Here is a 59,311-nt window from a genome sequence, read left to right on the forward strand (position 1 = left end):
ATGTGAAGCATGTAAAAGAAACAAATAAGAACTTGGCCTCATTGGGCACAGTGTGTTTGCCCTAGCTGGAATGGACAGCTGTCACTCCCGTGCCCCCACCCTCTCTCAGGAGTGGCCCTGAGGACAAAGACGAAGGCCAATCCTCCCGAGTGGACACAGCTGACACTGCACACTTGGTCACCCACGCATAAAGAGGGATGAACGGCCTGAGGGACAGATACACGCAAAGCCCTGGGTGGTGGCAGGTGATTTGGCTGGTGGCCAGGAGCTTAGGGGGGAAAGTTCGGAAGATGGGGGACCCGGAGAACTGGGGAGAGGTTAAGAAGGTGAGCCAGTGAGCACCAGGAGGGGCACAACAGATGAAAAATGTGTCTCAATCCACCCATCGGAGAATGTCCAGGGCAGGGGAGACGGTCAACAAACATCTGGAATGGGTGACATGCTGGTAGACGTCAGCCAGCCTCCCTCTGCAGCCACCCTAGTGTGGGTACACAGGGCCCAAGGACAGACAGAGCAGTCATGACGACAGGGGTGAAGTGGCCCGGGCTCCTCTCCCGAAGGCTCGGGGAGGTCCTGAACGCCTGGTCTGCCGAAGCAGGACCAAAGCTGAGCCCTCCATATGCTATCTCCAAGGGACCAGCCAGCCACCGGTAGCAGGTGGATTGCATCTGTCCTCCGTCCACCCTGGAGGGGGGCCATTTGTATTTATTGAGATTAATGTTAATCCACATACGGTTCCCCCTGACCACCCTGGGGGGGCAGGGGCTCACCCCCACCACCATCTGAGGGCTTTAGATTCCCTGATGTAGTGACATGGTATACACATATCGCCTCACACCAAGTGACCTGTTTTTTGGCAAAATGTGGAACAATGGGCATCTGACCAAAGGATCCAGTGATCTTTCCAGGAACCCCAACACCCGAGTGGCATAGCTTGGAAGGACCAAGCTCAGGGACCATACTTCACAGTTCTGCTCTCCAAGCAGCTGAGAAAGGCCACCGTGTACCCTGTGGCTAGAATACTCGGGGACAGGAAGCAGAGGGTGTAAGTAGAGGCCCCTCCCTCCATCACTCCAGTGACCCACTTCTGGAGTTCATGTTTCCTGTGCCCGGGGGCAGGAAGCTTCTGCTGAGGGACACGATAGGGTCCCATCGAACTTGAAGATGTGGCCATCCCCCGGTGGCTGGGCCCGTCATGCTGGCGGACCAGCGGGCAGAGTCGCTGTGCTGCTGGGGATCAAGACTCTGGTCCCCGTGAGCAGCCAGGGCTGCGGCTACTCGGTGGGACAGGGGAGTGTCGGGAACCCCCTCAGTGTCTGTCTCTTGGTGTCTCCACACCCACTGGTAGCAGCAAGTGGCAGTCGTGGCAATCATGGCCCAAGCAGGACCAGACAGCCGAGGGCTCCGGTCCCCTGGGAGGAAGTCTGCATCACCCCACCAGGAACCAGAGCAGTTGCAGCATAGACGAGGACAAGGGCAATCTAGAATGGGGCTGGACGAGGGACCAGCTGTACCAGCAGCTAGTCCCCCGAGGCAGAGACTGTGCGGGCTACCGCCTCGTAGGGCTCTGTTGGGTCAGACTTAGACCTCCCCTCCCGGGCAAGACGGGAGGGAAGGCAAGTGTAGCTCTGAGTGATTTGAGGGGTAGACTTTTCTACATAAACCCTCTGCGCCCCTTCAGACCCTCCTGGCCTCCCTTGCCTGTTGCTTCAGCCCCACCTGGGCTGGGTGACTTGTGGCGACCACAACCAACCCACACCACAGCCCCAGCCCACGCCTGTGCCCCTCACCTCCATCACCCACCATGGACCCCAGTTAGGTGCCCCAGCATTCATACATACAACCCAGAAATACAGAGTCAGTGCCCCAAGGGGCAAATCTTCAACCAGTGGGAAGAAAGAAATAGTGGGTAAATTCTTCCCCCCTCTGTCCCCACCAAGATACGAGATTTGCCCGCATGGCTTCTCAAGGTCACCGCCTGTTACTCTGCAGGCACATCTAACGGCAGCCAGCTCTATAATGCATCCTTCTGCTAGCTGTCTTTCCTTCCCACTTCTCTCTTCCTCCCTCCCTCCCTGCCTCTCTCTGGGGTTGTTCTGCAGAAATAAGTGAGGGTGCATGAGCCCTCTGCTTGAGGCTCTGCTTTCTGGGGAACCCTGGCCAAGGCACCATCCATGTGCCGACTCCCAAATGTGTACCTCCAGGCCAGACTCCACGGAGCTCCAAGTTCTTGTATCCAACTACAGAAGAGGGGCCTTACATTTAACATGTCCAAAAGGGACTCCTGATTTCCCCCAAACCTGCTCCACTGAAGCTCTCCCCCTCCCACCATGTGCCCAGGACCCTGAGTCATCCATGACTCATCCAATCTGTCAGCACAGCATAGCACATCATTTCTTTTTTTTTTTTTTTTTAAGATTTATCTATTTATGAGAGAGAGAGAAACCCAAGCAGACTCCACCCAACGTGGGGCTTGATCCCACAACCCTGAGACCCATGACCTGAGCCGAAACCAAGAATCAGATATTCAACTGAGTCACCCAGGCACCCCCCATTTGGATCTTTTTTTTTTTTTTAAGATTTTATTTATTTATTTGACAGAGACACAGTGAGAGAGGGAACACAAGCAGGGGGAGTGGGAGAGGGAGAAGCAGGCCTCCCGCTGAGCAGGGAGCCCGATGCGGGGCTCGATCCCAGGACCCTGGGATCGTGACCTGAGCCGAAGGCAGATGCTTAACAACTGAGCCACCCAGGCGCCCCCCCATTTGGATCTTTAAAAGGGACTTCAGAACCTGAGCGCTTTCCACCACCTCCATCACAGTCGCCCGGCCCCAGGCACCATCCTCTCCTCCTTGGAACACTGGTCATCTTCTGCCAGGTCCCCCTGCTTCCATCCTTACTCTGTTGTCTACACAACAGCCTGAGACCCCGTTAAGATGGAAGTCAGCTTATGGGACTCCTCTGGTCAAAGCTCTCCAATTGCATCTGCCTCACTCAGAGTAAAGCCAAAGTCCTTACCTGTGAGATCCCAATCTGCCTCCAGTTCCTTTTCATACCTTATCTCCTACTCCTCTCCCCCTCCCTCACTCCAGTCACACTAGTCTTCTTTGGTTCCTTGAAGATATTGGGCATGCTCCTACCTCAGGGTCTTTGCACCTGCTGGTCCCTCCATCTAGAACGCACTGCCCCAGATATCCCCAGGGTTTCATTCCCATTTGTCTTCCTTCAAATGTTGTCTTTTCAGAAGGCCTACCCCAACCACACTGTTGTTACACCCTCCCCAAACTTTCCCTGCCTCATTTTCCCCCATAGTCCTTATCAGCTGATATGTCTTTTACTCAACTGGTTTTGCCTGTAGTCTGCCTCCCTCCACTAGCATACCAGCTCTAAAAGGACAGAGACTTTTATCCACCTTACTCACTGCTGTATCTCTAATGCTTAGCACCATGCTCATTAGCACATAGTAGGCACTCAAATACTTCAATGAATTCATGAACTCCCTCATTTGCACAGAGGCAAATAGATCACCGAATTTCTGAGAAGATTTGGGTTCATACATATCAATGTCTGACACGTGCTAAGCGCTCATTAAAAATTGGTTGTTCTAATCTCAAGCCTGAGAGTCTGGCTCAGAGCCAGAAATCCCTGTCCTGGAGGACAAGAGTGAATTTAGCCGACGTCTGTGAAGAGAGCCCAGCCTTGGAAGAGGGGTACATTCTGGCCACATACTTTGTGATTAAATAGGGACACTGTTACTGGAAAACCAAAAATCCCACCTCTTGGATTCCCCAGAACTCTCAGTGGGTGGATGAGGTAGGCTGAGCAACCACCGGCATCTGGTCTTGACTGAGGATGAGAACTAGGTGGTGTTGAGTATGGAACAGGGTGTAGAACATCTTTTTCCAAATACGGGTCATCATCTAGTAGCTGGTGAACGACTTAGTGGGTTGCAAATAGCAGCGGAAGAGAGAATACCTGTGTTATCACAGGAAAAGGGCACTGACCAACTTTAAATTTTTGGTTGCACCTACACATGTACACATGTATGCTGGTTCATTATGTTATTTCTAATTGTGGGTAAAAAAGAGGGAGGGAGGGAGGGAGGAAGGAAGGAAGAAAGGAAGGAAGGAAGGAAAGAAGGAAGGGAGGGAGGAAGAAAAGTAAGTTTGAAGGCCACTGGGCTTTGGGAAATTAAGACAGGCTCCAATCCAGGACCCATCAGCCCTACAGTGCTGAGATTGGAACATCTGAAAGCCCCTAGTCCCATGACTACTCTTAGGAAGTTTCCAGTAGCAATTGTGTTCTGGCCCCCAACCCTGGAGGGCTGATAAGATGTGGACTGTGTTATCAGGACAGGATTCATTAATTCAGCAAGTATCAATACTGAGTTCTGATTCTGTGCCAGGCACCGGACTAGATGTTTGGCACGTTATCAATAAACAAAACAAACAAAAATCTCAGGCCTTACAGAGCTAGTATTCTAGCACGTGGACACACCAAACCGTATTACGTGCTAGAGGACGGTTACTCGGAAAACATGGCTATTCCACAGGCTGCAGGGTAACGGTCCTCGGAAGTACCAGGAACAGGGAAGGAAAGAGGGATTTTAAATAGGGTAGTCTGGGAAGATCCAGACGAGGTAACATCTCAGCAGGCTTGGAGGTAAAAGAATTAGCTGTGACGTCTGGGGGAACAGGCAGAGGGTCAGCCAGGGCCAAGACTTAAGGAGGTTATGTACTTAGCAGTTTCAAACAGCAAGGAACCAGTGTGGCCCAAGCGGAGGGCACCAGGGAGTGAGGGGTGGTCGGAGGAAGTTCAGACCCGCAAAGTGCCACTGGAGTCCAGGATGACACCCCAAGTTTGTGGCCTGGGCATCGGGAAGGATGAGGCTGCCACCGAGCGCGGTGCTGAGAGTGGGGGCACCAGAGCCTGGGGCACACGTGTGGGGGGCCAGGGAGGCGGACAAGTCACTGCCGAGGGCCCTTCAAAAAACAGAAAGCTCACAGCCAAGTTCTCAGAAGGCAAACTAGGGTGGGTCAGTCTGAGTCATTACTTTTTAAGTGAAAAATGAATGGCTTGGAGTTACAGCGAAATCTGTAAAGACATCACTCTAGATTTTCTGGTTCTTGAAGATCAGTTACGCCTTTTGTTCTCAGAGTATCAGAGTCCTTCCAAGAGCAAGAGGAACCCATAGGCAGATTACAGTTGGAACTTCCCCTCAACAAAGTTAAGGTCATTTCAAAATACAACCTGCAGACGTGGTTTGCATCAGAACAGTAAACTGAGGTCCCACAAAGTGTTTCCAACTAGGTTTTATTTTAGTGCCAATATTATCAGCAATGATACAGGAGTAATTCAGGCAACTAGATCACCTTAAGTACATCAGAGAAAAAACTCACTGTGTCAAGCACGTCTCACACTCCAGCAAACGAACGTAAAACCAGAGAACAAAGTTAGCAGCATTAAATTAAAGTGCCTTTTGCCACACTTCTGTCAAGAGTCTTTCCCTCACTGGGAAAAATTTAATTTTACTTACTATTTAAGAAACTCAAAATTCCATTCATTGCCCAGGGGCTACATTCAAAAACATTCATGTTTAGTTATTAAATAATTTCTTTTTCCCCAAAAAGTACAAAATTCACTGGAATCATGTGACAATGATTTCTCCCGACACGCTGGAAGTGACCACCATCTAGGCCTGGCAAAAAGCTCAGAACATCCCCCTGCCGTGGGGCGATGTGGGCGAGGTCCACCACTTGGTTCCACACGGCAGGTGCACTAAGGGTCTGAAAGATAAGTGGGCACCTGGAGAAGGTGCCACCTGCGTGGCCAACTACCGGTGAGCAGAGGCCACCAACTCATTTCCTGGAAGCCAGAGGGCGGGGGGGATTCAAGAGGACAAGCCCCACCTCTCTGCCTGAGCCCCACCTCTTTCTGGGAGACAGGACCTGCTGGTTTCTAGGAAGGTTTCAGACCTGAACTGTGAAGGCTGCTTGCCCCAGTTAACACCTTGGGAGACAGGAACCTGCCCCCACTTCAACCAGTAACAATCCCAAACTCAACAGGAAACATTTCTCAAAGTCAACACGAGGCCAGGTGAGGGTCAGTAAGAGGCTCTGGGGATCAGGGAGGATGGGAGGACCGGAGGATGGCTGCTGGGTCTCCCACACCGTCTCTCAGCCAGCTGCAGCCTCCCTGGCACAGGAGACTTAGTCCAGAGGACCGGTGGCCAAGGGTAGCCTGGGCCAAGGCAGGGGCGGGAGCATTTCTTAAAGAACCTAATAGGGACGCAATCAAGCCTTGAGGAACCTAACAGGGATGCAATCAAGCTAAGAGCGTGGGCTCTCAGACCCTGTGAGCCCCTCACAGAGCAAGGTCAAACAGAAGGCCCTGTTCTCCGTGGACTCCACATTCTCCAGCCATCCTGGATGGGCTCCACCCCTCTTCCTCCACCATCTTTCCTTCGGCTACATCCTTGAACGCTCTGGACCAAACCATCTCTGACCAACAATAAGATCAGACAACATGGGCTAAGGACTGAAACCAGAACGAGGGACCCAAAGAAGAGGAGGGAGGTCAAGGCCCTCCCTCATCGTGGAACCAGCTACCTGCTCTCTCCACACGGCCCCTCCCACAGCCACTCTGACTCCAGCCACTTCTGCAACATCTTTCCCAACCCCAGGGCAACGAGGCCTGCCTCAGCCTACAACCCACGGCAAGCCCCACCCCTCCAAGACGTGTCTGAAATGCTCTGCCGAAGGAGCGAAGCACAAACGCTGAAGGGCCAAACCGACACACACACAGGCAACAGCCCTTCTGGGACGGACTTGGCCTTTCTGGAACTTGTTCTAATGCAACCTGGGAAGAAAACTCAACCCTCCCTAAGGCGGCCTTTCTCTGCAGGGGTGCTGGAGTGCGCGGCAGGCGGGTGTGCTCGGGTCAGTGTTAGTGTTGGCCGGAGAAGGGGGTCTGCCTGATACCCTTAAAGGCTCCAACCAGGCATTTGGCGGTGCGGGCAAATCCCAAGACTTTGTCAAGCACTCAAATGAGTCTCAATCAAGTGCACCCGACAAAGCAAAGACTCGACTCCTCGGTACCATGCCGTCCACAGTCATCATTTAAAAAGTCTCCTTTAGGGGTACGAACCAGATCTTCCTGCAACAGCAGGCAAAGGGGGGAAAAAAAAAAACTAGCGATTAGGGGCTCAAAATGGTATGAGACGGGGGTGCTTTCGCTCTCACGGTGGCGGCCACGGGCAGGAGCTGTGCGTGGCCCTGGTGGGAGGCCCACACGGCTGGCGGCGCCGCCCTTCCCCACGCGGGCTCCGGCTCACGGCGGCCCACTATCTGCTGGGCTGCAGGTACTGGTGAGTGAACATGTTGAGCTCGCTGTCCAACCAACCGGCTTTATTCCTGCAGAGAAATGGTTCTTCTGTAGCACTCAGAGCTGATCACGGGCAATAGCGTGACAGGCCAAGCGCTGTTCTAAGGACGCTTAACATGTAGCTTCGTTTATTCCTCTGATCACCCCCACTCCACAGATAAGGAAAAGAGGCCCAGAGAGGTCACGTAACTTCCTACAGTCACACTGTCATGGTGGAGCCAAAAGTCGGGCTTTTCTGACCCTCAAGCCCTATGCTGGCTTTCCCTGACCACAGGCAAGTCCCCAAACTGTCCGGAACTCGGTTTTCCTGTCGGTGAGGGGTTGGGTTGCCGGATGCACAGCCCTTACGGGTTCCCCCCGTCCCCATTGGTGACGAGCAGCAGACACACACTCCACCACACACGCCCCGCATGAGATGTCCCATGAGGCCTGAGCCAGGCTGGTGGGTGGGGAGGGCGCATCTGCACTGTCAGGGAGGGAAAGTCCACTTGTCACCAAGGGGGCTGGCAATGATGTCAGCGGCGGGGGCAGGAAGCACAGGGTCCCCGTGTGCAGATGTTATCTCAGGCTGAGCGGGCCAGGGACCTTTGCACAGCGCTTTTAGGTTCAGCTCTGTGGCTCTGTCATGAAATCCTGCTCTGTCTTACAGATGAAAACGAGACCTAAGAAAGCTCCATGACCTGTCCAAACATGAGTGCCTGGGCCAGAACCCAGGTCTCCGGCTCCTTAGAATCATCCTCTCCAGCGAAGCACGGACGGAAGCTCTGACTTTCAACAGGGACCGCACATGGATCTGGGTGCCAATGCGGGCCCTGCCAGCCACCTGGTGCCTACCCCGCTCTCCTTCGGGTAAAAATGCTGACCTGCCCCCTTCCCTGGGCTCAGAGAGAAATGGAATAAAGCGTGTGGCAGGTCTAGCCCAGAGTCCCCAGCACACAGTAGACAATGAAAGATAATCAGTGTGCAGAGTATCACAGACTGCTAGGACTATGCACACCTGGATTCTTCTACTCCTGGCCTGACCATCTCCTATGGGACCCCAGACAAGTTACTTAACTTCCTTTTACAAAAAGGAAATGGGTCACACGAGCCTGGAGGGATGCCGAGGGCTCAAGCGCCAGCCACGGGCCGCTAAGGAGAAGCAAACGCCTTGGTTCCTCCACCACCAGCACGGCCCCAACTGCAAGTGTCTGGATGCCGGGGACCTACGTCTCGAACCTCCAGCAGCAAGCCATCTAACCTCTCACACACAAGGGAGGTTCGTGTCCACGCCCAAGACACAGACGCGCCCGCGCCACACACCAGAGCCCACCACCACTGAGCACCCAGGCCGACCTCACCTGAGCAGCTTTGCTTTGCTCTGAAGTGAATCGAGAACTTCAATTTTCTTGTTCATGGTGGCAATTTCCTGCTCCAGGTTCTCCCGGGTGACATCGACTTGCTGGCACAGATGAGCAAAGGTCCCAGACAGCTCCCTGGGGGAGAGAGAGGCAGGGTGGACCGGACCACACAGCTGCTCTGCAGAACACCGTCGCTGGCTGAATCCTACCGAGCGCAGCGCAGCCCATGTGTCAGCCGCTGGTGGCTCCAGCCAGCGCGCCAGCCCAGCGTGGCACAATCCTGCCCGCCCCCCGCCGAGGCCGTGGACGTCACAGCCACCACCCACGCAGCATCACCACAGGAGACAGCTGGGAGCACCCTGGCTTGGGCACAACGGGCCAGGATTCAGATCCCGGCCCTGCCGCTAATCACCCAGTGGCAGGGGAAAAGGGACGACTCCTCCAGTCTGTTTACCCGTTTGAATAAAGGAGAGGCCAATACAAACAACGTCTACTTCAAAGGGGTCACAGAGAAAATGAAAAATGAGGTGCGAAGTGCCTAGCAAGGGGCCCGCCACGCAGCAACGTAAGGCAGGCAGGCCAGTACTCCCGTCCACCAGCCAGGCCAAGCAATCCAGCCCCAGCTGCCCAAAGCTATGCCAGAGGACAGGCTTGTGGCTTAGCATCTCAAAGCTCTGCCTATAAACCAAGCCAAGGCAACCTTTAATAAATGCTGCAAGTAATGTCCCTCATCTTCGTCTTCTCATATCCACCCTCCTTAGGGGAACAGAGACCTACGTGGTCCCAGCCCAGGACCTAAGGTGTCCCTGGAAAGACCCCTCTCCCCATCCCTGGTTTCAAAGCCGGCACAGCACAGCTGAAGGCCAGTGGCAGATGATGCTCGGGACCCAGCGGTTTCCAGGCCAGGTCCAAAAGGGAAGCTAGAGGGAAGTCCTAAGCCACAGGGGCTGGCCCCTCGGCATGGACGAGGACACTCACTGCTGCACTTGGTGGCTGCAGTTGGAGCCCGTGTAGCTGATGACGAGCTGTAGCTTCTCGCTGGCATACTCTACAAACTGGCGCTTGAAGGCCCTCTCCTTGGCCTTGGTGGTCCATGTCAGACGCTCGTAGACATACAGGAGGCCATAGAGCCCAAAGGAGAGGGCGATGAGCCGCCAGCCCACCGCCTTCCACACCTGCAGAGACACAGTGATGAGCCGACGCAGACTCTCTGCCATCCCACTGCCCATCCTCTCGGCTGTCACTGCCAGACTTGCCCCAGGGCCCCAGTTCAGAAACAAGGGTAACTGAGTGTTGGCCACATGACATAACTCATGCAAAGGAGGTGAGGAGAAAGGGAAGGTGGTGTTAAGATGAGAAGCATAGACCCAGACACTCAGAATTCCTAAAACTGAACGTGGGCATGCTCTACGGTGACATTCCATTCCAATGGCCCTGACAAGTACAATTCTGCATTTCGTTCCTTGGTCGGTGGCTCCTGTTCGTCTGGTCTGTAATACTTTGGTTCAAGGCAGTGTGGTTATGGTCAAAGAGCACTGGACATGGAGCTAGAAATCAAGGCTTCAGTGCTGCCTGCCTGCCTGAAACGTGGGCAAGTTTCTTTACACCCATTCTTCCCAAAAGAGGCATAATGGCCTCCACCCAACTCACAGGGTTGTTTGGGTAAAATGGGGTATTTAAGAGGGTCTCATGACCATCAAGTATCAGCATCTGAGCTAATGACGCTCTGTCAGGTCACTGTCTATGAATAAAGCAGCACAGCACGCACCACCGACAGAGAGGGAAGGCAAGGGGGCCTCAGATTTGTTCCCTCCGCAGCCCTCCAAGCCAAGTACAACTCCTGGCAGTTTTGTTACCTTCACATTTGCAACCCCGTATAGCTCAAAAGACCGTGACCGAGAAAGTGAGGCTGCATTGTCAGGAAAACTCAACGTGTTACCTATTCTGGCTGCATCGTATCTTGGGTCAGGACGTGGGGGGCACCCCAGTTATCAAGAAGGCAGCCTGTGATCTCAGGCCCTGGGGTGGAAAGGGGAAGGGCAAGAAAACCAGGAGATAGACAGACAAGGGTTCAAGGCCCAGTCTGGGCTCTTTGTCTTAAACCCCTGCAGGTTTTGCTCTCAGCTTCCTCACCTACAAAGGAGAAGCACGTGGCCACACCCACCTATCTAGAACCCAGCTTTGTCCATTTCTTAGGCCTCTTCTCTGCCCACCATGTAGTATGGGCCCCACTGGGGCCAAACATGGCCGTGAGATCAGAGTTCCAATCCTAACTCTATGTCTTTGGCAAGCCAACAAGACGTTCCTCCTCTGTAAGACAGGACTGGTGCTGTCTAAACCTCACGTTAGTGGAGCGAGACTTAAAGAAGTCAACGAATACACGATGAAGCTTAGGCTCAGGCTGTGCACAGCTCCCCATGCAACCACAGTGAACAGTCACTGGTGGCCGTGAAACCACCGGCGCGCCCACCATGACACACTACTGGACCAATGCAGGGACCCCCGCCAGGACTGTGCCCCTTGGCCCCCACCCACCCGCCCACCTGCCCCCAGCCTTCCCGGGCAGGGCTTGTCACTGACCACGCCTCCAACAACGAGAATGCCCATGGAGGTCCTGGACGTCAGGGAGGCCAGGCCGGTGACCATGGAAACCATGAGCTCTTCCTGGGTGAGGGAGCCCTGCGGCAGCGGGGGCATGCTGGGGTTGGCTGGCGTCAGAGGGATGGGGCGCTGCACCTGAAGAGAGACAACGAGAGGGCTAAGAAGAGTGTGGCAAGTCTCTCATTCAACAGAACTCTCAGTGAGCCTCCGGACCCGGAGGCTGGGAACAGGATCACAGCGTGGCTCTGCAATTTCCAAAAGACAAAAAAAAACAAACAAACAACAAATGAGCTTTGCATGCAGCCAGGAAGAATTTAGGCTTCGTAACAAATCTGCCAGCCCCAAGGGGAGCACTAGAGGACCCCACAAAATGTGAGCACTGGCCGTCCCACCAAGTGTGGGATGTGCACCAGGAACAATACACACAGTAATTCAAGTGGAAGAAAGGACGGGAGTGGTTTGAAATCGGAACTGTGAAATGGTGCCATATGGGCACACTTAAATCTTCTGTATTTAATAGACACTTATTTTAATGTAAGGAAAAAAACTCAGCTCACGTTTTAAATTTGACAATTATCAGTGCGTAGGGTAACATTCGACTGAATTGTGGCAAAAACCTGGAACCGTGACGTGCCGTCTGGCTGGCAGCAGACGTGCCACGGCAGTTACCGCAGGAAAGCCCCGTCAGCCCGGCCCGGGTGTCTGCAGGCAGGGTGCAGAAGAGCCTCCGGAGAGGCCCGAGGGTCAGGGATGCTGCTTGCCTGGTCATTGTAGCCCATCAAGGCCCGGCGGCTATTCTTGGGGCCCAGGAACCTATTCACCAGCATGGTCCAGCCGAGGGAAAAATGGAACTCGATGTCCTCCTGAAAGTCAGCACACAGCTTGTCACAGTTCAGGTCATAGCTGAGGGAGAAGCACTGCCGAGGGACCAGCATGTCTATCTGACTCCGCATAGATGCAGGAAGGAGGGGTTTCAAACCATCTGTCAGGAGCAGAAATGAGAAGGCCCATCAGCTCGGCCCTGTGCTGCACATGGAGGCCGTGCCGGCCACCGCCGAGGCTCATGCTGACGGTTCGGCAGGAGTGGGCCCGTGGGGCCTGTGGGGCTGCACGTCCCTCTCCCAGAGAGGCAGGCCAGCACTCCCCACGGGTCTGTGGACCGAGGCGCCACACCTGCTGATGTTTATGCCAAGTGTGAATCTCAGGACAGACCAAACCCCAGCCTAGGACAGTCCCGTGGGGTCACCCAGGACGGCTTCCGGAGTCTGTGTGCGGAGTGAACGCACAGCACACCCCAAGAACCTGAGGGTCTTGAGCTAACTCATCATCAAAGGTGACAGACAAGGAAAGGCCGTTGTTTCTGTGGACGGGCCTCCAAAACGGACCTCTGGCAGCGCAAAGACCCCCGCAGCACTGACCTATCATGTCCTGCTGCATGGTCTGCAGGGAGTCGGTGATGGCCGTGGAACAGCGGTCGGACATATTCCGGCCCAGTCCTTCCTCTATATGGCGGTGCAGTTCCTGCAAGCGGAAGGGAGAGCTTAAGAGAAGCAGCACCATGGTCGGGAGCTCCTTCTGGGGACCAACCTGAGGCCGGTCAGCCCGCACCCACAGGTGACCGCGGAGCACTGAGTGAAGTCTGGGTCCTGCCCCCCTGGCTGAGGGGCCTAGACACAGACCAGCAGGGGCTGAACCACTGTCCCGCATGGGCCATTCCACCCTGTAGCCAAAAAGGATGGGGGTGAGCGCAGAACACCTGCCACTGACAACTCACGTTCTTGTAGACCTTGAGGACCACTGGGGAAGGGTGGAAATCCATCTGGTAGTCGTCCACCAGCACCGAGAGGCGTCTAATCTCTTCCGCCATCGCGGTGGACACCTGTGGGACGGGGCGCACCGTCAGGTACGGAGGGCGAGCCTGCTTCCATCCTGTAGCATCAGGAGAGGCTAAGCAACTCTCACAGATTGCACCAGCTCCCCCATGAGCCGGTAGTCTCCTCAGCTCACTTCCAGCGGGAAAGCTTGAGGGAGAAGGGATGTGACAGATGGGCGGGCAAATGCTCACCCGAAATGTGGAGGGGAGGCCCGGAGGATGGGGACTGGCCCAGGGAGCCCCAGGTGGTGGGGGAGGGGCGTACTGTGGGCTCGAGTCAGGGCCACATCTCCCTCCGGGAGGCTGAGAAACCGCCAGGATAAGGACGTGTGCTCTTTCACCTTCCCGGCACCCCAGATGTGACTTGGAGTCCCGATCTCCCCGGGGTGCTTCCTCCCCACTCCTTACCTGCCTCTCCACCTCCTCTGTGATCTGCTTAATCCGCAGCTTGTAGTCCTGCGCCAGGAGCTCCAGCTGCTTGTCAATAAACCTCAGCCGCTCTTGCCGCTCTTCCCGCATTTCCAGGCAGTAAACCCTGAGAGAGCGCGCACTGGTTTCAAGAGCGGGTCCCCGCCCAACCCAGCAGAGGAGTGAGGGGACACCGGAAAGCCTGCGTGTGCCCCGGTGGTGGCCCCAGAGGTATCACGCACATGCCGAGACGCGCTCTCCCCCCTCCCAGCTGCCAGCCACGTACTCTTGGGACTTCCACCTCAGAAGGGGTGGTGGCAGGGCAGGGAGGGTGCTTTCAGGGGGCTTAGAAAAAGTTCTGCCCATTCACAGAGGAAAATAAAAAACTCAGTCTCACTAGTCATCGGGGCAATGAAATTAAAAAGAGGTTCTACTCTATGCAGGCAGAAGCCTGACAGAAATCAGCAAGTCTGAAGTGTTGGCAAAGCTCGGCGAGCGCCGAGTCCCAGCAACGCACTGCTGGTGGGACTGGGAGCACATTCAGCCGTTTGCGAGAGCAACAAAGAAAAACAGGGTAAAACTGAAAATGCACGCACCCCAAGATGGAACAGTTGTACCTCCAGGAGTTAATCCCAGACGGACTCTTACAAATGTACACAAGGGGACCGTAAACTGATGTCCACTGCAACAGGGTTTGCAATAGGAAAATAATGCAATCTAAAGGTCAACCCCCAGGAGGGGTGCCTGGCTGACTCAGTCAGTGGAGCATCCAACGCTTGAGCTAGGGGTTGTGCGTTCGAGCCCCATGCTGGGTACAGAGATCACTTAAATAAACAAAAACTTAAAAAAATCCATGGGAAAATGCTGTATATTCCCAAGGGAATACCCAATGGCAGTTCATAGTCCCAAACTCCAACTCTATGTTATCCACAGGGTAGGGGGTAACACCCGTGCTGAGCAGAAACAAACACGAGGTGCGCTGACATGGACAGTCCCGATATGACGTCCCCGTATCTAAAGCAACATTACATATTCTTCAGGATCCATGTGAAAGTACTTTTTAAAGGATGACAGCTACACACCAAATTCATGGTTGTGGTTGCCTCTGGGGAATGGGCAGGATGACAGCGGGGCAGGGGCTGAAGAATCAAAGAGCACGTAATGGTTTTTTTATTTCAACTTTTAAGATAACGTAAAGCAAATGCTGAAGGAATCAAGATGTTTTTATATTATTCTCTATATTTTCCTTATAAATGTCTACAAAAAAAGGTTATTTTTAAAAAATATGGGACACCTGGGTGGCTCAGTTGTTAAGCATCTGCCTTTGGCTCAGGTCACGATCCCAGGATCCTGGGATCAAGCCCCATTCGGGCTCCCTGCTCAGCGGGAAGCCTGCTTCTCCCTCTCCCCCTCCCCCTGCTTGTGTTCCTGCTCTCGCTTGCTGTCAAATAAATAAATAAATAAATAAAATATTTTTTAAAAATGAAAATGAAAATTAAAAAATAAAATAAATTAAAAAATGTGTCCTGGGGTGCCCGGGTGGCTCAGTCGATTGAGCATCTGACTCCAGATTTCAGTTCAGGTGATGGTCTCCGGGTCCTGAGACTGAGCCCTGAGTCGGGCCCAGCACTCAGCCAGAAGTCTGCTTGAGGTTCTTTCTTTCTCTCCCTCTGCTCCCCCCCCCCACCTAAAATAAATAAATCTAAAACAAAAAAAGAAGAAAAAGAAGAAGAAGAAAAGTATCCTGGGGGCGCCTGGCTGGCTCAGTCGGTGGAGCATGCCACTCCTATTCTCGGGGCTACGAGTTCAAGTCCCACGTTGGGTGTAGAGCTTACTTAAAACAAAATCTTTAAAAACAAAACAACGCGTCCTGCTTCAAGCTCTGAGAAATGCTGCAGCGCTCGGTGTGCTGCTAGGCCCAGGCCTCCAACACGGGCTTGTGGGAGACCACCGTACAGACCACAGAGGACAACCAGACCCCCGACGGCCGTCCCCCCCAGGCTACTCCACGTGGACCCAGCTGGGCCTGGGGCAGCCCCGACACTCGGCTCTGCCAGACAGCTGCAGGCTCTCACCGCTGCTCCTGTGCCGCAATGTGCAGGGAGTCCATGATGAAACGAACCGCCTCGGCAATCTGCTTGGCCCGGACCGTGTGCTGCTCAAATTTGGTCTTCACTGCAGACTGGGAGATGCACTCCTGGAACCGTAAGAGGTGCTGAGGGGGCAGGGGCCACCAGGGCCCACGAGCCACGGGCCAGGCTCCGGCATCCACTGCCAGGGACATGGCTGGTGGGTGCTGGGGAGCCACAAAATAACCAGATACCGGAATCAAAGGGCTCACCTCAAATCGCCTCTCAAAATTCTGAAACTCAAACATCCGCACTTGAAAGCCTTCTGCAAGAGCGCCCCCTAGGAGAATTGCACCATGTGAGTTGGGAAACAAGTGCACAGCAGAGGAAAACGGTGAAATCCCCCGAAGCCAATCCCACCGGGCACCGGGCTTAACACTCTCACCCATGGCTCTTCTTACCACCTCATTCTCAGAACGATCTTCTACCGGCTGACTTAGCACAAACCAACCGTCTCACACATGAGGGAAAAGGAAGAAGGAAGTTTGCTCCAAGTCACCTCCTTCAGGCATGCCCTGGGCCTTCTGGATCCTGGCGTTGAGCACCTCCTTGGCAGACACAAAGAAGATGCGGTCTCCAGCCTGGCCTCGATCCACCACGCCCAGCTCATCCACCAGGAAGCTGGTACAACGTTCCATGTGCTGCCGCCGCACCTGAAGCCCAAGCATATGGGTGTGACCAGGTGGGGGGCCGGTGGGCCCCTCCTGATGGAGCCCACAGCCCCCAACTGCCTCTCTAAAGAACAGGTAATATAATATGGTCACATGGTTCAGTATCCCAAAGGTGCACACACACACACACACACAGAACTCATCTCCCACCATCACTGTTCTCTAGCCACCAAGCTCCCCAAAACCAACAAGATGGGGGTTTCTTGAGGTATAGGCTGCCACAGCTCTTTTATGCACATACAAGCAGAAATGCTTAAAGATGTAGGATGCCTGGGTGGCTCAGCTGGCTAAGCATCCAACTCTGGATTTCGGCTCAGGTCATGATCTCAGGGTCCTGGGATCAAGCCCCATGTCGGGCTCTGCATTCAGCATGGAGTCTGCTTGGGATTCTCCCTCTCCCTCTGCCCCTCCCCCCACCCGTGCTCTAAAATAAAATAAATTTTTTTACTTAAAATTAAAAAAAATAAATGCTTAAACATGCCCCAAACTGCCTCTTATTAGAACCAGCACAGTGTCTCACTTTGGTGCCCCAGAAGGAAAGGAAGGCAGGAGCCAAGAAATAAATCTAAACCTGGTCTCTATCCTGCCAAGCCGAGTCCTCCCAGGGCCTTGTTTATAAAATGAGAGACCCAGGGGTGCCCGGGTGGCTCAGTCGGTTAGGCGTCCGCCTTGGGCTCAGGTCATGATCCCAGGGTCCTGGGACTGAGCCCCGCGTCGGGCTCCCTGCTCAGCGGGGAGTCTGCTCCTCCCTCTCCCCTGCAACTCCCTCTGTTGCTCCCCCTGCTTGTGCTGTCAAATAAATAAAATCTTTAAAAATAAATAAATACATAAATATAATAAAATGAGTGACCGGAAAATCCCTTCTAGCTCTGAAATTCTAGGAATCCTAGGGTTCTACTGCCAGGTGCTTTCCTCAATGTTAGCAGATTTCTTCCTTTCAACAACTCTGTTACATCCACGTCACAGGCGAGGAGCTTCCCAGTCACACTGCCCAGCGTCAGCCTGCCCGCTGCGCGCTTCGCCATCCCATGTTACCCATCTACTACTCCTTTCTCTTTCCTTTCCTTTCATGCAGAACAAGCAAAGAATTATGAATTGTCAGTGAGGATCAATTCTTCTCCGATCCTCCTTTAAGCTTCTTTCCTGGATGGCTTCCAAAAGCTGAACCTGTTCTAGAATGATTAATTCTTTATGAACTGAAGCGAGCACTAGCCTCAAACAAGGATGCGGCTGATGCGGTGGGGATGCTGTTCCGACCTGGACAGCAGCCTTCTGAAGAGTAGAGGGAGCGGGGCGGGGGCGTGGCGGACGGGGGAAGTGAAGAGAGTGCTCTCAGAGCCCTCGGAGGAACACTAGGGAAACCTCCAGTGATGAATTCTGTCACAGGCCTGATGTGGCCTGGGCGCCCACGAAGAGCCCCTGGGTAGACACACAGGGTGGCACTCCCCAAACTGATGAATAAAGAGCCACCAACCTCTTCCATGTACTCAGGCTCCGAAGCAGACGCGTCCCAGCGGTTGTTCAGGATGAAGATGTTCGGGCGGGACAGGCGCTCACTGACCTTGTGGAAGAACTGCTTCTCCTGATGGGGCAAAGACCTCAGTATAGGAGGGGCGGTGTCGGCCAAGCCCCCCTTCCCACCCAGCTGGGTTCTAGGGGTACAGGAAGAGGTGGAAGAGGGGCTACCGTCTGCATCAGCGTAGACTCCGAGTTGGCCACCAGCACAAACACATCGGCGTCCAGGCAGAACTTGTCGATCCAGCTGTCCAGCTCCGTGGTGACATCGATGCCAGGGCTAGAGGTGACATAGGCAAACTATCATCAGGCACCCAGATTGGGGGCTCTGTTCTTCCTGCTTTACACAGACCCGAGGCAGCCAGGCAAGGGAGGAAGAAGTTACAGATCTGAGAGAAAGTGGGCCTGGCCTTTATCAGAGGGATGTTTACTTTTCACTTCATACGCTTCTTAATTGTCTGAAAATGTGTGTCTGTTCCATCCCTGTGTCACTTTCATAAAAACGACGATTTGTAATTTCACTTTGGGGATAACGATTAAGGTAAAATTTTACGTGCATGTGAGTCCCATAAGCACCAAAGTACCGTACATACTTCCCAAGATAGTTATAACCTGTCCCCAAAGTGTTCCTTCAAGAACATTAAATACCACACAGACCCCACCACTGCCAGCCTCCACCCCTAACACATGCACCAACATTGGGTCGAGGCTGAGACCCTCCTTCACTTTTGGGCGTCCCCCCCATCCCTCTTTACAGACCATCACTGGGACCTCTCCAGGGCACTGACGCCAACGGATACAGTAACCAGCCCCTGGGAAATCCAGGAGACAGGAGGATTTGGCTGAACCAGTTTGAAAGGCGGTCTACTTAAGGAGAGCAACGACAGGCCCCGGGGGAAACTGGCCTGGATGACGCCAAACCAGAAACCTGGAGACTGCCCAGTTTGGACCTCCGAAGGAGGCCCTTTCCTCTCACCTGTCCATCAGCACGAGGTCATCCTTCAGAAGCGGACACTTAGAGTTGGGCCACATCACACTCACCAGGCTGCCAGCATGCAGCTGCTCGTCCTGGTGAAGGGCATGGGCCAGCTGGTTCACAGTCTGACAGGGGAGGAGGGAAAGAAAGAGAGGTCAGGGCTGAGGAAGAGTCACCCGGCAGGAGGCTGCGGCGGCCCAACGCTGCAGTCTGCCCTGCGACCCCGTCTTCTTTCTTTTCACACGAAAAGCCAAGAGCACGGAGTTGCAGTAAGAAACCACTGTTCTTCACTCCCCTTTTAAGCTTCTTTCTGGGAGGTTGTCCTAAAGCTGCGGTTATTCTGCACCGATGAGTTCTTTATGACCCAAAGCAGCATCTAGCCCCAAAGAGGACGCAAACGGTTCTCAGAAAAATAAACATGGACTAGCCGCTAGCTGTTGATTCAGAATCCCGGAGCCAGTGCGGGAATCGCTCTCAAGCAGCCCTCAGGAAATGAGGCACAGGCTTGCTTCATGGCAGAGAGAGGCCGGCTGGCCCGCCTGGCATTCCACAAGGACCTGGAGCCTCCGGACTCTCGACCCTCCCCGAAGATCTGGCATCTCCTTGATGGCTCAGCTCCAACAGGGCTTCCCATCCACCCGCGCGGGGGCACTGCCCTCTCCCTTAAGGTGCTGTCAGTCTGCTCGCAAGGGACGTCCCGGTTGGTCTAAGCTCTAAGGCCGCCAGCACGCCCAGGGCCGAAAGCCGAGCCCGCAGGCTCCAGCTGGAGTGGTCCCTGCCACAGCCCCCTCACCTTGACGCTGCGCTTCTCCTCCGAGCCCTCTGTCAGGAGGAAGGCCTCGTGACCGTCTGTGCCCTCGACCCGCAGGAAGCAGTTGGTGGTGTGGCCGATCCCGGAGGGCAGAACCTTGTCCCAGAGCATGGCATTGATCACGGTGCTCTTGCCGTTGCTCGTCCTGTGAGGGGATACCGGCCATCAGGGAAGCTCCCCATACCTGCATTTCAGGCTCCCACTGTGAGGCTGCCGGCCCGGAAGCCCCAAGTCTCCTTCTCTGTGGGGGCGCAGGTACCCAGACAGGCAGAGCAGGCGCTCGGTGTTTATGAGAACAGATGGACAAATGCCTCTGGCCTGTGCCCGTGATGTGCTCCCAGCTCATCACAGCAAGCCTACCCACGAGCAGACACTTAACCGGCCCTTGAGTACGCCCACCGCTGACCAGCATAGCATCACCACGGAGACCACCTGTCTACCTCCGAGGGATAACGCCCTCTGCTTCTAGTGGAAACCAGGGGCTCCCCACCAGGGCGGTCTTCCTTAGTCTAAGTGACCTCAGCTGAATGACACCCATGTCCCTGGCTTTCCACAAAAAGGCCCATTTGCAGCTCTTCTCCCATCGTGCTCCTCCTCACACGCGAAGCCCCACCCTTCAGTCTCCCTGAGAACTGTCACCACCGGGGAGATGACTAGAGTGTTCTTGCCCAGCACACCCCTTTCCTACATTCCGGTAAGGTGAGGGTCACATCTCTGAGATGAGGATGAAGAAATGCCAGCCCCTAGGAGTGGAGGGTCACACCTGAGGTTGGGGCCACCTTATCTTCTTAACTAGCATGGTGACCTGTAATAAGTGCATGTGACTGATTTACTAACCCTCCCTGTGTATCTATAAACCTTACATTCCTTTCTAGAAAGAGAATAAAAGCCCTGACACGTCACAGAACAGGAATTCGACCTCTGGCCAACGCTTGAACACTGAAAGCTATAAACAGGCACAACCATATCTACTCAGAATCAGGAAATGTTAGAGGCCCCTACACCTTCTCACTGATGAACGACCCTCAGCCCTTCAAAATCCTCTTGGCTAGGGGCACCTGGGTGGCTCAGTTAGGCGAGGACTCTAGGTTTCGGCTCAGGACATGAGATCAAGCCCCGGGTCAGGCTCTGCACTGGACGTGGAGCCTGCTTAAGATATTCTCTCTCTCTGCCCCTCCCCCTGCCCTCTCTCCCGCACGGGTCATTAGGGGCAGGACTCGAGGCAGAGCACCTAATCCTCAGATGACCGCTGGGTGTATAGCCCCCAACCTGTCCAGGTGCCTTTTCCCTATATCAGATTTTAACCTTTTTAAAGGTACTGTGATAAAATAAGAAATGTATTTGACTTGTTTTTTTATCTCCAGTTCCTAGAACTGAGCTCCTAAAATCCTTGGAATTTCCTAAGTGATGGGAGTGTCTTTTGTCATTCACAGGAGCCCCTTTTGAGCACGTCTGTCTATGCTGATGAGGGGATCCAGGGTGGGGTCCCTAGACAGTCTCAAAATGGGCTGGTCACCAGAAAGACCAAATGATGAGAGGACTGGAACTTTCAGCCCCACCCACCTACTTCAGGGAAAAGAGGCTGTGGATTCAACTCCATAAAAAATCTTGAACAAGGAGGTTTGATGAGCGTCAGGGTTGATGAAGGCATCCACACACCTGGAGGGTGGTACTTCTGGACCTCACCCTGTGTACCTCTTCATCGGGTGGTTCTTCTGTATCTTTTATACCAAACCAGTAAACGTTAAGTCAATGTGTCCCCCACTTTGTGAGCCGCTCTAGCAAATTAATCAAACTTGAGGCGGAGTCATGGGAAAGTCCGTTCTACCGCCAGTGGGGCAGAAACCCAGGTTTCCCAACATCATCTGAAATGAGGCCAGTCTTGTGGGACCGGGCCCTTAACCTACAGGATGTGATGCTCCCTCCAGGCAGACAGTGTCAGAGCTCGGTTCTACCTAAAGGATACCCAGGGTCTGCTGAGAACTGCAGAACTGCTCCAGAGTGCGGGGAAACACTCCAGACCTCTAGTATGTACTAGACCTCCAAGTGTAACAAGGAGATCTGATGGCTAAAACCATAGGACTCTTGGAAGAAAACAGAGGAAAAGCCTCAGGACATTGGATTTGGCAAATTCTTGGACGTGACCCCAAAAGTACAGGCACAGAAGTATAAATAAATGGGACTACATCAAAATGAAACACTCCTATCAAAGGACACAGTCAACAGAGTAAAAAGGCAACCCATGGAATGGGAGGAAATATTTACAAATGACACACCTGGTAAGAGGTTAATATCTGGAATATATACAGAACTCCTACAACTCAACAAAAAAACCCACAAACAACCCAATCTAAAATGGGCAAAGGACTTGAACAGACATTTCTCCAAAGAAGATATACAAATGGCCAATAAGCACAAGAAAAGATGCTCAGCATCACTTAATTAGAGGGAAATGCAAACCAAGCCCCAACGAGATCCCACCTTACACCCATCAGGACGCCTATTATCAAAGAAAGAGAAAACAAGTGTTAAGAGGATATGGAGAGGGCGCCCGGGTGGCTCAGATGGTTAAGCGTCTGCCTTCGGCTCAGGTCATGATCTCAGGGTCCTGGGACTGAGCCCGGCATCGGGTTCCCTGCTCAGTGCAGAGCCTGCTTCTCCCTCTCCCTCTGCCACTCCCTCTGCTTGTGCTCTTCTATCTCTCTGTCAAATAAATAAATAAAATCTTTAAAAAAAAAGAGGATATGGAGAAGGAGCGCCTGGGTGGCTCAGTCGTTAAGCGTCTGCCTTCGTCTCAGGTCATGATCCCAGGGTCCTGGGATCGAGCCCCGCATCGGGCTCCCTGCTCGGCCGGGAGCCTGCTTCTCCCTCTCCCACTCTCCCACTCTCCCTGCTTGTGTTCCCTCTCTCGCTGTGTCTCTCTCTGTCAAAAAATAAATAAAAGCTTTAAAAAAAAAAAGAGGATATGGAGAAACTACAACCGTTGTGCACTCCTGGGAGGGATGTAAAATGGTTCAGTCGCTAGAGACAACATGGTGGCTCCTCAAAAAGTTACAAATAGGGGTGCCTGGGTGGCTCAGTCATTAAGCGTCTGCCTTCGGCTCAGGTCATGATCTCAGGATCCTGGGATCGAGCCCTACATCGGGCTCCCTGCTCGGCGGGAAGCCTGCTTCTCCCTCTCCCCCTCCCCCTGCTTGTGTTCCCTCTCTCACTGTGTCTCTCTCTGTCAAATAAATAAATAAAATCTTTAAAAAAAAAAAAAGTTACAAATAGAATTACCATATGATCTAGGAAATCTACTGTGCATATACCTAGAGGAACCGGAAGTAAGGTCTCAAACAGATATTTGTACACCCATGTTCATGTAGCATGATTCGCAACAGCCAAAAAGTAAAAGCAACCCAAGTGTTCATTACGGATGAATGGATAACCAAGACACAGTCTATATGCACAATGGAGTATCATTCAGCCTTAAAAAGGAAGGACATCCTGGGCGCCTGGGTGGCTCAGTTGGTTAAGCGACTGCCTTCGGCTCAGGTCATGATCCCGGAGTCCCTGGATCGAGTCCCGCATCGGGCTCCCTGCTCGGCAGGGAGTCTGCTTCTCCCTCTGACCCTCCCCCCTCTCATGTGCTCTCTCTCATTCTCTCTCTCACAAATAAATAAATAAAATCTTAAAAAAAAAAAAAAGGAAGGACATCCTGAGGCATGCCCCAACAGAGATGAACCCTGAAGACATGATGCTAAGCGGAAGAAGTCAGTCATAAAAGGACAAATACCGTATGACTCCACTTACTTGAGGTCCCTAGAAGAGTCAAACTCACAGAGACAGAAAGCAGAATGGTGACTGCCAGAGGCCAAGAAGGAGTTGGGGGATTGGGGAAAACAGGGAGTTAGTGTTTATGGGGACAGAGTTCAGTTTTGCAAAACAAAGAAGTTCTAGAGATGGATGCTGGCGATGGTCACACAACAATGTGAACGTACTAAACGCTACAGGACTGTACACTTAACAGTGATTATGACCATGAACTTTCCCCTGTTATGTGTATTTTACCACAGTTAAGAACTGAAAAAGGAGGAGAGCCATGCGCTCTGAAGCATGCCGGCTGCTTCCCACCTAGGGTGCTCAGATGGGAAGACCACATGAGTGCCCCCCTCCCTCCTGGCCAGAAAGAAGGTGTGAGGGCTTCACAGACTCACCGGCCAAAGAAAGCCACTTTCATGTGCCGCCGGGCCAGCACCTCGCTGATGCCCCTCACTTTGGACAGGTAGCCTTTGACGTCCAGAACCTGTTCTTCTGTTGTAACCGGGTCCAGTTCTGCGTTCCTGTGAGTGTCTGGAGGTGGAGATTGAAAGCAAGTCACCGCATGGTCAAGGCAGGTCCACAGTCACAAGTCTGTGGGGGACAGAGTCCACCGCCGTGGTTTTGTGTCATCGCCTGCCAGAGGCTGGATCCCACTGTGGCCCTGCAGCCTAGCAGTTCAGAACAAGGCTTGGAAGCAAGGCTGCCTGGGTTCCAGTGCAAGGGAAGTGCTGCTTCTCCCTTCTTCCCAGCTTTGTGACCTCAGGCAAATGAACCTTCCAGAGTGTCAGTCCCCTGACTCTTAAAACAAAGAGAACAGCAGTGCCTACCTCCTACGACTGTTGCAAGGATTAAATGAACAAAATACAGGGGCGCCTGGGTGGCTCCATCAGTTAAGCGTCTGCCTTCGGCTTGGGTCGTGATCCCACGGTCCTGGGATTGAGCCCAGCATCGGGCTCCTTGCTCAGCAGGGAGCTTGCTCAGGCCTCTCTCCCTCTGCCACTTCCCTGCTCATTCTTGCACTCTCTTTCTAATAAAAAAGAACAAACTACAGAAACCAAACACTCGAATGTCACTGCCATCACCTCTATGTGTTTCACTTAACAAACACAGTTTTCACTACCTACCAGGCACTGTTCTGATCGCCTTCCATACACGGTCTCGCTCAGTCCTTGTCATTTCCCTGCCACACACTTAGTAAATGGCAGAACCAGGACTGGGACCCCACGGACCTTCACAAGGCCCTTCCTGATCCGCCCCGCTACTGCTCCGGCCGAGCCTCTTGCCAGCCCCACCTCACAAGGCACCTCACCACGTCCCCACCCTTGCCTCGCTGCCTCCTCATTTCTCTGGGCTTTGCTCTGTGCACCCCAGCCCCTCCGTGCACGGATACACTGCCTTGGGGGACTCTGGCTCCCTCCCACTTAGCCTTGAGCCTAGCATGGACTGCACAGCCCCCAGAAGCCTTCCCCGACTCCCCCCCAACTGGAGTTGGGTCACTTGTTTGTGCTCACAAAGCACCCTTACTTCTCCAACCTTAGCACTCACCTCACCATGGTGTAACTGTCTAGCTCACCCGCATCATCTCCCATGTGAGAGCCAAACTGTCTGGTCCCAGCACTCGGCAGGCGCACAGTGTTTGCTAAGCCAGCAGGTACTGGGATCACCTCACTGCTTTTTTCCCAGTGGCCTTGACAGGCAGACAGACAACAAATGATGGGAGCAACGGAGCAACATCCTGCCCCATCCCATCTAGTACTTGCGCCAGGAAGGCCAGCCCGAGTACACGGGTGACTGGCCCCTCGACACAGGCTGGCTACAACGGACTGAATGTTTATGCCCTCGCCGTGTGACGGTCATGACTCATTTGCAGCCCTCATGACTGGGCTAAGCGTCGATATCAGAGACCCAGCCAGCTAGCTAACTCCTTCTGCCATGCGGCTACCAGGGATGTTCCAGAGAAAAGACAGTAGTCCAGGAAGCTCGCCCTCGCTGGACACTGAATCCACTGGTGCCCTGATTTTGGACTTTCCAGCCTCCAGAACTGCGACAAATCAGTTTCTGTTGTTTATAAGCTACCTAGTGTGTGATATTTGTCATGGCAGCCCAGGCAGACTGGGATACTTGTGAACCACTGGGCTGACAACATGATGCCATGAAGGGAAGTGACCAAACCAACACGGCCTCCCAGGTCCACTGGTCACCCCAGCCTCAGACCCATCATCATTCCTCCCTCATAAGGGCACATGGGTGTTGCCTCTGGAACGTACCTGGAAGCTGGGCTCTCAGGCGTGTGGCCACATTTAAGAGAAAACAGCCAGGGACGCCTGGGTGGCTCAGTCGGTTAAGCGTCTGCCTTCGGCTCAGGTCATGATCCCGGGGTCCTGGGATCGAGCCCCGCATCGGGCTCCCTGCTGAGCAGGGAGCCTGCTTCTCCCTCTCCCTCTGCCCCTTCCCCCGTCTTATGTTCTATCTCAAATAGATCAATAAAATATTTTATAGAAGTAAATAAGTAAATAAAAGATAAAAGAAACAGCCAGTGGACTGACGAGTCTTTAGAGTCCAGTCCCAAGGCGGTCAGCACACCCTCCCCTATGGCCAGGGCGGCCCCAAACACGTCTCAGGAGCACTCCAGCTCTTTCCCCTCCAGCCCACCAACAGGAGAGGCCTCAAAACACCCATTCCTAATGCCAGCACATAAACACCGTCACTAAGCACGTGTCCATCCACAGCACCACCACGGTTAGCCTGGGCTCTGGGAGGAGTGGCCGGTCAGTGCCAGGCACACCTGAGCTACTGCCAAATAAATGGGTAATGAACTGGACTAATTTCAACTGCCAAGCTTGTAACTTTAGAATTCAGATTTTTAAATGAACAAATACGCAGGGAATGCCTTCTGCATCAAGCACCGTGCTAGGGGTAGGCATAGTGAGTCCGTTCTCAGCCTCTGTTTGCTCAGCCTGCCCTGATGAAACACCACACACTGGGCAGCTCACACAAACAGAAATGTACTGCTCCCAGTTCTGCAGCTGCAAGTCTCAGACCAGGGTGCCAGCCTAGTGGGGTGGCGCTCGGCTCCCAGGTCACAGACTTTTCACTGTATCCTCATGTGGCAAAAGGGGGCTAGGGCGTTCTGTGGGGTCTCTTTTATAAGGGCACCAATCTCATTCATGAGCGCTCCCCCCTCACGACCTAATCACCTCCCGAAGGCCCCACCTCCCAACCCCATCACACTGAGTCTTAGGATTCCAACATGTGATTTTTGGGGGGACACACACACATTCAGACCGCAGTACTGGAAACAGTCCCTTTTTATAAAGGGAGCCTTAAGAAGCAGCCTGTCAGTAAACCAACCAACCAGAAGCCAAGCCTCTCTAGTGGAAAGCAGAAGGTGAAGTATGTCCCTGGGGCATTTCCACTGAACATTGAAGAGTTTTGCAGACCAGAATTTAAAAAGCCCTGGTCTCGCTTGAGCACCTCTTTCACAAACAAGGAAACCAAGGGCAGGGAAGACTCAGCTCCTTGGTGTTTGCTGACAATCCCAGACACAGGAGCCAATGTGTGCCTTCTAGAGGGGGAGTCTGAGAAAGCCAGAGGCTGGGGTTGGCCATTGACTGAGTGGGGCCCTGGGAACCCTTCCACCTCTGCTGATCGAGCAGGGACGAGAGGCTGGGCTCAAATTAGTCACTAGTGAAAAGGTGCCAGTGACGCAAGTTTCCTATCCATAACCCACTGACTATAAATATCAGAGAAAGAACACCCTGGTCAGGGACAACCAAAACCCACACAGGGCCTGGTATAAATGGCAACCAGAACCAGGCCAAAGAAAGCACCTGGGCTCAGGAGTCAAAGACACCTAGTAAAGCCCTGCTGTTGTCACTGAAAGGTATTGAGCAATTCGCAAAACCTCAATCTGCTTGTCTTCTACACACGGGTAGGATTCACTGACCCCTCATGATTCAACGACACAGAATACACAGAATTCCTAAATGATAGGTCCCTTGTTTTCCTGGCCCCATCTCCCTGGAGCCCAATTCCACATGATTCCAAGCGCAGAACACTGCTGAAGGTGACAATCTCTCTGGGCATGAGCTCCCCAAAAGCCAGGCTTTACGTTCCCACCCTCAAATCCTCCCACCTAAATGTGGAAGCTGATAGAGGAGTAGGCCCAGCTGAGCAGGCTGCCCGTCTTACCTTCAAGGAAGGTAGCACTCTCCTGGATGTAGGCCCCCAGTTGCTCAAAAATGCCATTGATCTTCTTCTTGGCAGTGACAAAGTGCTTGAGCGGGGAAGCATTCACCTCAGCCATGTGTCTCTTGTCCTTCTTGACTGTGATGATGGAGTTGCACCGAGAGAAAAGCAGGGACATCGCGCTGCAAGAGAAGACAAGGTGAGTAACCTAGGAACGCCCAGCTCAGACATTCTGCTAAGGCCATGGCAGGGCACACTGGGTGGTCTGGGGCTAGCTCTGGGGGCCATCAAGAACACAGGCCCTCCAGGACTAGATCAGGGATGGCAACATAAGAGCCAGTGTCCTCAAGAGGATGAAGGGACCGCTGAGGACATGTGAGCAGTTTCCCTGTGACATGGTGTGGGCACTCAGCTGGAGCCAGGATCCTGAGCTGAAGCCTTGGGCTGGCTGATCCTCACCTACTGACCAGTGGCAGGCTCTGCCCGCCCCACCTCAGACAGTCAGGCAGGAATCATGAAGGGACACACGAGAAGCCATCCTCTCAGCCTTAGGCAGAAAAGTGTGACAGAAATCTCACTTCTTTCCTACACATCACCCACCTGAGAAAAAGCACTGAATTCAAAGCAGTGAAAGCAAAGTGATGCTCAAGGTCCATGACCCCTACCAGGCCTCCCTGGCCACCCTGCTGTCCAGGTCACAATGCCCTAACTCTTAACAGATTTTTTTTGTTTTTATTTTTGGTGGTGGTCGGGAGTGGAAAGGGATGATGTTCAAATGACAGGTTTACTTCTGTTTACTTAGAAACATTTAATGATCTCTTTCATCATAAATGTGTGCACTATAGAAAGTGCGGAAACCGGGGGCGCCTGGGTGGCTCAGATGGTTAACCATCTGCCTTCGGCTCAGGTCATGATCCCAGGGTCCTGGGATCGAGCCCCACGTCGGGCTCCTGGCTCAGCGAGGAGCCTGCTTCTCCCTCTCCCTCTGCCTCTCTCCCTGCTCATGCTTTCTCTCTCTCTCTCTCTCTCTGTATCTCTGTGTCTCAAATGAATAAAATCTTAAAAAAAAAAAAAAAATGCAGAAACCGAAGGAAAAATCCATAACCCCACCATTCTGTGATAAGCACTATGAACACCTGTTTCGCAGCAGTCTATTTTTGGGTAGGTAGCTCTCTCGCTCTCGATCATACACACATTTTTATAGCCTATATTTGTTCAAGTAGCAATAATATGTTAGGGGCTGTGAAGCTTAACTCCAAAGTCCTCGAGATCGTTGGTCAAAGCCCAAAGAGGCAGACAGACTAGAGAAGGTGGATGTGGCTGGGAATCTCTGGTCACACTGCTCCTGAGTTCCCACCATGAACGGAGCTACATACCCAGCAGAGCCCTCGGAGCCTCGATGTCAAAGGACAAAGGCCCCTCCAAGGATAAGGAAGAGTGTGCACGGCTGAGTGTGCCTGGTTCTACGGCTCCAACACCCAGCAAATTCTTGTGGGCCACCCCCTCCCCCATCGCAGCACCATCAGCTCTCTGCCCGAGATGGCACCCAGCACTCACTGCCTCTAGGAAATGAGGAGGCTCATGGTTGAACACACATGAGAAACTTCCCAAGGGTGCCAAAAGGGTACTGAACAAGTCCCTGAGAAGCAGAAAGACCATCTAGAGAACGTGCACAACAACTGAAAACTGGCCCTTAAGATCTAATCATCCCAAAGAGTGGTCAGACAGACAAACACACAGGGAAGTATCGAACCACACGTTTCACCTAAACCTACAAATTACTCTGTTACCTATTTCTAGGGAGACAGGAGAGACAAGTAACTGTATGTCCATTTCTACCTCCCTCCTCAGTAAACCGCCACAACTGTGAGATTTTCTTAGCGCAGAGGTTGAGCGTCAGGACCTTCTGAGGCAAAAGAACTCTGAGAAGGCAAACTGGGAAGGAAACACCACTGGCTCCTCCAGAGCATTAGAGTGCGCCGAAATCAGGCTTGGCATGGCCCAGCAGGTAAGACTCTCAGAGAAACGCGATGAGTGCAAAAAGAGGAAAGCATCGAAAGGAGAAGAGAAGGGGTCCAGGATGGGGCATGATACAGCCGTAGATGAGATTCTGGAATCAGGCAGAGCTGGGTTCAAATCGTACCCTTTCTGGGCCACATAAACTTGGGCAGGTTACTTTACCCCACAGCTTTGAATTCTTCATGTGTATGACAAGTGTGATGCCACACAGACTGAGAAGACCCAAGAGGACACGGTACAAACTTAAAAGGTAGCTTCATGTGTTATACAGCAATGACAAAATAAACTCCACCAACAAGATTGCACGCAAAGCCCCACCCTTCAGTCCCCCTGATAACTGTCACCACCGGGGAGATGACTAGAGCGTTCTTGCCCAGCACACCCCTTTCCTACATTCCGGTGAGGTGAACACCCAGCCTTCGGGGAAGGGCGGAGACAACTCCACCAACACACCCAGGGCTCTCCCACCACTGCCATGTGGAATCCAGTGAACAGGTCTATTCGGGGCTGAGGATCAGCGGTGCCCAGCCCCAGAAGTGACTTGCTTGCAGGAGAAAGTTCCCTGAGATCAGGGGGCGTCTAGAAGCATGTGCTTTTGAGTTCTGGTTCATTGTATGCAAGCCCAAAGGATATGAAACCAAAAGTGTTAGTGTTCAGTAAGTGTAAGATTCAAAGGCAGGCTTGTTACTCAAAGCTTAGTGGTTCAAGGTTGTAAGATCTGCTCAGAGTTGAGCCAGTCCAGGAGCTGACCTGCTCTTACCGGGATTCCCCGGCCTGCAGCAGCATGCCCCAACCCTTTCTCAGGGATCCTACCTCCAACCCATCCAAACCGTCTGATTTCTCTGGCTCGGTGAACTACCAAGCTGAGGTTCTGTGTTTGTGTTGCGGCTTCACCCATTTGGCACATTCCTATTGTCCTTCTAGACCCAACTCTAGTGTCACCCCTCCCCCCGTGAAGCCTTCCTTGGCATCTCCAAGGAGGACATGCAACCTTACCAGACTTTTGGTTTTTTAATCACACTGTCTCTTCATCTAGTCAATGAGCTTGCAGAAAGACAGTCTGGTAAGAGTCGTGACCTATTTCCATTTTCTACTTTTCTCCTCCATGACTTAAGAAACATGGATGAGTTAGTGAAGGCCCCTTAATGGGAGTGTCTTCTTACCCTTCCATCCCTGGAATACCCAAATCTATTTTTTTCTTAAAAAGCAGCTTCTGGCAAATCATCTGTTTCTTAGTGTTTGGAGCTCAGGGAACCAGGACAGTTGAACAAACCTTTCATATTGCAGGATTTGATCCTTCAAAGAGCAAGCTGGACATACATATGTGCACCAATGGACCAAAGTTGCAGAATACACACACACAAGCCAAGACAGGGCCCCCCACTATCTTGGGGCTTTGCCTACTGGCTTCCTACCCTCACCGGGTGGTAGGAATCAGCTGGGTTCCTGTGCCTCCTCTGGGAAACCCTGATAATCCCTACTTCACTGCAGGGCTCCCCACAAGCATGTGGGGCCAGTCCCCCCAGGCACAGCTGGGTTACAGTAGTTCTAATCTCAGCTGGACATTATGTGGCATGCTTCAAGCTGTTGTGACAGCCACAAAGTGCTCTTCAAGTCAGGCTTTCAGATAGTTTATGGAAGCGTTTCCCAAAGTGCGGTCCACAAAAATGTAGTACACCCAATGCTCCAGGTAAAAAGGGTTCCAGAGTAGAAAAAATTTATAAAACACTATATACCATGCTCTGCCTCCATCAGAGCACATAACCAAAGCAAAGACTTTGGAAAGTTACTAGCTTAACTGTATTTAATGCAGCATTTCACAAATGTATCTAAAGAAACTCTTCTTCCATGTAACAGTTTTTAAAATCCTGAGGAACATACTTTGGGGAAAGCCTCATTCATCCTGGTACTCTCCCTCTCTCCCACCCCAAGAAAGTACTAGGGGCACAGTATTAACAGGTATTAACCTAAGACCAGAACCAAACCCAATTCTAAACTGAAAAAAAAAAGCTTGGCCTCAACCTAGGCTATTTGTTGAGGAGTATGAGGCGTCTTCCATGTGGGAACAGCAGTAGCAAAATTCACTGCATGGTGTGTTTGGATCCCAAGCACAGTCCCTGAATCCACACCACCTCCTTACCCAGTTTTATGCACAGCAACTCCTAGCAGGGAAAATAAAATAGGTCCACGGATCGTCTGCTGGCACAACTGGAACAGAGGAGAAGCTGAGAAATTGAAACAAAAGAGTATACAGGATAAAGGGAGCAGAGGAGACTCTCAGAAGAGCTGTGATAAGGAGCCAGTCTCTGCTGAGCAGAGAGGGGTAGGGAGGAGCCAGCATAGCAAAGAACAAGGGAGACAGAGACTAATTCTTCAGGGAGCCCAAAGATTCCAGCCACTTTCTGAACGGTCAACCTTTAAACAGGCTCTCTCCACCACCAGTGAAATCCTCCATGGAAGTAGAAAGGACATACAGGTTTTTTTTCAACACAGATTGGAAAACTCCAGCTCTGTGCAATGACGACCCCATCCAAGACATGTGCCACTGGATGGCCAGCAGAGTACACCCCTTTTCATTCAACCCAGATCCAGGGTGCCAGCTGTCACAGCCACCACTTACTTTTTGGATGGTGAGAGACCTTCACAGGTTGGGCATCATGGGCATGGCTGGAGTCAAAAAGACGAAAAGAATCTGAGTTCTCCTCTGTCCTGTTCCTCAGATTGAGGTTGGCTACTGACTGTGTTGACGCCACCAATTCCAACTTTTTGGAAAGGAAAAGGAACATGTCAACAAGCAGCAAATTAAAAAAAAAAAAGGGTGCACAAAACACGTTTAATGGGTTTAAAGCCAAACAAACTCATCCCTGAGGGAAGCTTAGTCATTGCCCGCACTAGGCGATGGTATATGAGGGAAGTGCCCTGGAGAAAAACACCGGTGGGGACAATCCTGGGTATGCACAAACATGTGGTCAGCCACGTGCTGGTGAGGCGCAGGAGCTTGCTAAAGGCACGTCCAGAGAGGTGAGAGGAGAGGAGGTAACAGAACAGGACAAAGACTGGGCTTGAGGACTGTGGAACTCAGGACTAGAGATGAGAGGGTAGGCGTGAGGAAGAGAAGTAGAACTTACTGAAAGGCTATGTGTGCTAGATGCTGCAAAATATCTCACTTAATTTTCAGTTCTATGGAGCAAACAGAAGCTTGGAACACTTAAAAGATTTACGGACTGCTAGTTAAGTGGCCAAGCTAGAAACTGAGATACCACCTCCCTTTGACTCCAAAGCCCACTTGTTTTTAACTTCGCGGAGCTGCCTTACTCCACCCTTGCCGGTGGAAAGAGTGATAATCAGAGGCCTTTCTGGGAGGAGAAAAGAAAAAGAAATGAACAGGGCAATGAAGGATCACAAACAGAGGATGGGCAGTTTTGGCTTCATGTATCCAAACAGCTAATTATCCGGCACCTTCTGTGTGCCTCCTGCGTGTTGCTAGGCGCTGAAGTTAGGGATCGGTAAAACAGTACCTGCCCTCAAGGGGCTCACCTTCAGGTGAGAAGTCAAACAAGAAACAGGTGACACGGGAGTGCAGTTAAGTGCCCAAAGTGGGAGAAGGCTGGGGGCTATAGTGGTGAACTTGGGCACTTACATGCTGAGTAAATGCTGGCATATACAGAAGACTGGATACGAAATAGAGAAAGGCCTGGGGCGGAAAGTGGCAGCGAAGGATGGGAAGGCGGGGGAGACGAGAAACCTCAGGGAACCCCACCCCCAGTCCCGACACCCGCGTCCCGCCCCCTGCTCGCAGGGCCGCGGAGGGCCCCGCAGCGAGGCCGGGGCGTGGGACCCCCGCCTGCCCGGATCCAGAGCCCCCGGGGTTCCAGCGTCCCACCGGTCCCCGCCGGGCTACTCAGGATTCGCAGGGCTGGGCCGGGCCGGTCCCCACCCCTCTGGCGCACTCGCCCTCTCACCTTCACCTTCCCGGCCTCGCGGCGGCCATCATACCGCCAACGTCACCAGACGGCGCCACCCCGCGAGGGGCGGGAGGAGGAGGGAGGACGCTCACGTCACCAGCCGCCGCACGTTCACCGCCCTGGCCCTGGTCAGTCGCTGGACTCCGAGCTCAGGCGGTTAGACCTATCACTCCTTACGGGCGTGGGTCTGCCGGCTCAGCGCCCGGAGAGGCGTCTCAAGCGGGCTCGTTCACCGCCTGGGCGTCCCAAGCCCGTGACTCAAGCCTCGGGCCTCCCGCTGCATCATGGGGGCTGTAGTTCCGCCGGGCGCCCGTCAGGGCGGGGTGGGCGGGGCCTCGGGCTGTCGAGCAGACCAAGAAAACAAGGGCGCGGATTAGAGGTTCCCGCTTTCTCGTTTATTGCCCCAGAGCCTGACCCCAAGGCCCCTGCCAGCTCTGTGATCCCAGCCTGCGCTTTGTAATTTTAGAGAAGAGCTCTTAAGAGGAAGACAGGAAGCAAACTTGGGCCTGCTGCCCTTCAGTTGACTTTGAGGCAGCAAGAACAGCAACCGTCATTGAACAGGCAGGGTACCTAACGTCATTTTATTTAACCTTCACCACAGTCCCTGGAGGCGCAGAGGACAGATTACCCCAGCTCACATATGGCAGATCACTGGGCCTCATTATGTGCCAGGCACTAGGACACAGCAGTAAAGAGGTCGCCTGGTGGCCTCAGCACGAGGAGGGAAGGCTTGAAGCCTGTGCCTGCCCGTAAGACAGCTACCAGCCACGGATGGCAATGGAGCCCCTGAAAGGTGACCAGTGCCAATTGAGATGTGATGCAGACTTAGTACCAAAAAGGGGGGGGGGGGGCACCTGGCTGGCTCAGTTGGAAGAGCATGCAACCCTTGATCTCGGGGGTCATGAGTTTGAGCCCCACATTGGGTATAAAGATCACTAAAATAAAATAAGTAAGCTTAAAAAATGTAAACAATTTCATTAATATTTATATACTGATTATATGTTAAAGTGGAAATATTTTGGATACATTGAGTTAAAATCTATTACTAAAATTAAGTTCACCTGTTTCTTTTTACTGTTTAAAATGTGGCTACTGGGTGCCTGGGTGGCTCAGTTGGTTAAGCGACTGCCTTCGGCTCAGGTCGTGATCCTGGAGTCCCGGGATCGAGTCCTGCATCGGGCTCCCTGCTCGGCGGGGAGTCTGCTTCTCCCTCTGACCTTCCCGCCTCTCATGTGCTCTCTCTCTCAAATAAATGAATAAATAAAATCTTTAAAAAAAAAATAAAATAAAAAAATAAAATAAAATAAAATGTGGCTACTAAAACATCTAAAACTGCATAAAAGTGGCTCACTGTGATACTGTGGTTTATAGTAAATATGTATTTGGTTTTCATCCACCGTTCCTGTGAAATGAGTGTCTCTTGTTATGCATAACGAGCCCCTTTCAACCACACCTGAGTTTATGTGAATGGGGTAACTTTTGGAAACCCCTTAAGTATTAGGGTTGTTTGCCCCAGGAAACCAACAAAGTGATTAGAGGGTTGGAACTTTCAACCTCACTACCTGCAAGCAGAGAGAGTTAGGGGTCCCCAGAAAAAGATAGACATAATTTTCTTGACATAAGAAAAGTCATTTTAGGGGCACCTAGTTGGCTCAGTTGGTAAGCACGTGACTCTTGATCTCTGGGTTGTAAGTTCGGGCCCCACGTTGGGTGTAGAGATCACTTAAAAAAAAATCTTTAAAAATAAGTTTAAAATTTTTAAAAAATAGGCATTTCTTTTGGAGTTATCAACATCGAATATAATACCAATGATCAGCTTTTATTCTACCTGAGTTTACTAAATTCATGTACCTGTTGCAATTTGTCAGCAAAAAAAAGACTTAAAATGATGGTTGATTTTGTCTGTCTCATGAAGTTTCCATGTGTAATTGTTGGGAAGAAGTAGGTTGAATAGATAAAAAGATTTGTAGGTAAACTTTTTTTTTTTTTTTAAGATTTTATTAAGTAATCTCTACACCCAATGCAGGGCTCGAACTCACAACCCTGAGATCAAGAGTCGCACACTGCACCAACTGAGCCAGCCAAGTGCCCCTGTAAGTAAACTTTTAAAGAGCTTCCAAAATCTTTGGTAAATTAAAACTTTGAAGTTTTGCTAGCTTAAATAAGAAATTAGGTTCAATTCATTGGATATCTAAGTCTTTTCCAAATAAGATTCTGGTATAACAGCTCAAAACTGCTGACCACTTAGTTTCCGCTAGAAATTAAGGTTTTTAAGCTTTAAGGATACAATTAAGACTACTGGAAATAGTGAGGGAAACAACTATGCAAAGAAAGATACATGTTTTTGGTAAGAAAAGAATGAGGAATGGGAATACATTTTTTAAGGGAAAAGAAAATAATTTTGTCCTAAAATGAGACTGGTTGTTTATTCTTTTTTCAACACTTTTTTAAAAACTTCTATTTATTAAGTAATCTCTACCCCCAACATGGGGCTCGAATTCTTCACCCTGAGATCAAGAGTTACATCCTTCACCAGCTGAGCCAGCCAGGCAGCCCCTTGGTTTACTCTTTTTTTTTTTTTTTTAAGATTTATTTATTTGTGAGAGAGAGAAAGAACACAAGCAGGGAGAGGGACAAGTGGGGGTGGACAGAGAGTCCCAAGCAGACTCCACACTCTGTGTGGAGCCCAATGTGGGACTCAATCTCAGGACCCTGGGATCAAGACCTGAGCTGAAACTAAGAGTCATCAGGTGCTTAACCAACTGCGTGCACCCAGGTGCCCCTTGGTTTACTTTTGATTAGAAATTGTAAACAAAGTTTTTTTTCTTTATCTGCCCAGAAACAAAACAGAACAGTTTCTATGTTTTGTCTTTTTTTTTTTTTTTTAAAGATTTTTATTTATTTGACAGAGAGATACATAGTGAGAGGGGAACACAAGCAGGGGAGTGGGAGAGGGAGAAGCAGGCTTCCCGCTGAGCAGGGAGCCCGATGTGGGGCTCGATCCCAGGACCCTGGGATCAGGACCTGAGCCGAAAGCAGACACTTAACGACTGAGCCACCCAGGCGCCCCTCTATGTTTTGTCTTTACTGGGTCTTTGATTACTTTAGAAAACTGAATCTTCTCAATATTAAAAGAGCTAAGTTTTCTCAAAAAGTTAAAAATAGAACTACCCTACAACCCAGCAATTGTACTACTGGTTATTTACCCAAAGGATACAAAAAATACTGATTCAAAGGGATACATGCACCCCAATGTTTATAGCAGCATTATCAACAATAGCCAAATTATGGAAAGAGCCCAGATGTCCATCGACTAACAAATGGATAAAGAAGATGTGGTGCATATATACGATGGAATATTACTCAGCCATCAAAAAAATGAAATCTTGCCTTTTGCGATGATGTGGATGGAGTTTGAGTGTATGCTAAGCAAAATAAATCAGTCAGAGAAAGATAAATACCATATGATCTCACTCATGTGGAATTTAAGAAAGAAAACAGATGAACATATGAGGGGGGAAAAGAGAGGGAAACAAACTATAAGACACTCTTAACTATAAGAGACAAACTGAGGGTTGCTGGAGGGGAGGCAGGTGAGGGATGGGGTAACTGGGTGATGGGTATTAAGGAGGGCACTTGTGATGAGCACTGGGTGTTATATCTAAGTAATGAATCACTAAATTCTACACCCGAAACCAATTTTACCATATATGTTAACTAACTAGAATTTAAATAAAAATAAATAAATAAAAGAACTAAGTTTTGCTCACAACTATGTAACCCGTAAAATCTCTTATTGCCATCTTGGTTAAATAGATAATTAAGAGGTAAGTTTTGTAGTGATCTGTAATCCTATTTTGCATGTACTTTAAAAACTTTAGAGGTTGTTTTTCGTTTGTTTTTTTAACAAGCATCCCCCAAATTCAAATTCTAAATGAAGTCTTTTTGACTAAAACGGCTTGTTTTTTCGGTTTGTTCAATTCCATGGGAAGCATTGTCAAATAAGTGATTATAAGCCTCCTCAGGTTACATTGTATGGGTAAATGCTATAGTTGTTCTAGAAATTATATGAAATTCCTGAAGTTTTAAAATGACCTGGCATAGGGGCGCCTGGGTGGCCCAGTCGTTGAGCGTCTGCCTTCGGCTCGGGTCATGATCTCAGCGTCCTGGAATCGAGCCCCTCATCGGGCTCCCTGCTCGGCGGGAAGCCTGCTTCTCCCTCTCCTGCTTCTCCCTCTCCCATTCCCCCTGCTTGTGTTCCCTCTCTCTCTGTCTCTGTCAAATAAATAAAACTTTAAAAAATAAAATAAAATAAAATGTCCTGGCATAATGTCATCACTTGTAATTCTAGTTATTGAAATGTGTGTGTCACAGAAATAACCAAATTTCCTTGTCAGGTTCATTAAGATGTACTGCCATCAGATCTCTAACCATGGCCATTTTTTTTTTTTTTTTAAGATTTTATTTATTTGAGAGAGAGAGAGAGTGCACAAGAGGGGGTGGGGTCAGAGGGAGAAGCAGACTCCCCACTGTTCAGGGAGCCTGATGCGGGACTCGATCCTGGGACTCCAGGATCATGACCTGAGCTGAAGGCAATCACTTAACCAAATGAGCCACCCAGGTGCCCCACCATGGCCATTTTTGAGTCTTTTGTCACTTAGTTATGGTTCTGATGCTCTCATAAATGTATTTCATTTTCAAGGAGATTCATGGAAGGGACTTTTGATGAATACAGGTTTCTGATACCATTCAGATCATAAAACTAAATGGAGTAAGAATTTTCGGAACTAATGGAAAAACTGCATTCAAACAGGAATAATGTGGGACTAAAAGAATTGAGGAAAATGATTATAGTTTTTATGACTCTTGTTTGAAACATTGCTGGTTCTCTAATGTTTGTCTCTTCCAGATTTAAGGAAACATTTTTCTCTTAGCATACCTATGACTTACAGAAGCTTGGTATAATATTCCTTTGCGAACAAACTGAAACATTTATCTTTCCCCCCCTACCCGATCCCTCTATTTGGAAACTCATTGAGTATTCTTACTCTGATGGCAACTATAGTTACTTGCGTAAGTGCAGTAAGAATCTGTTCTACTTGGGTTTTTTTGTTTGTTTGTTTGTTTTAAAGATTTTATTTATTTATTTGAGAGAGAGAATGAGAGACAGCACGAGAGGGAAGAGGGTCAGAGGGAGAAGCAGACTCCCCGCCGAGCAGGGAGCCCGATGCGGGACTCGATCCCGGGACTCCAGGATCATGACCTGAGCCGAAGGCAGTTGCTTAACCAACTGAGCCACCCAGGCGCCCGAATCTGTTCTACTTGTAAAAGGACACCATTGGAAACATGGTTATATTACCAAGGCTTTGAATGAAAGGTCATATTTGAGAGAGACATGCATAGACTCAGATATGACCAGACAGCCTTTTTTTTTTTTTTTAAGATTTTGTTGGGGCGCCTGGTTGGCTCAGTCAATTAAGCATCTGCCTTTGGCTCAGGTCATGATCCCAGAGTCCTGGATGGAGCCCTGTGTCGGACTCCCTGCTCAGCAGGGAGCCTGCTTCTCCCTCTCCCTCTGCCCCTTCCCTCGCCTGTGCTCGATCTCTACCTCAAATAAATAAATAAATTCTTTATTACTTATTTGAGGTAGAGAGAGAGCATGAGCTGGGGGAGGGACTGGGGGGGGTGGGCAGGGAGAAGCCAACTCCCCTGCTGAGCAGGGAGCACAACGAGGGGCTCTATCCCAGGACCCTGGGATCATGACCTGAGCTAAGGCAGACACTTAACCGACTGAGCCAACCGGGCGTCCCAAGATTTTTTTTTTTTTCTTAAGTAATCTCTATGCTCAACATGGAGTTCAAACTCACAACCCAGAGATCAAGAGTCACATGCTCTACTATCTGAGCCAACCAGTCACCCTTAACCAGATACCTTTAAGGAACTAAGGTTGACTTTATGGAACCAATGAAGCCCCTTGGAAAAATCAGCCTGGTACCTTGCTTACAGGATTCCCAGAAACCTTATCGGGTGAGATAGGAAGGTTACTTCCTGGCAGGGTCAGGAACCTCAGGATATTTGGGGGACCTTGAAAAGAGAGGAAGTAACCCCAATCTGCAGGTATTGCAGATGAATCTGGTGCAAGTGTTTGGTTGACTTCCTAGCCTCGAGAGGCTGTTAAAGCTCAATCTGAAATTCCTTATGAAAAGCTCCAGCAAAGCAGATTTAAAAGAACTTATTTGGCACTATTCTTGTTACATTAAATAATTAAGCCAAGTTTGTTAAAACTGGACTTGTCTTGGGGTGTCTGGCTGGCTCAGTTGGAAAAGCATGTGACTCTCGTTCTCAGGATTGTAAATTCAAGCCCCATGTTGGGTGTAGAGATTACTTAAAAATAAAATCTTTAAAAAAAAAACTGGACTTGTTTTACAAACAAATTAGTCTTAATTTGGCTATCTTTGGTGAAAATTAGGGTGATTTTACAAAGAAAATATTTCAGTTAGACATATTTATGGATGTTTCTAGATTCTAGTTCTGATTGTCTTTGAGTGCTTGCTGTTTCGCCTGGGAAGCTGGGCTGAATCCTGAACTCTCCCGATCTCGAATATCTGGCTATAATTCAACAAACTAAGGTTTTCAATGTTCTCCCATTCTTTGACTTGGACCAAACCTGCTCTTTTCCCAGAAGCCCCGAAAACTGAGGCTAGACGCCTGCAGGTAAACTTCAGAGAAATTTCCACAATGGCCCATGTTTACACAGTCTTTGTGCCTGTTGCTGTATGGGTCATTCAAAAAATCACTAGAGACCTCATGGGAGAGGCTATATAGAATTGTATGTACTGTGTTAAAAATGAGCAGAATAAACTCTGGCTCTCCCTCTAGCCAAGGCTATGCAAAAAGAGAAACTGCCTGGGGAGGATTGGCCAATGGGTTCTACAGTTATACCCATCGACCCTGGCCCCTGGGGGATTTTTTTATTTTTTTAGTTTTAGAGATAGATAGAGAGCACCAGTGGGGGGAGGGGCAGAAGGAGAGAGAAAATCCCAAACCAACTCTGAGCTGAGCTCGGAGCCTGACGCTGTGCTCCATCCCAGGCCCCTGAGATGATGATCCAAGCAGAAATCAAGAGTTGGATGAGTTGGATACTTAAAGAACTGAGCCACCCTTAACCCCCTGGGGGATTTAAATACCTTCTGGTTTTCGTGGATACTTTTGCGGGATGGATGGAGGCTTTTCCTTGTGGAACTAAAGGGGCAGATGAGGTAATGAAGAAGTTGCCTGGGGACATGATTCCTAGCTCCGGTCTTGCCGGAGCTTGTTTTAAAGTAATCATGGGTGTGGCCCATGCTCTAGGGATAAAAATGGAAGCTACCTGCTTGCCTGGAGGCCCCAATCATCTAGAGGTTTTAAGAAAAAGACCCCTTTGGGACACCTGGGTGACTTAGTCGGTGAAGTGGCTGCCTTCAGTTCAGGTCCTGATCCCAGGATCCTGGGATCAAGTCCCCCATTGGGTTCCTTGCTCAGCAGGGAGCCTGCTTCTCCCTCTGCCTGCTGGTCCCCCGCTTGTGCTCTCTCTGACAAAAAAGAAAAGAAAAAGGCCCCTTTGGGGAATGTTCTGGGGGATTGAGAGCCTAGACATCCCCAGGAAGGTTGAAAAATAACAACAGAACTTTACATGTACACGTGGAAGATCTTTTCCAGGCATCTTGCAACCTTAACTCACCTTGATGCTGAAACTGAGTAAGCAATAAAGCGTATAATTCACCTTGGGACTGTTTTGTCTGCCCTGAACAAATTATGCAAATATGATCCTCCCTTTATCAAACGGAATAAACTGTATTCCTATGAACCAAGTGACTGGGTTTGCTGGAAGTCAGGGTCAGCTCAGGATCAGTTCAGCCCTATCTCGACAGGACCCGACTTGGGGCTATTAACCACTCACTCTTCTAGGAAGCTACAAGATACAGCTCCTGGGATTCATCGCTAACAGCTATAATCCTAACCTTTCTCTATCTCCCAGGGACCAGTGTATTTGGTCCATGCACATTTAACTTGCTAGTTGCAACAGTCCACTTAAGTCTCATGCTCCAGTGGGGATATGAAAAATTGCAGCCCAAATCCTCTGATCCCCAAACTTATCTAAATGCAGCAGCAAAACAGTTTCACTCCTTGGATCACCTGGGTGGCACAGTTGGTTAAGCATCTGACTCTTGGTTTCGGCTCAGGTCATGATCTCAGGATCTTGAAATCGAGCCTCGCATCAGGATCCCCACTCAGCGTGGAGTCTGCTTAAGATTCTCTCTCCTCTACCCCTCCCCTGACTGAAATAAATAAATCTTAAAAAACAGAGAGAGTTTCACTCATCTAACTAGGGAGACCACAATGCTCTTTCAGGAAGCAGTTATGGAAGACTGACCTGCACCCAAGACCCCTCAAGCATGAGGAATGAAATATCCCAAGGGGCGTGGTTTATAAGCAGGCCAGGAGATAGCCTAATCCTATCAGGGACAATAAATAGCGGTAAAGTGCTCACTTTGGCAGCACCTATACTAAAAAAATAAGTAGTGGTAAAACTCCCAGGGCTGATTCCAAGCACTGACCTGATGCACTTTCTAGAGTTCACTCTGCAGGATCTAAACCCCTTTGAACACTCAGATACCAGAGCAGAGAATTGAAAATGCTGACCCTAACCAGCCCAATCCCATGTAATATTCCCCATTGCACCAGTCCCTTCGTGAATATGTATGCAACCTTACCTTAAACTTCCCTAAGTTTGTTGTTGGGGAGACACTGCTTTGGGAAATATCCCCAGTGTTCTCCTTGTTGCACAGAAACCCCTTCCTTTTCCTATTCTTTGGCTGGTGGTGTCTTTTAGCTTGACACCCACAAAGAGACAAAGCCAGTTTTGAGTAGCACATTGCCTCAACCTCCTGCGAGGGGAGGGGGCTGGAGACTGACTTGATCATAAATGGCCAATGGTTTAATCAATCATAACCTATGTAATGAAGCCTCCATAAAAAAATCCCTGAACCATGCACGAGGGCAGCAAAGCTTCTGGCTTGGTGAACAGGTTGAGGGGAGGAGAGGGCCCAAAGGGAGTGTGAAAGCTCCTTGTCCCTTCCTATGTACCTTGCCCTACACTTCTCTTGTATCTGGCTATCTCTAAACTGTAATCTTTTTTTTTTTTTTTTTTTTAGATTTTATTTATTTATTTGTTAGAGAGAGAGAGCACAATAGGGGGAGCGGCAGGCAGAGGGAGAAAAGGCTCCTCGCTGAGCAAGGAGCCCAATTCGGGACTCGATCCCAGGACCCTGTGATCATGACCTGAGCTGAAGGCAGCCATTTAACCAACTGAGCCACCCAGGCGTCCCTAAACTTTTATAATTAACCAGTTATCCAGTAGGTAAAGTGTTTTCCCAAAATTCGTGAGCCACTCTAGCACGTTAATTGAACACTCGGGATGATGGAATTTCCCATCTGTAACTCATCGTTGGTCAGCAGCCTGGGTCACAATGTACATTGGTGATTGGTGTTTACGTGGAGGTGGGCAGGGGACAGCCTTACAACATGCAGCCCCTAGCCTGTGGGATCCGACATGATCTCCAGGTAGATCGTGTAGAATTGAGTTCAATTTATAGGACATCTTTTTGGCGTCTACTGAGAATTGGAGCATTGCTTGGTGTGGGAAAACCACCCGCATTTGGCAATCAGAAGTGGGGTATTGTGTGGAACGTAAAGGAAAGCAGTAAGAGTTTTTCCCTACAAGTGGATTTGTGGTTCACATTGTATTTCTACTAGACAGCACTGCTTTAGAACCACGGTAGAATCTTGCCACAAATATTTCAAGGCAAACCAGTACGGGGAGACTGACCAACTTAGCTGTTCCCAGTGAAATTGGTCCAAGGGAACCGTCGTGCCCTGAGTGAACTAGCAGCCTCGTGTCCAGAGTCTCACTCTACACCGTGGGGCCTTCCCCACATGCTGCCTCTGGGTGTGGCCAGGCCTCTGGGATGGGGTGCACACTGGGGCCTGTGACCCGCTGCCTTGTCGTGCCGCTGTTTCTTCCTTCCAGCTCCCTGGCCTCCCGGAGGGGACTGTCGTTCTCCGAGGACAGGAAGCGAATTCCATTTCCTTTCCCTTATTTGGCAGAACCTTGCCCAAGTCAGATGGAGGCCTGGAGGTTCTCCCTGTTTAACATCTGTCCTGTCCATTTCCTCCTGGGTCCTGGTCATGTGCCCGACCCGCTGCAGGAGGCTTGAAATCTATCCTCCGCCCTCTGGTCTGGTGCTCCAGCCAGCACCCGGGCTTTCTCTCTGAAACAGTTCCAAGCCACGAGGCCCTCGATGACAAGACTCCCTTGAATCGGCTGGTGGTGTTATTGGGGAAGGGTGCAGGGCAGGGTTCGTATGCAATTGCAGATCTTCCTTTCTTACGTGACCTACTTCTGTTTTCACTGACTTTTTCTTGGTGGACAGGAATTGATTTGTAATCAGAAAAAGGCAGCAGTTAAAAACAACCCTGACATTGGGGCGCCTGGGTGGCTCAGTCGTTAAGCGTCTGCCTTCGGCTCGGGTCATGATCCCACAGTCCTGGGATCGAGCCCCGCATCGGGCTCCCTGCTTGGCAGGAAGCCTGCTTCTCCCTCTCCCACTCCCCCTGCTTGTGTTCCCTCTCTCGCTGTCTCTCTATCAAATAAATAAATAAAATCTTTAAAAAAAAAAAACAACCACCAACCCTGACACATACACACACATGTGTGCGCACATGCATGCGCATAAGCACAAATCAGCTCAAAAAGGACACCTAAGGGACAGATTAGGCAAGGTCGCTTCTGGGGAGAACGCTGTAGCCAGGGGTGAGACAGGAAAGGGACTAAGATTTGCACTACATGAATTCGCCCTGGGTCACTTAAAAAAGATGAAACACTTAAAATTATCTTTAGAACACACACACAAAACCTTGGAACGTCTTTTGAAGCGATGAAGTCCAGCCCTCCCGAGCCTGGGGAAATGGGCTTGTACAAGCTGACCCCCACCACCGCCCACACCCAGCCAACCTGCATTCTCTGATCCCATCTGTGCCTTGCTGGCCCCAGCCACCTGACACAGAGTCTGCTCCTGGGAGCCTCCCCCACCTCCAGGACCCTGCATAAATGGCATCTGGTAACCAGGCTTCTGTCTCAGCTTAATTCCTTGGGGGAGGGGCCGTCCTGTGCCCTGCAGGGTATTTAAGGCCATCCTGGCCTCTACAAATGGGTGACAGCAGCACCCCTCACCCCTTTCCCAGGTGTCACAACCAAAAATGACTTCAGACGTTGCCAAATATCTCCTGGGGAAGGAAATCACCCTCACTAAGCATAACATCACAGAAGACCCAGACGCTTCCCGCTACTCTTACTGGTTCTTCCGGCCACTGAGGCACTTAACCACACTGGGTCACTGTGGACTGAAGTTGCAGTTCGGATTTCTGGCCCCACTGCTGACTGTAGGGCTGCCTGGGGGGGAAGGGACCAGATGTCTAGCGAAGAGCCCTCTCCCTTACCACTTACTCCTGTGACCTTCCTGGGCTCCCCCAAGCCTACAGTTCCTCATCTATAAAAAGGAAATGACAGGGGCGCCTGGGTGGGTTAAGCGTCTGCCTTCTGCTCAGGTCATGATCCCGGGGTCCTGGGATTGAGCCCTGCGTTGGGCTCTCTGCTCAGCAGGGAGCCTGCTTCTCCCTCTCCTTCCTGCTTGTACGTGTTCTCTCTCTTTCAAATAAATAAGTAGAATCTTTAAAAAAAAGCATTGACAGCCCCTAGCCCAGAGGGCTGGGTGCTGGACATGCACAATGCCCAGCCCACAGCAAGGGATGGATAGACGTTGGCCCTCATGATTAACAAACGCCCCAAAGTGTTATCAGTGCTAGACACAGAGTGTGCCGAGGGCATGCTGGGGGCCACCAGGGCTCTATGTTCTCCAATATTCCTGTTTGCGGGAAGGGTGCTCAGCAAAGGCTTCAGGGAGGAGGGAACACTCGATGCAGATCTTGAGAGAGGATGAACTATGCCCCAGCGGCCTGTGCCTGGCTCATGGGTAAGGCTTTCCGGAATCCACAGACGACACAGGGATCACACATGACTGCATCTGGGAAACACACGTCACCACGTCTGCCGACATAGCCCTTCTGGGCAGCCCTGGGCTCTTAAACGTCTCCCTGCACTCTCCCTGTACACACTCGCCCACCCAAGCATCTCCCACTCCGTGGTTTGAATGACCTTTAATAGAAACTCTCCTGTTTCTGACCATCTGTCCCTCTCTCCGGAGGGATCCAGGACAGGGTGACGCACTGCAGTGTGTGGGCGTCTCACTCCTTCCCCGCACGCCGAGGACAAAGCTGTGGCATTGATACCTTTCCCGTCTCCCAGGAGATTTTCCGAGTCATTCTCTCCAGGGCACAAGGTTCTGCTCCCACGACAGGAGCCATGGAGGAAGGGGCTTCAGCAGTCCCCAGGGGCAGGGAGAGCGCTGAATCTGATCCAGGTCTCTGTGTTTGCCCCGAGGCCCGAAGCAGAAGTCCTGGGGCTGCGGTTCTGCCTGGGAGGAGCTCCGGGGGTGCCCTGTCGCCCCTAGAGCCTCTCTGGGCAGCTGGCTAAGCACCTGTTCTGCTCAAGGACCCCCCCACCCCCACCCCCACAGAAGAAGCAGAGGCAGAGGCCTGGGTTTTTTCAGGAAGCCGGGTGGGAAAAGGACAAGTTGCTACAAAGCAATGAACAGGAACAGTGTCTCCCTGGGCAGGGTCCAGAGCACCATGAAAGCCCCAGCCGAGGAGGTGGGCTCTGCCTCTGGCTTGTGGCCGAGTCTCTCCGATGGGGGCGCCTGGAGGCTGGGACCCCGAGGCCCCAGAGTGCTGCTGGGCAGTGGTTGTTGGCAAAGAGGAAGAGGTCCGAGGTGGCCTGGCCTGGCCCATTAGGGATCGACGAAGGACACGGCAATGTAGCGGGTGCCCCTGGTGGTGGGGAGCCCCTCATGGTAGTGCGTCAGTCGCCCAGGGTGCATGAGGGTCCAGCCCTTCCGTGGGGCTCGGATGGAACAGTTATAGCGCAGGAACCGACAGCCCCCGCCCTGGAAGACGGGAAGTATCAGTTCTCCAAGGGGAAGCAGGTCCCTTCCCCCACCACCGCCGGGATTCTTCTAAGCGCCCCCAGGGGCGGGGGAGGGTGCCCCGCGGCCCTCGGCACAGCCCACCGGGGACGCCCGGCCTGGGAGTCAGGCAGCCCTGGGCAAATGCCGGCTACGTGCTTTACCAACTTTGTCACCAACCCAGGCCTCAGTTTTCCCTTCTGGGAAATGGGCATTAACCTCACAGGGTCATGAGAATTCAGTGAGATGAGTAAGAGCTTACGGACGGCTTTCTCAGCCTCAGCACTGTGGACATTTGTGGCCAGAAAATTCTTTTTTTTAATTGGGCGAAAAAGACACGTGACATAAACTTTACCATCGTAAACACTTTGAAGTGTGCGGTTCAATGGTACTAAGTACATGTGTACTGTTTTTCAGCCATCATTGCCAGGGGCCAGGGAATTCTCCTTTGGTGGGGGGCTATCCTGGGCGCCCAGCCTCTACTCGCTAGCTCTCAGCAGCACCACCACAGTTGTGACAACCAAAAATATCTTCAGATATTGCCAATGTCCCCAGGGGCTGGCACGGGGCGGGGGGGGGGGGATTGTCCCCTAGGAGAACCCCTGGTACATGGTAAACTCTCCAAAAAAATGAGAGGTGTTTGTATGGGTGTCTTTCACTGTGGCCAGGCCAGGACTGAGTTCCCGAAACACTTAGAAATAGCTTAAGGGGCGCCTGGGTGGCTCAGTCGTTAAGCGTCTGCCTTGGGCTCAGGTTGTGATCCCAGGGTCCTGGGATCGAGCCCCGCATCGGGCTCCCTGCTCCTCAGAAAGCCTGCTTCTCCCTCTCCCACTCCCCCTGCTTGTGTTCCCTCTCTCGCTATATCTCTCTCTGTCAAAATAAATAAATAAAATCTTCAAAAAAAAAAAAAAAGAAATAGTAGCATGAGTAAAGGAATGAATGAATGGCCCCCCCAGGTGATCACACCCAGAGGCCTTCCGTGGGGCCTTGAGGCCCCCAGAACTGTCCCCTCTCCACCCCCCATCCTCTTGGTTTCCCCAGCTCTCCCGTCCAGCCACAAGCCTGAGGCCCACACCTGGACTGACCCCGTCCCGCCATCCCGAAAGCAGCCCTTACTTCCAAGAATGACGGAAGCCCTAAACTCATCATCACAAACAGCTCTCAGGCCTTGAGTGCTTACTGGGCGTCCACGTAAGCACTCACCTGGATGAGCTCATGGAATTCTCATAGCGTTTCTATGAAGGGCGCCCTACATTTTCCCATCTAAGATACGAGGAAACCGAGAGCCTAAGAAACATGTCCGAGGCCACAGAGCTGGCGAGAGTCGGCAGGCAGGCCCCAGGTCCACGCAGTCTGACCTCTGACCTCCTGTGCCCCTGCTCCGCGAGCACGGAGGCCTTCCCTTTCTCTCTGGTTCTCCGGCACCGGGCCCCTTGGGCCCCGCCGCCTCCTCAACCACCCTGTAAGCTGCTCACCTCGTAATCCACGCCAACCCGGTTCAGGGCGATGTTGATGGTGAAGGTGGAGGCATCATGGTGCGGCATGAGCGAGGGCTGCTCGTCCGGCTTGTAGCGGACAACAAAGGCCAGGTCGAATTGGGCCTGTGTCAAGGGAGCGAGAAAGAGAACCAGGGCCGCTGAAGAGCGGGAGAGGCTGGGGTGCACAGAAGGGGCCCCTCATCCGGTCTCCGGGAATGTTGGCTCTCGGAGGGCAGGGTTTCACGTGGTGCTCCCCAGAGCCCGGCCTAGGGGAGGTTCTCGGTAAAAATGTGCGGAGGGAGGAAAGGACAGAAGGAAGGGAAGGAAAGGGAGAGGAGAGAGGGAGAAGAGGAGGGGAGGGAAGCAGGGCAGAAGGAGTGAACCAAATCCTTACAACCCTTCATGGCAACTAGGCAGGCTGCCAATTGCTTGAGGGCAGGGCCCAGGCAGTGGAAGCAGGGGTCTGGAGAAAAGCTTGCGCACGAGGCAGTGAGGGAGGGAAGGAGGGCAAAAGCCAAAGGGGGCCGTCAACAGGTTCTCAGTGGAGAGCTGAGAGAGGGATGGGTGCACTGGCTCGTTTGGGGGGCCTGCAAAGGCATTACCGAGGAGGGATTTAAGGACATGGAGGAAGGAGTCAAAGGGGTGCGGTCAGAGGCCAGAGGCAAGGTGGGCTGCCCCTATCTTGGACTCCTTCCAGAGCCCCCCCACTCCCCCAACCATGGGAGGAGACTGCACACCCACCTGGAGACCAAACGTCCAGGCCTCACCTGCAAGCTGGGGCTGCCCTCTTCCCTTTCCCCCCTCCCCTCCCGAGCCACTCCAGCCCTGCCCCCACCCCGGTGGCCTCCCAGGCGCGCCCACCCTGGTATAGTAGCCGGGGTAGAGCTTCTCCGTCATGGGGGCGATGTACTCCACCAGGAACTTGTGCCACTCCCGCTCAAAGCTGATCTGGTTCATGTGGATGTCGATGGTGGGCACGTTTTCGTAGCCACCCTGGATGCGGCTGTCCTGGAAATGACCATGACCGAGGGAAGCGTGGTAAGCGGAGTTCGAAGACGGCCACCTGGGGTGTGGGCTGTCTGACCCCCACCCCCTGGCCAGTGAATGTGATGGGAAAAGGCCCCCTGGTAGGGGGCCAAGTGAGGGGCCTCTGCAGAGAGAAGTAAGGTGACTAGTTCGTTGACTTTGGGTTCATCACAAGGGAGGCTGTCCCAGGTGGGCACTTAAACGAGGATCTTGAAGAGAGAGACTCTCCTGCCAGCTGGAGGAAGCAGGGACGTCAATTCTGCCCCAGAAGCTCAGAGTAGGGCCCCGAGCCTCAGAGGAGACCCCAGTCCTGGCTGACATCTCGACTGCAGCCTCGTGAGACCCTGAGCGGAGGATACGGCTAAACCACACGAGGACTCCCGACCCACAGAAACACGCAGAGGATATGTGGGTGTGGTTTGAAGTTGTGAAGCTGTGTGGGAATTTGTGACACTGCAGAGAAAACCAGTGCAGAGGGCCATGGGTTAGGTCGGGCCTAGAGTCCCAGCGCTGACCTGGGCCCTGGAGGACGAGGGCCAGCCAGACCCCAGAAAGCCTGGACTATCCCAGTTACTGGCTTCTGGAGATTATCTCAGCCACCAAAGCCCGTGGATTAGGTCCAGCTGCCAGGTCAAACGTTAGTCAGGCTCTGAGGCACACAGGCCCGTGGGCTCACGTGCCTTTAAAAGTGCTCCCCGAACTTGGGGCGCCTGGGTGGCTCAGTCGGTTGAGTGTCCGACTTGATTTCGGCTCAGGTCATGATCTCAGGGTTGTGGGATCGAACCGTGCGTCAGGCTCCACGCTGAGCATGGAGTGGAGCCTACTTAAGATTCTCTCTCTCCCTCTGCACCCCCTTCCCCTCTTAAAAAAAAAAAAATGTTCCCTGAACTTTCCAAGATGAATGCAGGTATAGGATTCCTCCTCCGGGGAACGCATGTCCTCCTCAGCCCGACATGCCCCCTGCTTCTGCTGTCTGGTCAACATGGCACTGATGTTCCTAATTCTGCCTCATCCCACACTTGCTCGTTCCTCCCCCATGACACACCCAATCTCGTAAAGGAAGCTAAATCATTCTAATAACAAACCAGGAACTGGAAATCTAGCAGTTCAAGATTAAGGAGGCTCCCAGTCATCTCATGGTCCCGGCAGCTTGGGGACCCACACTCCATCCCATTTCTCAATCTCCCCCACTCCTAAGTGCCAGAGCACCCATCTGAAGAGTCCCAGAGAGGCTGGCTGGCTTCCCAAGGAAAGAGCCCGGAGGGCAGGCGTGGGCGGAGGGGCGGCCTCCCTGCATCCCCAGTCCAGGCACTGTGCCCACCTTGTTATCTCCCAGAGACCACTGGCCATAGTGCTCCATCTCCTCCACCAGTTCGTCACAGGCCGCCTCCGTGAAGATGGGGAACCAGTAGACGTCTGGGCAAGGCTGGGGAGGGGGGGGGACTCAGTCACAGGGGTCCAGAGGGGCCCCGCAGCACCTCCCCCGCCCCCACAGCCCTCTGCGGCAGCCGCCACGGGCAAGGCCCCTCATGCAGCCCAGGCCCTTCCCCAGGCCCTGGTCTGCGAGTCGCTAAAGGGGGAAGGAAGCAGAGCTCAGTGCTGGCCCTTCTCAGCCAAGGGCTCCCAGTGCAAGGCCAGGACAGGAATGTGCATAGTTTCTCGCTACTGACCCCTGGTCCCCAGCTGAGACCACATTCGGGGATGTTCTTCCTCTTTCTCACCTGGGCCTGGGCCGAGGAGAAACCCAAGGTCCCAAGGCCCCTGCAGACTCCAGCTGGGAAGTGACAAAAGGAGGAGGGGCCATCCTACCACCTACTCCCTCGCCCAAGCCTGCCGGGGCCCAGAAAGGTGCCTCCCCGCCTCCCCTGGGGCAGCTAGTTTCCTCCCTCTGTCCTTCATCCCCGACAGCAAGTGCTGTCCAGTCCTTTGTCCCCAGAGGTGCCCAGTCCTTACCATCTCTACCAGCTTCCCTGCCAAGGCCTTGGTGTAGTTCTCGTGGATGTACTTCTCCTTCCAGTCCTGGGGGGTGGGGGTGGGGGGGCATGCAGGTGGGGTCCTCAGGCCTGGCCTGGGCCAGCTGGGCTCACCCCTTGCCCAACTCCACAGGAAGCTCCAAGAGAGGGTTCCTCCCCCAGTTCCTCCCCCGTGCAATATGGGTGAATGTGCGCCTGCAGGGGCTGGTGTCTGCGTGTGTACGTGCATGTGGGTGCAGGTGTGTGTGTGGACCCACGTCAGCCACAAGCTCACAACGTCTAGGAACATTTCAGCACTTGCTCCTCCTCTGACCTTCACGACACCCTCAGAAGTGAGTGAGGCTGGGATAGTATACCCATTTTAGAGCTAAGAGAACCGAGGCCCCAAAGACTGAGAGGCTCAACTGATGGTCCACCAACGGAGGCCTGACTCCTGGTCCCTCCTCCTCCACTAGATGGCGCTGCCTCCCAAGAGCCCTCCCCTGCCCAACTGGGTCCCTGGGGCGGAGGAATGCCAGTGGCCTACGGGGCCCCACCCCTTCTCAGGCTCAACCCACAGGTTCACTGGAGTCCCTTATTCTCCCTCCCCTGCCCATCCAGCCAGGGCCTCACCTCAGGGTTGCTGAACACCTCCCAGAGGTCATTGTGGAGGTGGCTGGTCTGGTAGCTGTCCAGGGAGAGCAGGCGGCCAAAGGTGTGCCGGTTGGTCAGGAACATGAACACATCCTAGGGAGAACAGGCCGATGGAAGAGACCCCCACCCCCACCCCCACCCCCATAGTCCCATGCACGGCCCAGGAGAGGCACGGCTGCAGCCTCCTCTGCCCATTAAGTTGGAGATCAGGGAACCAAGTGCGGGTCACCCCATCTCATCTCCCCAGCACCCAGCCCAGGCCTGACATGGGATACAATCAAGGAGGGCTTCCTGGAGGACCGAATGGCAATGAAAGAACAAATGTGTAAAAGCAAAGGATGGCGTCCGGTCCTGAAGTTTTGGGCATGGGGAAAACGTCATCATGCTGTCACTTTTAAAAAAATAACCACAAAAACATACTGGGTGGGGTGCAGGGGCATGGTAAGGGTGTCTCTCGGGCACGTTACTTGGAGTATATTTAGATGGAAAGTTTGGGGGTTTTGGCTCTATTGGAAATGTACATCAAATAGAGGGGTGCAGAAACTGGGTCCACTAACATGATCCCCACGGACCCCAAGGGCCGGCCATCATGCCTGGTGCCCCAAGTGCCCCCCACCAGGCCCTGGCATCTCAGAAGCTCCCGGGCGTAAGGTGGCAGATAGAGACCACCTTCTCCATCAATAGGGCCTCCTCTGACTGCCCAGCCCAGGCCGACCTGCTGCCGGATATTGGCACAGAAGGCCATGTCGGGGTCCAGCTTGCTGTGGTGGAAAAGGTCTGTCTGCTGCAGCTCGGCCCGCAGGGCACTGCCCTTGATCAGGTAGACGTTCGAGATGTAGGGCACGTTCCAGACGCCCCTAAGGGTGAGAGAAGAGGATGGAGGGGGCCGCAGGCTGGTCACAGGCTGCGGGCCGAGGCCCCGGGGGAGGGGAAGTCACCGGCTGGGAGGGCACAACAGTGCTGATTTGGGCACACGGGCGCAGGATAATTGTCAGGAAGTCCTTCCAGGTGTTTGACTGCAGTGTTCCTCGCTTTGGGTCCAGCAGGAATTCAAGGGCTTCAAGGACAGGACTACTGGGGGGAAGCAGAGGCGGGGGTTCCCATCCCGCAGGTACTCACACACGCCGGCCCTGCACAATGTCCACATAGTCCTCGGAGCGGGCGTAGTAGCCATCTGCACTCAGCGCGCCCCAGAAGTTTGACCACAGCCTCCCATGGCGGGTCATCAAGGGGGCGATGATGTTCCTGAGGAAGGGAGCACCTCAGTGGGAGTCCCTCGGCCCACGGGGAGTCTGGGGCAGATCTAACTGGGTGTGGGGAAGGAGAGGATGAGGGCCTTTCAACCTGCAAGCACCCCCTGGGGCAGGGCCTGGAGCGGGGGGCTGGCCCAGCTAGGGTCCCCGCCCCCTCCCAATGGGGCAGCCAGGGGCAGAGGGTGGGAGGGCCAGCGTGGCTGGTAGCAGGGAGGAGGGAACATCCTGGACCAAGATGAGGTTGCCAGGCTGGGGCAGGCGCAGGGTAGGGTAGGAGGGGAGGCCGAGGTGAAGGCGGGCGAGGAAGGCATGGCAGGGTGGGCCCGGAGTGGGAGCCGGGGCTCGGAAGGCCTGCCGGCCGACTGCTGCCACCCACCCACAAGCCTCACTTGTTCTGCTCGATCAGTAGGCGCAGGGTTTTCGGCTCAGTCAGGGCCACGTCGGCGTCCACGCTGAAGTAGTAGGTACAGCTACGGTCCTGCCGGCACAGTTCCCTGCAGGTTGGGGACCTGGGGTTAGCGGGGCTGGGGCTCTGGCGCCATCCTCTCCTCACCCAGGGTCCCGGAGCGCCCTGCAGCTGTGCTCTCCGGGCCTGTCCCCATCCATGACCACAGGGAACCAGCCAAGGGTGTTTAGAGGGGCCAGGCCAGCCCCAGTGCAGGTTGGGACCCAGACCGTGGGCTACTATACTAGGCTCTCAAGGTGAACACCCAGAGCTCACTCAGCAGCTGGTGTCAGGTTGCCCTGCAAACCCCTGTACTGGGGAGAGCACGGCCCCCGGACAGGTAGTCCTACACTGCCCAGGGCTAGGGGGTAAACTGGCTCTGCCCTTCCGAAGCGCAGTTTGGTGACCTGGCCTGAAAGCCTTACAGATGTATGCTCTTTTTGTTTATCTGGCCCAGGGCTCAGCAAACTGTGGAGTCCACGGTCCAAATCCAGCCCCCTGCCTGGTATCGCACAGCTCATGAGCTAAAGACTGTCTGCAGTTTTAAATGGTTGGGGGGAAAATTTTTCTTAAAGTGACATAAAAACCATATGAAATTTAAATTTCAGGGTCCATAAATAAAATTCTGTTGGAGCATAGTCACGTCCATCATGCTACACCACAGGGCCGATGCACACGGATTTACTACCTAGGCCTTTACAGAAAAGTTCACCAGCCTTGGATCTGGACTAATTCTTCCACGGTCAACACAGATGACTTGTTTGTTTGTTTGAATAATAAGGGAAAAATCAGAGATGGTCTCTGTTAGCATTTATCTACTTCTGGCCCTCCAGTTCTTCCTCTTTCTCTGATTTCCTTCCTGCACCCAAATGACACTGCTCAGCCCCACCCAGGAGCCCCCAGGTGGGCAGGGCAGAGAGCATTTCCCCATTTGACAGATGGGGACACTGAGGCCCAGAAAGGGGCAGGAACTTGCTGGAGAACACACATAGCATCTGGCTCCATGCTCCTGACACCCTGGGACCAGCCCCCGCCCCTGCCACGCCCACCACCGTCAGAGAGACACCATGGTGCACTGGCCCCCAACTCACGCGCCCATGTTCCTGGCGTCAGCATTGGCCACCCGAACCTCGGGGCCCACCAGTTTCACGGACTGGTACTCGCCACCGTGCTCTGCCAGGAACTGCTCCACCTGAGCCTTATGGTGTTGCTCCTAGGGGTGGGGGACGGGAGGGTGAGGATGGGGACACAGGCTTCCACCCCCCAGGACTGGAGCACCCTCTGCGACTGCAGGCCACTCCCCTTCGTTCCCCGCACACTGTTGGCCATTGGCTCTCCTACCTCCAGACCTCTGCCCATGCCAGGCCTCCTGCCTGGAGTGCCCTTCCCCAGCCATCCTTGAGCATCCTCCCTGGACCAGGCCAGGCCCACGGGCCTCTTAAGAGCCTCTGTCACTAGGACAGCACCCCCAACCCCACAGGTCCCATATCCAGAGTCATTTATTCTGGTCTGGAGTGTGGCCCAGGGATCTGCTTCGTTGCAAAACGCTCCAGGTGATCCTTGGGCCACACTTGGAAAAACAACAGTCCATACCCGGGCCCCTTGCCTGGGGAAGTGGAAAGAGCGGGAACCCTAGAACCAAACCCAGGATTTAGAGCGAAGCCCCGCTCTGCTACAGTCAGCTGCGTGACCTTGGACCAGCCACTTCCCCTGTCTCAGCTCTGGTGTCCTCCCTTGTAAAATGGGAAGGCGATTGTGCCTCCCTCGTGGGGTCACTGTCAGGAGCCGACAAGACAGACGGAGCACACAGAAGGACCCCAAAGAAGGCCTGTGACAGCTCTCTTCTTCCACACCCAGTCACAGACTCGGAATTCATGGTTGTGCTATTTCTTTTTTTTTTTTTTTTTAAAGATTTTATTTATCTGACAGAAAGAGACACAGTGAGAGAAGGAACACAAGCAGGGGGAGTCGGAGAGGGAGAAGCAGGCTTCCCGCCGAGCAGGGAGCCCGACGCGGGGCTCGATCCCAGGACCCTGGGACCATGACCTGAGCCGAAGGCAGACGCCTAACGACTGAGCCACCCAGGCACCCCTGGTTGTGCTATTTCATGTCTCCAGGGAAGCTAGGAGCCTCCCAAGGGCCGGGCCCACACCCTTCTCCTGTTTCCATGTGGCACAGCTGAACGAATGTCTGTGGCCCAGGCAGAGCTAGGCGTGGGGCCCCGGGCATGGGGTGCAGACTGTCGGGGCTGAGACGTCTCAGAAAGGGGTGATACTAGATGGGGCAGTTAAGAGGACGTGAAGGAAGACAACAGAGAAAGCCTGGACAACAGGTAGGACTGGAGAGTCTACCTGGCATCCCAGTTATGGAAACTGGGATAAGCAAAAGCAGAGCTGAGACTTTATCCAGCTAAGAAGGAGAGGAGAGGGAGGGAGCTGGGAATCCTGAGCCTGGGCCTGCTCCCCACAAAGCAGCAGGCCTCAGGGTTCTCCCCGATTCCCCAGAAGGTATGCAGAGCATGAAAACCCATTTGTCACCGAATCAAATCAGGAGGGCCTGAATGAGGCAGGGACAGCTAGGAGCGCCTATCATGTGCCTCCCCCATGGCAGGCGCCCCTGCATCCCATGTGCCCACTTGTTGAACCCTTGTAGCAAATCCCCGTGGTCAGCACTCTTCTCTCCCGATTTAGGAGAGGAGAAAACTGAAGCACAGAAAGGTTGAGGAATGGGCGCCTGGGTGGCTCAGTTGGTTAAGCGACTGCCTTTGGCTCAGGTCATGATCCTGGAGTCCCGGGATTGAGTCCCGCATCGGGCTCCCTGCTCGGCAGGGAGTCTGCTTCTCCCTCTGACCCTCCTCCCTCTCATGCTCTCTGTTTCTCATTCTCTCTGTCTCAAATAAATGAATAAAATCTTAAAAAAAAAAAAAAGAAAGGTTGAGGAATGTACCCAAGGTCACACCTGTACCCAGCCGGTCCGCCTTTACCCCAGCCACGCGGTGACCCCACCAAGGGCCTGCTACTCACGTGGTTGTGAATGAAAAGCCGCATCTGCTTCCGGGGGTAGCGGAGACGAAGAAGCCGCTGGAAGAACAGCGATAGGAACGGCGTGGGTTGTTCGATGAACACGCCAACCAGGACTGTGGGCAGAGCTTCATCCTGCACCGGGAGGGGGGCAGCGTGAGGGGCTGGCAATGTCCAGCCACTGGGCCACTGCTGAGCCCCCAGGGTGACCTGAGGGACCCAGAGCCGGAGGCAGAGGTGTGCAGACTTAGCAGGAAAGGGGCCTGGGCCAGGCAGCTCCAAGCAGCCTGTGCAGGCAGGCAGAAAGCAGGGACTGGCGCGGAACCAGAAGGAAGCAGGAGGAGGAGGTCCCAGCTGGGCAGAGTGAGCCTAGACTTGGAGCCAGGACCGGCTGATGGCCTGCTGTCAGAGAGCCTGGCTGGCATGTGTTTGAAGTGAGCTATAAATGAGGAGTAAGGTCCGTGAGAAGAGAGGGGGCTGTAGGAGAGGACTCAGGCTGAAGGAACCAGAACTTTGGCATGGCTGGGGGTGGGGTGTGAGCTGGAGCAATGTGTAATCTGAGAAGGCTTCCAGGAAGAGGTGCCTGGGTGAAGAGGAAGATGGAACCCCAGACAGGAAGGTGATCCCTTTACCTTCCACCAAAGACAATAGTCTCTTCCTCCCCATCCAAGGAGACCGAGCCCCTCACACCCGGCAGCCGTACCCCAATGCCCTGGAGGCTACGCAGGCCCTCGTCACACACAGCGCAGCCCGTCTCGAAGGTCCAGAAGCGCGGGATGTAGTTGCCCAGGTAGTTCAGCTGCAGCTGTAGGGAAACGTGCGGTCTGAGACGTGGGGTCTGAGATTGGGGTCCGGGCCAGGCCCACCCATCTGTAACCACTGAGTCACATCTCCATCGGCCCCTGGGGTACCCACACCCCAGCCCTCTAACGAGGCAGGAATGTGACTTTACTTGGGGCAGGTTTTGGAGAGAATGTTCTGTCCCCCTGGAGATCACCAAAGCTGCTCTGAGGGCAGAGGGAGGGCTTGGCATTCTGCCGTACCTTCACCTCTGGATCTGCCAGGAACTTGTAAAATGCAGCTTGCTGCCCAGCTCCCCACCCCAGAGAGTCCCACTGAGCAGCTCTGGAGCGGGGTGAGGAAATCTGCTCTCACACTCGCCCTGTTCTCTCCTGGCCACGTGACTCCGACACGGTACGGGGTGGGGTGCAGCGGGGGGGGCACGGAGGGGGTCGAGGACCACACTTGACGCAGTGTGCTGTGAGCCAGGGCTGGCTCCCCAGGGCCCATGAGGTCTGGCCTACACCCCAGCTCCTTCTGAGCCCGGGAGCACAGGAACCAGTCTGTCTCTCTGCCTTATATCCCAGTGCAAACACTCAGTAAATGTTTGTTGCACAAAGAAACAAGTCTGCCCTGGGATGGCGGGGTACAGATGACTCAGGTGGCCCAGCTGAGACCCTGATGGGGACAGTGACCTCCTCTGTGTCCGGCGGCTGAGCAGGGATGAACATCACTGACCACCACAGCAAGGAGACAAGGCGCCACGCTGAACTCAGACGCGAGGACAGAGGCAGCAAGGTGGCAATGGGTCCAGGGGGCCCTGACCCCAAGGAGAAGCTGTGGGGTCATGGTGAGAGCAGACTCAGGCGTCTGGCCCCTCTCTCGCTCTTTCCCCATGGGCTGGGGCCTCTCCCTACCTTGGTAGGCCCATTGCCATGAATCAGGACCGGGAGGGTGTCGTAGGCAAGGTTCCTCGCTCTCACGTGGCCCATCTCAAACTTGAGCACGACCTCATCTGGGGGTCAGAAAGCACAGACACATCCAGCATCAGGCCCAGAGGCCAAGCTCAAATCCTAGCTCCCACCCAGGGCATGTTCCAGGCTACTAACACCACCTCTTTGAGCCTCGAATTTCCTCGTCTGTGAAATGGGGGTAAGAGTGGGAGGAGTCCATGTTGGGCAAGCACTTAGCACCATGCCCAGCACACGGAATCCACAGCAACCCCTAGTATTTACTGTGATAACTTCTTGGAGCCAGAAGCAGGGAAGGGGACAAAGCAAAGACCTGAAACATCCCAGCCCCAGCCCCAGCTCCAGCTCCAGCTCAGAGAAGCCCTGGGACAGAGCCTGGCGGTAGCCACTCTGACAGGCATGCAGAGAGTACTGAGAATACGCCAGCCCAAGGGGAAGTCCTGGGCACGGTGGGGGACAGATCCTGTCCTGGTGGAGAGAGTTCCTCCCGCAGGACCCTAACCCTCTTGCTCTGACCCCATTAGACAGCAGGAGGAAACTGCCTGTCCAACAGTTATAAATGCAGAGGGGCCTTTCATCAGAGGCCTGGAAGACACTGGGGAGGGAGGCCTTCTGTGTGGGTGGTCATGCGAGGGGGGCCCTCCACGCAAGTTCCTGGCTTCCCCAAAAGTGTTCTGGACCAGGCTTCTTAATGTAGGTCCATGCACTCCCAGAAGCCACAGACAAAAGGGTGTGGATGCTTCTGCACCTTCCCAAGAAAGGAGTCATAGTGTTCATTAGATTCTCAAACAATAAGATTCCATTTACCCCATAAAATCACCAATCAGCTATTGGGTCTAACTACTCCTTTCCAACGACAGGAAAATGAGGTCTACGAGGGGTGTGTGTGTGTGTGTGTGTGTGTGTGTGTGTGTGTGTGTGTAAGGAAAAC

General features: G+C 52.7%; 2 protein-coding genes across 4 annotated transcripts in view; both read right to left on the reverse strand.

The window, feature by feature from the left end:
* Window positions 1-5,294: 5,294 nt before the first annotated feature.
* On the reverse strand, window positions 5,295-33,970 carry MFN2 (mitofusin 2). Of its 3 annotated transcripts, XM_035019778.1 has the most exons (20): window positions 33,681-33,970; window positions 32,339-32,480; window positions 31,859-31,943; window positions 27,703-27,881; window positions 23,907-24,042; window positions 19,690-19,852; window positions 18,897-19,021; window positions 18,092-18,200; window positions 17,880-17,987; window positions 16,234-16,387; window positions 15,947-16,014; window positions 15,681-15,802; window positions 13,606-13,732; window positions 13,099-13,203; window positions 12,743-12,845; window positions 12,086-12,306; window positions 11,304-11,459; window positions 9,702-9,898; window positions 8,724-8,858; window positions 5,295-7,412 (listed from the first exon to the last, which is right to left on the reverse strand). In XM_035019778.1, the coding sequence occupies exons 4-20, from the start codon at window positions 27,875-27,877 to the stop codon at window positions 7,343-7,345; spliced, it is 2,274 nt and encodes a 757-aa protein (XP_034875669.1). In that variant the 5' UTR covers window positions 27,878-27,881; window positions 31,859-31,943; window positions 32,339-32,480; window positions 33,681-33,970; the 3' UTR covers window positions 5,295-7,342. The 3 variants fall into 3 exon arrangements, with proteins under 3 accessions (XP_034875669.1, XP_034875668.1, XP_034875670.1); XM_035019777.1 differs by lacking the exon at window positions 31,859-31,943; XM_035019779.1 differs by lacking the exon at window positions 31,859-31,943 and having other exon boundaries at window positions 8,724-8,928.
* Window positions 33,971-45,923: 11,953 nt separating this feature from the next.
* PLOD1 (procollagen-lysine,2-oxoglutarate 5-dioxygenase 1) overlaps window positions 45,924-59,311 on the reverse strand; it is a 25,832-nt gene continuing 12,444 nt past the window's right edge. The window contains exons 7-19 of the mRNA XM_035019781.1: window positions 58,327-58,424; window positions 57,333-57,434; window positions 56,633-56,764; window positions 54,701-54,822; window positions 53,554-53,658; window positions 53,031-53,156; window positions 52,627-52,768; window positions 51,891-52,004; window positions 51,259-51,324; window positions 50,627-50,731; window positions 49,141-49,287; window positions 48,277-48,402; window positions 45,924-46,783 (exon numbers count right to left, since the gene is read on the reverse strand). Of these exons, the coding sequence (XP_034875672.1) occupies window positions 46,628-46,783; window positions 48,277-48,402; window positions 49,141-49,287; window positions 50,627-50,731; window positions 51,259-51,324; window positions 51,891-52,004; window positions 52,627-52,768; window positions 53,031-53,156; window positions 53,554-53,658; window positions 54,701-54,822; window positions 56,633-56,764; window positions 57,333-57,434; window positions 58,327-58,424 (1,541 nt within the window). The 3' untranslated portion in view covers window positions 45,924-46,627. The remainder of the gene's footprint in view (window positions 46,784-48,276; window positions 48,403-49,140; window positions 49,288-50,626; window positions 50,732-51,258; window positions 51,325-51,890; window positions 52,005-52,626; window positions 52,769-53,030; window positions 53,157-53,553; window positions 53,659-54,700; window positions 54,823-56,632; window positions 56,765-57,332; window positions 57,435-58,326; window positions 58,425-59,311) is intronic.

The sequence above is a fragment of the Mirounga leonina genome, unplaced genomic scaffold (genome assembly GCF_011800145.1).
Source record: "Mirounga leonina isolate KUSES-001 unplaced genomic scaffold, KU_Mleo_1.0 Mir_173, whole genome shotgun sequence".
Lineage (NCBI taxonomy): Eukaryota > Metazoa > Chordata > Mammalia > Carnivora > Phocidae > Mirounga > Mirounga leonina.

Bases quoted from the DNA above. Each gene is read 5' to 3' on its own strand.
- MFN2 (XM_035019777.1), bottom strand. From the start codon at position 27,877: ATGTCCCTGCTTTTCTCTCGGTGCAACTCCATCATCACAGTCAAGAAG. The intron at 17,988-18,091 runs GTAGCCCCTCTT...TTGCCCCATCAG, and splicing joins AGTCTACGCTGATGCAGACG to GAGAAGCAGTTCTTCCACAA. The intron at 7,413-8,723 runs GTGAGGTCGGCC...ATTTCTCTGCAG, and splicing joins AGCAAAGCAAAGCTGCTCAG to GAATAAAGCCGGTTGGTTGG.